This window comes from Condylostylus longicornis, unplaced genomic scaffold, assembly GCF_029603195.1.
Source record: "Condylostylus longicornis isolate FDR11 unplaced genomic scaffold, ASM2960319v2 ptg000202l, whole genome shotgun sequence".
NCBI lineage: Eukaryota > Metazoa > Arthropoda > Insecta > Diptera > Dolichopodidae > Condylostylus > Condylostylus longicornis.
This window is the reverse complement of record NW_026578170.1, coordinates 96691-168779: the sequence shown is the minus strand read 5'-3', so window position 1 is coordinate 168779 and position 72089 is coordinate 96691. Positions and strand designations below refer to the sequence as shown.

Below are 72089 nucleotides of genomic sequence, written 5' to 3'. Positions count from 1 at the left end.
CTAAGTTCTCTTCCTCTAGCTGAAGTATGCCTTGAACCTAAATCAGTGTGCTTGGCGTTAAATCACCCTCGAATATAAATCTGTCGTCTAGGTCGCCCAGAACGTTTTGAAACATTTCTGCCGTTATTTTAAATCTGGGGTGACAATATAATGCAGCAACTCTAAATTTTTGCTTAGTTGAAGTGATCTGACCGCCGCTATTGGCATTCCCTCGGCTTGCATCTGGTGCAGATCACAAAGCAATATATTTTCTTTTATTATTATCGTCGTTCCGTCCTTCGATATATTTCCATTGTGGCTAGAGTTGTAAATTCTATAACCTCGAAATTGAATCCTGCTTCTTAAAGTCATATATGTTTCAGTCACGAGGATGTCCTATTTATTTGTAATACCGTCACAATTCCATATTGCTATTTTAAAATTACCTCATGCCATCTTTTACCAAATTTTTTGGTATTCGATTTTTTCTCTCGCTCTCTAAAATGCTCAACCTCTAAGAGATTTTGTCCATCATATCTAGCATGTTTTGCATTACATTATGTTTATTATGAGAACGTTCTTGTATGTTGCATCTTTTGATACTATTCTCGAAGTGAGTTGCCTTATCTGCGGTCTTGCACATTTAACACAATTTCGTTCTCTCTGGCAAAAATGACGAGCAACAATCAATTTAAGCTTATTGTAAATTCCGAAATGGACTACAGGAATCTTACCAGGGCCATGAATGGATCTGGACTAGAATGGCATACCTATGAGAACAAGCAGGCCAGACCAATAAAAGTCATGGTAAGAAATCTTCACCCCAGTTGTAAACCGGAACACATAAAAGAAGACCTAAGCCCTAGGGGTTACAAGATCTTAGATGTAACCAATAAAATAAAAAAAATTAAAGAATATGGGAAAAACATTATGGTGCCTCTACCGCTGTTTATGTTAACATTCTCAAATGAAGAGGAGATGAAAAAATTTATGAAATCGATCACATAAACAGGATGAAAGTTAGGGTAGAGGCACTTCGAAAGGATAGGACCATTCCGCAGTGTAAAAGGTGTCAAAGGTATGGGCATACACAAAAATTTTGCCAGAGAGAACCGAATTGTGTTAAATGTGCAGGCAGGCACTTAACATCAGATTCTAGTAAGCCAAAGAGTACTGCAGCAAAGTGTTCAAATTTCTTGGAGGCCCACCCAGCAAACTATAGGGGATGCCTTGTAGCTAAGGAACTACAAAAACGTAGAAATAAGAACAACAACTTGAAGAATTCTGAACGGCCACCGAGGCAATTTGCCTCGAGAATAGTCTCAAAAGATGTAACATATCACGGGCACGGGCAATAAAACAGGGGCCAGTGACGTGAATGTTTTGTATAAAATGCAAAATATGATGCAGAACATGCTAGATATGATGGACAAAATCTCTCAGAGATTGAGCATTTTAGAGAGCGAAGGGAAAAAATCGAGTACCAAAAGGCTTGGTAAATGATGGCACGAGGTAATTTTAAAATAGCAATGTGGAATTGCAATGGCATTGCAAATAAAAGGGACATGCTTGAAGTTTTTCTTCATGCACAGAACATAGACGTGTGCCTCGTAGCTGAAACACATATGACCTCAAGAAGCAGAATTAGGTTTCCAGGTTATAGAATTTACAATTCGGACCACCCTGGAAATATAGCGAAGGGCGGAACGGCGATAATAATAAAAGAAAATGTGGTGCATTGCGATATGCACCAGATGCAAACCGAGGGAATGCAAATGACGGCGGTTCAGATCACTTCGACTAAGCAAAAATTTAGAGTGGCTGCATTGTATTGTCACCCTAGATTTAAAATTACGGCAGAAATGTTTCAAGGCGTTCTGACAGACCCAGGCGATAGGTTTATATTGGGGGGTGACATTAACGCCAAGCACACTGATTGGGGTTCAAGGCATACCTCAACTAGAGGAAGAGAAGTTAGGACAGCAATTGGCGGCACGGGGTGCCTTTTTCACTCTACTGCGAAACCAACGTATTAGGCAACCGATGTTAATAAGTGTCCAGATTTAATAGATTTCTTCATAACAAAACGGATAGCCAAAAATTTCATCGAGGTTCATGATAGCTATGATCTTGACTCCGATCATTCGGTGGTTATTCTTGAACTTAAGGAAAATATAGTCATGAAAAGAGCGAAACCTGCGCTGGCAAATAGAACTACAGATTGGTCAAGATTTCGCTTAGGGATTGAACGACAAATAGATCTAAGGAAAAGAATAAGAACGACCCAGCACATAGATGAGGAAGCCGAAAACTTTACTAAAATTATTCAAAATTCGGCTTGGAGTAGTTCCAAAATTAGTGCTATTAGAAGATTAGAAGGGGGGGGGACATTAACTATCCCCCACATATACTAGCAAAAGTAAGACGAAGCAGGCGGGCGAGAAAAGGGTGGCAGCAAATTCGTGATCCTACTGATAAAACCAGATATAATCGTGAATCGCAGCAACTAAGACGCTGTATTAGAAAACACAAAGAGGATTCGGTTGCTAATTATGTTCAAAATTTGACGGCGTGTGAGAAAACCAATTACTCACTGTGGAGCGCAACAAATAAAATGAGGCAACCTATCAAACATCTCGCTCCTATCAAAAACAAAGATGGAACGTGGGCAAAAACTGACAAGGGCAAGGCAAATGCGTTTGCGGATCATTTGGCCGATATATTCTGCCCGCATGACAGCCAGGGCGTGGATGATAATGAGGAATATACTTTTGTTGGGGATAGTGTAACTATTTCAATTGTTAAGGAAAGATAGGTTATAGAAGAAATCAGGACTCTTAAACCTAAAAAGGCCCCAGGATTTGACCTAATAACGGCCGATATTTTGAAAGAATTACCCAAAAGGGGTATAACGATGCTTACGTGCCTAATAAATGCGCGTATAAGGTTTAATTACGTGCCTGAAATTTGGAAAGTTGCAGAGATAATTATGGTGCACAAACCTGGCAAACCTATAGACCTGGCGACTTCTTATAGACAATTTCATTGTTGCCTATGATTTCAAAACTGCTAGAGAAACTTTTATTAAGAAGACTTCAGCCTATAAGTGAAAGCAAAAGGTTAATTCCGAATCATCAATTTGGTTTTCGCCGGAACCACTCAACCATGGATCAGATTCATAGAATAACTGACCTAATAGAAAATTCAGTGGAAGAAAAAACAATATGTTCTATCATATTTTTGGACGTAGCCCAGGCCTTCGATAAGGTTTGGCATTGTGGATTAATAAAAAAACTTAGGCAATTACTACCAAGGCAGTATGTTGACCTGCTCGAATCTTACCTCACTAATAGGGTATTTCGAGTTAAACGGGAAGAGGAGTACTCTTGGCTTAGGGATATTAGGTAGGGGGTACCACAGGGGAGTATATTGGGCCCGATACTATACTTGCTATACACGTGTGATATTCCTGAATCGGAAGGAGTGACAGCAGCTACATTTGCTGACGATACAGCAGTTATCGCAATAGGACGAAATGAAAATGAATCTACACAAAAATTGCAAAGGGCCAGTGATGAGATCTCAAAATGGACTAGAAAGTAGAATATAAAATTTAACGAGGTGAAACCAGTACACGTAAATTTCACTAATAGGAAAATTGACAATTCATTTTCGGTTCGAATAAATGGCGTCTTGATTCCTTCCGCGAACACAGCGAAGTATTTGGGAATGACGTTGGACGCGAAGCTCAGATGGAAGGAGCACATAAAGAAAAAGAGATCTCAACTAGAGGAGGAATACAGAAAGTTTGAATGGCTTTTGGGGAGGCATTCCAAATTGACAATATACAACATAGTTTTGATATATACTGAAATATTTAAGCCTGTCTGAGCTTACGGTATTCAGTTATGGGGCTGCGCTGCGCAGACTCATATCCAATCTATACAAAGATTTCAAAATAGAGTATTACGGGACATTGTAAACGCCCCTTGGTATGTCCGTAATGCCGATATACACAGGGATCTCACGATCCTAAGTGTCACAGACGAAATTAAAAAGCAAGCAGCCAATCATAAAATGCGTTTATCCAATCATGTCAATATCGAGGCGGCTCGATTGGTTGACAATCAAAACTTTGTTAGGAGACTTAAACGTACGAGTTTAGAGTTTTTTATCTGGAACAATGAGTACTTAGTACGCTATTGTGCCAGATCAAAAGCTTGTAAATAATCAAAAAGGTTAGAGCAAAATTAATGGTTAGTCGTTTTTGACTAGTTTTATAGTTTATTTTGAGGAGGGTGTTTTTTAGTGGATTAAGGTTCCACACTACTGCTTTTCGTCTGGCAGTATCTTTCGAGATTTTTCACTCTTCCTCTCGGTAAAGAAAAAAAAAAAAAAATTTTAACCTTATAATTGATGTCCTTATTTTTTAATGTTGACTCTATTTGATTATAGTCAACCACATTACTTATGACTACTGGAGGCGGCCTAGAGTTTTTCGTGACATCGCCTCGATTTTTAGAATCCGGAACATCCGCTTTCCCAGCGTTGAACGTCACCTGCACCACTTCCGGAGATGATTCCGCTTTTCGTTTTTTACTGGACCTCTTTTTAAGATCCAATCTGTTTCTCTGGCGAGTTCTTCCTCACCTATTGAGTAGGCTTCTAGGATTAACCTCACTTTATTTTTCTTTATGACTACTATTCTTAGACTTATTGTTTGTAATTTGCCCATGTTTTCCTTTCTTTATCTTCTCATTCTCAGTATTCAGTAGATAACCTCGTTCTGCTAATCTAGTTGGTTAATCCTTTTATGTACTCGTATGTCAGCATTCTGATCATCACTTTTTTTGGCTTGAGCTTTCAAATTCATTTCCTCATGTTCATTTCCTTCTTGGTTTGTGGAGCTTGAGTGTTCGATAGTGCACTTTTCCTAGCTTTATTGTTTTCTAAAATCCGTACATTAGATGTAGGTGGCGAACGCCGAGTTTTCATGTTACTCCTGAACGGATCAATGTTACTATAGCTATGTTACTTACCTTCTGGGAGATGAGAGACGATTTTGTTGGTAGAGCTGATGTTTTCAGAGGGCATTTCCTAGCATTTACAGCTGCACATGTTAGAAAAATGAGAAAGCGGCTTAAACCTATGCCAACCTTTGTTTCCCCATGTTACTGGACATAAAAGAATTTTGCTTAATTGATTTAAAATGTTAATAATGATTTGAAATATAATGGCTATAAACCTCATTTACGGGCTTTTAATCTGGAATCATGCCCTGCACCTTGGCAATCTGAGTTTAAAATTTGTTTTTAAAATACCTAGCTTTAATTGTTGTATACCAATTACTCGAGCCTGTCAAACAACTCTATAGAAACTGCACAGATATATCTGATCTATAATTGGGCGCACGACTGCCAAGTTTCTTGAACCTAACTTTATTATTTTCCCAAATATTTAAAATTAGCTTTTGGAGTTGTTTGGCAGCTACCCGAACCATTCCATTAACATTTTCAGAACATACGAGTATGTAGAGTGTAATTGCACACATCTTTGCGAAATTTGATACTAATATCTTTATTAGTTAATGAAATTTTAAAAAGAAAACTTATTGAGTTGTATTGCAGCTATCCGGGCCCGTCGTCCGAGTCGGTCCGTACAATAGCAGCCGTCGCTTAAACAAAAGAAGCAACCTGTGGAAGTTCGACGGACGGATATGAGTTACACCCTTAACCAACCATGAAATAAAAGAGATAATAAATATTGTTGATGCAAGTAGGTAAATAATGATAACAGACATAAAGAAACAAAGAACGACATGTTTTTACAACTATTATTAGATTCTAATTTACAAAGATATGTTTCAACAAGAAAATAATAAAATCAAAAAATAATAATATGTCTGTTAGCAAATATTAAATAGTTTAACAAAGAAATTAAACATAGATTAAGGATATTTTAGTTATAAAGAGATGTAATGCATTTTGCTACGATTGGTGAAAAATTTGCAGCTAAAATTGGAAGTAATATATACTATGAAGCATCTAGAACAAACAAACTATTTAATTTCGAAATTGTGAACGAATATGAAATAAAAACTGGAAGAATTGTGCCAGTATTTAAGACTGGTGTGAAAAGTGTTCTTGACAACTATAGACCAATATGCATTACTCCTGTGTTATCTAAAGTAATAGAGAAAATAGTGCACAACCAGTTATCAGCATACTTGGAAAAACACAACCTACTTTGTTGATTTGATTAGTAAAGTTCAAAACTTAAAAGACAATAGAAAGATAGTGTCGCTTGTGTTTATTGACCTCAGTAAGGCATTTGATATGGTAAACCATAATATATTACTAAAAAAGCTGTATGGATTTGGAGTTAAAGGGAAAGAATTCAAGTGGTTCGAGTCGTATCTAAAAAATCGTTTTCAATTCATCAAAATTGATGACCTTGAAAGCAGAAGGGTTAATATAAAAATTGGAGTACCACAAGGTAGCATCTTAGGACCACTTCTGTTTAATTTGTATATCGATAGCATACGACAGCTAGAAACTAACAACGTAGATATATATTTATACGCAGATGATATTTGTTTAGTTTTTCAAGCAGAGAATTATAATCAACTAGAAATTATAATGAATATGCAAACTAAAAAAAGATTTGAATGAAGGTCGACGCATAAACTTGTGATTAATATCAGAAAAACCAAATACATGGTTATTGGAACATTCTCTCCTAAACTAAATATCTATCTTCACAACCAAGTCCTCGAGCAAGTAACGGAGTTTAAATATTTAGGGTTGTGGATCGATCAAGAACTGAAATGGAACACGCACACAACTAAACTTAGTAATAAACTCGCTGTTGTAGCTGGAGTATTTAAAAGAATCTCATTATCAATTCCAAAAGCTGTCAAAAAATCGATTTTTTATTCTTTATTTCACAGTCACATAAGCTATGGAATTAAAATATGGGGTTCTGCTACTAAAGAAACAATTGGTATGCTCCAGACAATCCAAAATAGAGCGTTAAAGAATTTATTTAATTACCATTGGAGAGAACCAACCAAATTCATTCATCAGGCTAATGATATTCTGCTTATAGATAGATGATTTGTTCAAAATAAAATTAATACTTCATATCCATGATTTAAGGCACCTTAATATTCATTCTTCAGCCGTTTTAACAAAAAGAAGTGACGTACATTCAGTAAATACGAGATATAAAGATTTGTTACATGTAAACAAAAAAAAATACCTCGCAGTTTGGAACATCAACTTCTATGTATATTGCCATAAAACAATATAACGAGCTTAATAATTGCTTAAAACAACTCGATGCATTTAAATTAAAAAAAGAGTTAATCAACAAAACACTACAGAGTTACAGTTTGACACCATAGGAAAACATATTATTGTATTCTATTTTTCTATTTTTTGTTTTCTTAAAATTTCGTAATTCAGTTTTTTGTTTTTTTTTTTTTTTATTTTTTTGATTTTGTTTTTAATTTTATAATTTTTGATTAGTAATTCTTGTTTTATATAGCTTTCATTATAATTTCATTATAACATCAATTTTGCTTAATACTTACACACATAAATACTTGCTTATTTTTGTTATCTTTATAATCTTTAAAATCTTGTACATATTTGATTTGTATACATATGTATAATTATTTTTTTATTTTTTTTTTTCATTTTTTCTACCATCTTCATGAAATTTAGTATTAAGGAGATAGTCAATCATTTTATATTACATTGTAAATCTACAAATTTGACATTATATAGTCTAAGACTCTATATGATTAGTATATTATATTAGATCAGTATATTATATGATTCTCTTTAGACATTGAATAAATAAATAAATAAATAAAAACAAAAATGTCAGAACAATAATTTAGTCTAAGTTTGAACTGTAAAACCAGCCATAATAATAATCCGTAATCGTTCCGGCTGCTAATAAAGATGTTTGTAATAATAAATTTGTCTTTTTTTTTTAAGTTTTAATAAAATAAAGTGCATAATTCATGGCTAAATCAAAGCAGAATTTTACACTGAGCAAAAATATAAATGTGCATGACCATACTGGAGACGACTCCTTCAAGTGGTTACAAACTCCATACCAAAGTGAATATACCCTTCACGAAGGTTCAGAGTATAAAAATACAAATTCATTCTAATTATTACTTTATGAAATATGTTACCGAATACCATATTCGAACTTTAAAAATACAAAATGGCCGTTAGAATTTTGTGTTATCTAAAATCCGTTTTTTGCAAATTTTTGATATTTCTAGACCCTAAGATGTAAAAGTTTGAAATTTTAACAACATTTAAACAATAATAAATAGTTTATTTCGTTAGAAGAAAATTTTTTCCGCCTTCACTCTCTCTCAAGTTATAGCCTCTCGAAATTTGTAACATTCGAATTTTCGGCATATTATATTTCCGAAACTGGAAACTTTTCCACATTTCTTTAAAAGCAGAAAGCTAACCGTGAATTCCATGCCATTTAAAAAAGTAATAATTTTTCTCAACTCGCGCATTTAACCCGTAAATTCGAACATCATGTTAAAGTCTCTTAAATTTTTTTTTTACTTTATTTCAAAGACTGTACAAATCGTTCATCCTAAATGTATGCAATCCTTTAAATATATTTATGTGTGAAGATTGTTTTTAAAAGCAGTATTTTAACTTGTTGAAGGGAAAAGTGCTACGGTACAAACAGTTAGTTTGACCCAACGTGATTTAGATTTATTATTCTTTTTTAAAATTATGTACATACAAATTATATAATTAAAAGATTTTGAAAAATATTTAAATAATTATAAAATTATTTAAATATTTTTCAAAATCCTCAAAATATCAACATTTCAATTATCTTTTATTTTTTTCTTTAAGTTTTGTTTTTATTGTTTTTATGTTTACTTTGTGCCCAAAAGAAAAAAAAGTCCTTTTATAATTTTTAGTTAATGAAAAATCTGATTTCTGTGTACGGAGCGACCTCCCACCAGAAAATGTTTCAATCTGGCATCTTTTTCTTATTTCTGTTGTTAAAAATGTCACAGAAATTATTGAGATGATGAAAAAACGATTTTAATAAAATATGCAAAAAATATGAAATTAAATCAAACTTATGATAATAAAAATTTTATTTTATCTAAAAATGCACTTACTTATTTTAATAACTGCTCACAAAAAATATTAGACATTTTTTTTTTTCAAATTTAAAACCAAGTTCAAAAGAAAAATTTTATTATCCTTATAAGTAACAGAAATGAAAATTTTAAAACAACACATACACAGATCGCATTTGGCGAAATATCGAAAAGCGTAGAAAAATGTTCAAACGTAATACCCTTCTTTTTGAGCCAGGAGAGTATTACGCATGATATTAGCTCAAGTTATTTTCCGAAATCTTGCAAACAGAAAACATTACAAAAACAATTTTTACGTTTTATGTTTTCAGAGTATTCCAATTTGTTTTTTTTTTGTGATATTTTTGAGTATTCTTTGTGACTCTCAATTTATTTAGCATTTTAAAAGCTATCTAGATTATGATAATTATTTTTTGCTTTTTTTTTCAATTTCATTTTAAAGCCAATTTCTTATTTACAAATTTGACTCTTTAATTCGGTATCGCTCCTCTTCAACTTGGAAGACAGGAATGGTTAGCTGTGTTAAAAATCGCAATTTTTTTTAAATGCGTTTTTCAGATAGAATTTAATTTGCCAACCGATTTTTTTGAAATTCAAATTTTAAATTTAGAAAAAATATGTAGAATCAGTAAGCTAAAAATATGACACATTCCATTTTAATTCCATATAAATTTTGAATTTATTTTTGATTTGCAATCTGAGCTTGGTGACGTAATAGGTATACATTCATACAAACATATGTATATAGCATTGCGGGAATTCATTGGTTCGTTGATTTTCAGCTAAGCTATTTAAAGAAATATTTTATCTCTTGATCTCTTGGTTTTTATATCTTTATCACCATTATTCATTGGTTAGTCTGAAAAAAAAACAGAGCAATTTTTTTTATGACAGTTATTTTAACACTTTTTGGAAAACAATAGTAAGTTTTGGCAGTAGTACAGTATATGTATAAAGCGTGTAAGCTATATTATAAATTATAAAAAATAAAGTTAATTACATATAATATTTTGGAGTGCAATAAATAAGTATTTTAACAATTTAATATATAATAATTTCAAAAATAAAATGGACAAAAAACAAATGACTGGGGAATTATTAAAAATCAATCTATAATAAAGGCAAAGAGAAAGTTATGTTTGTTTTATATAAAAATACACAAAAAAGCAAATAAAACGCAAGGGATTCAGATCAATTTGAACGGAAAGATCAAGCAAAAAATTTTATAAAAATTTGGTTCAGGAGAGGAAGTTAAAAGATGAAGAAGCTTTTACAAATTTTCTTTCGGATGGATAAACAAATGTTCTTGGCGGATTGCTGAGGATTGTCACTAAAAAATATTCCAAATCGACAAAATGAAAACGATTTCGGAAAGGTTGAAAGCATAATTAAGGTAATTTAATTAATTTTAATATTAATATATTGAACTTTGCAATGTATTTACATATATATTTAGCTGATCACAGCCCATTTTATTCAGAAACTCATGTTCACACCATTTTTTTATTTTATTCCTGTCAAAAGTGGTTGACGAAAATAAAAACAAATTTCCATTTTTTCGTTGATTGATTGACTGATGATATTTTTACGGTTAATCTTCATCAGCTTCAATTACGCTTTAAAAAACCTCTGAGCTAAAGTTGAATTCGATTCAATTTTTTCTTGTTAAAATAACAAGAATGTCATTTTTATGCAAAATACATCAGCTAGTTGACTGCAAATGCGATAAACCAGGGAATCCACCTAAAAAAGAACACAACACTCAACAAGAATGTCATTTTTATGCAAAATACATCAGCTAGTTGACTGCAAATGCGATAAACCAGGGAATCCACCTTAAAAAGAACACAACACTTCCTGCTATTAAAAATATTGTGTGAAATCAAAAGTTCTCATAAATAAAAATTAATGCAAGCACAAATGTTGGGTTTTGTTGATATCACAAATTTCAGCAATAAAAATTATAAAGCTTAATATATTTTTAATTATAACTCAACCATAATTAGATAGCTAAGAAAAATGGATGATTTTTATAAAAAATATTCTTATTCTAACTTCGTATTGTCATATAATATATGCCTAATATCACATCCTTTACTAATTACAAGAATAAAGATACTGCTAATGACTTGAAAAAGTGTTATTATAAAAACATTAAGTTTCTTGGAGGAAAAAGTTTTTAAATTGGGACGGAAACTTTTTTTACTGCCTTTTTATCTATAGCTTCTTCACACTACCAATAAATGGTCTATTGTCCATTCAAATAGTATTTTAAGTAAATTGGAAAAAACTTTTTACTGCTTTTTTAAGTGTATGACTTTTTGTTTTTTGAAATTCATTTGAAGAAAATAATCCGTCAGCTAAAACATAAATTACTATTACTTCTTGCATATTAATGGTATATCTTATAAGAAGTAGTTCGACTCGTTCCATTCCTTTAGTTTTTGTTTGAATTTTACTTCCAAATTCTCAAAATATACCATTTTTATCTAGAAATAGATGGTAATACGAGTTGTGTAGGCAAGAAAAAATATTGTAATACAAACCAAATGTTTCAAAAACATCGAACTGATATAAAATTAAATTAAGTTAGGTAAAAATTTTGTTATTTTTATTTTGATAACAACAAAGTTTATTTTTCATAGCATTTTATTTTTCATTTTATAAAAGTTAACTAAAAAAATTCGAAAAATTCGAACTTAATTTAATTTTATTTCAGTTCGATGTTTTTGATACAATAAAAATAGAATATTTTGAGAATTGGGAAACGGCAAACAAACGAAAACTATTGGAGTGGAACGAATCGAACTACCTCCGTTGGGAAATTTCAAAAGGTGCAAAAACGTGCTTAATTTTACTTTTGCAATAACTTTCTGAAATTAAGCCGAGCTAAATAGAATATTAATATTTTTTATTCTTTAAAAAAAAAACTATTATTTTGAAAAAAATATTTAAAGATTTCACTTTCTGTAAGATGCGGTAGGATATTATTCAAAAAGACTTTTCTCCGAAGACTTAAAAACTTTTGAAGTATGTATATCTCGTCATACGTCTACTCGTAACAGAAAGTGGATATAAAATTATTACAATTAATTAAAAAATCATAAGTCATTGTGTTAATATATTCTTCTCAAAACTTAATTGTAAAAATTGGAAAAATCAGTTTTGTAATATTTGTTAGGTAAATGTAGTAGTATAATTTTTTTTGTAGATAAAAAAAAAGTACAAAATTTAAAAAAAAAAATTGCAAAAAAAAAAAAGATGCACAAAGGTGTCAAAATGGGTACACTAATGGATGTACATATTTTCATATGAAATATGCGTTTTAAATTTGTAAAGACAAGATAGAAATAAAAAATCCATAATACTTAAGTATATATGTATATGTATTTGTAATTGACGATATTATTAATTACAAATTAAAATTTTCATTTAATATTATTCGTCTTTTTAAAATTTATTTTTATTATTTCTTAAAATTATGTTATTTAAATTATAATCATTTTTTTTTATTTTAATAATCAAATTTTTTTTAAATCGCTTCACTTTTATAACATGGATACACAATTTTTGCCATTTGTAGTGGAATAAGTTACAGAAATGCTCTTTTACGCCTTTTGCTATATACTTTACATACGAATAGAATGCCTTTTACGCCTTTTAAAATACATTGAAAAAAAGTGGTAAACACCTATTGCGTACTCCTTCCCTCTTCCGAAAATTCTTATGTGTATAAAAATGAAAATAAGAAGGTATATAGCTTAGCTCTTTTAGCTCAGTAAATTTTTTGTAAACAAATTTTATTACAAATTGCATTAGTGTGATGTAAACGGAGCATGGAACTACTTCTTAAATATATATACTTTGGTTTTTATTACCAATTTATTGCAATTAGTTTGGATTTTTGAAGTTAATTGTTTTTGCTATCAACTATTACAATGGAAAAAGTCGCCAAATTTTTTTAATTATTTGACATTATATTTTTTTTTAATTTTGGAACGAAGAAGCAAATGAATTGTGGATTTTTGAAAAACACATGCTTTCTATGGGAATGTAGTGTTTCTGATACCGAAAGCACACTTTTTGCTACATTTTCTAAAGGGAAAAGCTCGTTTTGTTACGTGTACTATATCTAAATTAAAGCCCGTACATTCTATTTTATGCGTGCATAAATAAAATTTTTCACAAAATGGCAATGTTGGGTTTTTGAAACTGATAGACAGATATGTACATATAACGACTGTCTGGTATAAGAAAGTTTTTAAAAACTGAAGTTTTTGCATGCAAAGTTTCTGGGATAATACTTTTTGAACAAAAATTAGAGAAAACGATGAAATTCTCATTTTTCCAATGTTTAAAGTTTTTTCAAGTTTTATAAAGTAAAATTTAACAACTTTAAAATCTTACAGCTGTCAATACATATGTGGTTATGTCAGAAGGTTTTATGCCATCAACAATATGGTTATGTCATCAACAATAATACTTTTCGCCGAAGCTTTTTAATTAAAAGTTAAATAAAATAAATAAAATGGATTCAAAAATGATTTTTTCTAAGTTTCACATTTTTATAACCCAAAATTTTCGATTTTTGGTATAAACAAAAAATATTTGTTTATGTTTCATAAATACTTTGAAATTTGACGTTTATCACGTCAAGTTTTCTGTCTGGTTTATTTTTTTTTTTAAATGAGAATTTATTTCTTTTTGCGAGAAATTTCGTGATGGTTTTTCTTCTTAGAGCTTTATCCCAAACAGACCTATAATAACTGAAATATCATAATTTTGTTTTTGTTAATAAAGTGAGGTAACAAGTAGTATTTAAGGTTAATACATATTGGATAATATGTATTAGCCTTAGGTAATAAAGGAAAACTTTGATTTTTTAAAACAAAAAAAAATATACAAAATACCAACAAAAGTAGAAATTAGGATAATATATTTATTGCAATTAGTTTCAACTCAATACAATAACAACACTGATTGAAAGATTGGCAACTGTTCTGTTTTATGTAAAAGTTTAAAGAAATACGTAGTACATCAGGCTTAAAAATAAAAACTACTTTTTCGTAGGGAAAAAATTGCACTCTAAAAAATGTCATACATTTCGTTTTTACTTTATTGTGAATTCATTTTTTTTTACTCTATTGAGTGTCTTTATTGAGTCTATCAGAAATGTCAAAGACCAAAATAGAAAAGAATAAAGTATCTTTTATAACAAATTGTGGTATGTAACTTGTCAATACAAAAAATCAGTTCTGTTAGCCGTGGTATATAATTGAAATTAAGTTATGAAGCAACATCTATGTTTGACATTCCGCATCTTACTACAAGCTATAAATGATGTCATCTGCGGTGTTAACGCAAAAAATTTGGATTTCTTCTAACTATACAACTTCAATATTTCAAGTTATAGTACTCACGAGAGAATATATTTTTAATTGAATAATTTATTTGTTAAAAAAGTAACAATTACATAATGGCTAGCAGACCAAAACGTGCAAATGCTGGTAATCGAATCGCAGAATTGTTGGATGAAGAAGAAGAAGAATTTTATCGCACTTCCTATGGTGGCTTTCTTGAAAGTGCTGATGACAAAGATTATGTGTATATAAAAAATCATATACCTATTGTTAACATATTGTTGATAAAATTATTGTACATATTTATTTTAGGCAAAAGGAGGAAGAAGAAGATATCGTAGATTCAGATTTTAGTATAGATGAAAATGATGAACCCATTTCTGATAATGAAGAAGAATCAAAGGTTAGAAAGAGAAAAGGTATCTCAACTAAAGCTTATAAAGAACCTCCATCGAAAAGAAAATCAACAGCAAAAAAACGTATCTCAAAATCAGCAGGAATGAAAACCAAAAAGGCAGTTAAGCTACTTCCGAAATTTACTATACTAGATTCAGGTAGAAAGTCCATTAGAGCATCAACTGCCCTGAAATCTGAAGAGACACGACACCGCATAAGAAAACAATATGAAGCTAAAATGAAAAAAAAAAAAACAAAAATGGAAGAATATGTAATGCCCACACAGGAAGAGTTATTAGAAGAAGCTCTAATTACAGAGGAAGAAAATTTAAAATCGCTAGGTAAGTTTCAATCTATTTGATTAAGAATAACTTTGAAAAAGTATTTTACATGCAAATTTGTTATAGAGAAATTTTTAAAATTGGAATCAGAAAAAAAGAAAGTTCGCCCAACAAAGAGAATATTTTCTGGTCCTGTAATTAGATATTACTCAACAACCATGCCGGTGATTGAACAAAATGATATAAATAAATTGGCTTTAATAAAACAAGAGACAAAAATAGAGGAACAAGAAGCAATGGATATTAAAATTTCTCCATCTAACTCATCGAGTTCTTTAAATTCAGAACAAAAGTGTGAAAGAACTTTCATTACGTTTGAAAATGATATTGATGAAAAATATTTTAATTCAATATTTAAGCCGAAAGTAAAAAAAGAAAAAGGAAATTATCTTTGTGCTATTACAAAGTTAGTAAATTATATTTAGATTGACATTTAAATCTTATACATTTAATAAATGTTTATTAAATCTTAAATGCTCAGCAAAACAATTAAAATCTGAATGTGAAAACATTTTTTTTTAGATTACCTGCAAAATATTTTGATCCAGTTACGCAATTACCATATCATAGTGTTCAAGCTTTCAAGATACTGCGAGAGGCATACTATTTGAAACTGGAGGAGCATGGCAATATTGAAAATCCAGATGTTGCTAAATGGTTAGACTGGCGGAAAACTGTTAAAGAAAATCGTCTGAAATATAATAAAACGGCTAATGGAAATGAAACAACTAGTAACGCAATTACCAATCTTAGTAGCTTGTGCGCCAACATCAGCAATACAAATATCAATTATAGTAGTAACAATAATAATAATTATAATAATAGTAACAATAATAATAGTAGCTCTAATAATGATAATAACCATAATATTAATTATAATAATAATTATAATAAAAATAACTTAAATTTTAATAATAGTAATAATAATAATAGTAAAAACGAAAATGTCAACAATAATAATAATGATCATAATGGTAATAATAACAATAACTGTAACAGTAATAACAATAACTGTAATGGTAATAACAAAAATAGTGATGGTAATAATTATTATGATAATTGTAATAAAAATAACAGTAGTAATAATAATAATAGTGCTAATAATAATACCAATTTTAGAAACGATAGCACAAGCATTAATAACGACAGCAGTGATAATCAGCAGAATTATTACAATCATTATAACTACAACGATTATAGTGGTTATTATAATTCTAATATAGCAAGTAACAAGTGTCATAATATAAGAAATAAGAACATGGTCGAAAATACTACTTGTTCTAGTATCGTAAGAAACAATTCGAATAGTACCACCAATAATACTAGTTCTAGCTCTTATAATAATAGCGATAACAAAATCCATGTTAAAAGTCGTATTAATATAAGTTGTGATAAAAAAATAAACATTTTAAACAGCGATAATTGCAAAAATATCTATAATGTCAGTTATACCAATAAACATAATTCCAGTGAAATAAATGATAAAAGTAATAAAAACGTAAATGGTGAAAACAGTGGTAGCATTAAAAGTATTTATACGAATGATAATGAAAAAGATATTCACAGCGTCTCTAACAGAAAATCCATCAACAGTACAATACTCAATAAACAAGTTGCTAACAATAATTTTGACAAAAATTTAAACAATACAAATAACATAAAACGAGAGAATGAGGCTGATCGCAAAAGTACTAATAAAAACATTTCAGATAACAGTAATGATAAAAGTAATCAAAATGAAGTCTGTAAAAATAACGATAATAATTTCAATAGAAACGATAGTAATGACAACAGTAGTTTTAACAAAAGTACTAAAAGCAATGATGAGAGTAACAGTAAAAATAAAAGTAACGTGGACACGAACTTTCACAACGCCAACAACTCCAAATGCATTAATGATAATGTCAATATTAGAAGTGACCAGAACAACGACAATGGTAAAAATTTAAATTACGACAAAAATAATGTCGCAGTTGATATTAAAAAGAAGGATGCTCGCAATTATGATGCTGCTATTATCGCAAGCGATAGCAGCAGTATCAAGAATGCGAATAAAATGTCTCACTTCCCAACTTGTGTAGACCCAAATAGCAGATTTAACACAAGCAAAAGCAATAATGCTAACAATTGTAAAAATTTTAGCGGTAACGATAATAATAACAGCAGTAATGCTGAAAAAAATAATACGAATATCGGTGAAAATTTTAAGAATAATAGTAATTATTAAATTAATTTTAAGAATAATAATAAAAATAAAACATGAAATATTCAATAATAAAAAAAATACAAAACGAAAGTACCAATAATGTAGCAGCGGAACTAATTCCTAGAGTTAAAGTTAATGTTAAAGTATGTTGTCATTTTACTAATTTAGTTATGAATAATTAATAAGACTATGCTGAAAAATAAATACAATTAATATGCGACTAATTTCTAATTACAAAAAAAAACATGTGTATATAAATACACACTGCAATTGCAATTATATACATATTTGCAGTAAAAATACATTAAGGTGTATAAGTTTAATGTTTTTCCTAGAAGCTACATGAAAATGATACTTTTAATTAAATATACATACGTTTTTTAAGCTCCAAAATAATAAAGTATCCCAGTTTTGTTTTAACCATTGCATCAATTATATGGTTTTGTTAAAGGACTATGTAGATATAAGAGCCTAAATAAACTATACTAAGCAATTATTTGTCTTTTTTTTTGTTTAAAACACGTTTTAACAAAAAACAATAATACTAGTGTTCAATAATCATGTCTATGTATGTTAGTAGAAAACGTATGGGATTTCCGATAATTCAGATAATGTCTTGTTCTAGTCCAAATGCTAAGATAAACTTGAAAGCACGAGCTTATTTTATATGTTTTTTCTTAAATCGAAATGGCTATTTTTAAGAAGAAATAACAAAATAAATTTATACTTATTATAAAGCATGTGAAATTCCGAAGTTATATTTCAAATATCTATTATCTATAGTAACATTTTCATTTATCATTATTTAAAATTCTTGAAATACGTGCACAAAAAGGGAAATTCAACATTTTTGTGGTACTGCAAGCATTTCGTTACTTTTAAGTGAAGAGCTGTTCTTATTGGGTAACTTAGATCAAGATAATATGCAAGTAACTGTACACTCATCCCTCGCTTTACAGAACTAATATACTTACATTACGTTACAACCACAGTTTTTTACCTAAACTTATATAGGTACATATGTGTCTTGTTAATTTCCTAAAAATAGAGTAGGATTTTATTATTATTATTACAACATTAGGCAACAAGAATCAACAGGAAACTTTAGCTCTTGCTGTAAGAAACAATTACATATGTACATAAATTCTTTACATTATTTTGCTCTGATCTCTGTTTTGAAAAACACAAAATGTGCATCAATAAATCATACATTAATATTTGAAACCAACATATTAGAAATACTAAAGGAAGGAGTATCTCAAGACAAGAAATTAGATATACCAAAGGGAGGAGCATCTTAAGATAAGGAATTAGAAATACTAAAGGAAGGAGCATCTTTGTTTCTATCTCGCTTATTCTCCCTAAAAAAACGTATCTTCAGGTAAGTCTCTTTCTTCGCGAGCATTGTCAAACTAAAATTAACATTAAATGCTAACTGTTGTTGTTTTTTTTTCTTAGAAAATTACGCGCCGCTATATAAAATGTAAACTAAGAAGATTTTGTTATTTTATTTATAGAATTAGTGCAGTTTGTAAATAAAAAATCATAAAATATTTATTAATAAATGTTAAAAAAAGAATATTGTTTTATAAAAACTTATAAAAAATATAACAAGTGAAAAAAAAAAATATGTTGAAAAAAAAGGTGAATAGTTCTAAATTGTTATTCCCATTTGCAAAAAGAAATATTTTTTTTACACCATATACATGTGAATATTATTCATTTCAATAATTAAAAGAAATATTTATTCAATTCGTTGTCTTAAGAAAGCAATGAAGCCGATTTCTTTTCAGTTGTCTCTTTCTTTGTTTCAAGCATTGTCAAAAATTGTAGCAGGCCCATTTGTTCTTTATTATAAATATGCGCAACTTGTAAGGAGAGAAAGGTTGACATGGGCCCTAGTCGGTTTCACGTTTTTCTAACAAGTGAAGCTGTAAATGCTTTAAAGGAAATACCCTCTGAAAACATCAGTCCTGCCAACAAATCCGGCTCTCACCTCCCAGAAGGTAGGTAGCATAGTTATCTGCCGGGTGTGTCCTGAGAAACTTATTTAGTAAGGCTCACAAGAGCGGGTGAAATCGAGTACTCGGCGTTAAAACTGGGTTTCGTTAGTTAGGAAGCGCGCGGACGGTAAATCCAGAAGCGTCTGACTTAGAATAGACGGCTCTCTGGTCTGGTCTGCAGGAGGTATAAAATGCAAACATGAATCATTTGTGCAATGGAGAAAACAAAAGGATTTAATACCCCAGGTGGTAATCTAACTACGTTGGAGAATCTACCCTCTTCGGATGTCGGCTCTACGGATTCTGTGGCAAAGCAAGAAGGAAATAAACATAAGTAAAGCCCAAGCCAAAAAAAAGTGATGATCAGAATGCTGACATACATAAAAGGATTAGCCAACTAGAACAGCTCTGCGTGGCTTTGTAAAACACGGTTCTTCAACTGAGGGCTGAGAATGAGAAGCTAAAGAAAGAGAAATATGTGCAAATTACAAACGATAAGTCTATTGATAGTAGTCATAAAGAAAACGACGCTACACCACAAGCAAAGCAGATGAGGTCAATCTTAAACGCCTACTCAACAGATGAGGAAGAACTCGTCAGAGAAACAGATTGGATCCTAAATCAAAAGATGTTCAGTAAAAAAAGAAAAGCGGAATCATCTCCGGAAGTGGTTCAGGTGACGATCAACGCTGAGAAAGCTTGAGAGAAATCCTGATTCTAAAAGTCGAGGCGATATCACGAAAAACTTTAGGCCGCCTTCACTAGTCATAAGTAATGTGATTGACTATAAGCTAATTGTAAATTCCGAAATGAATTACTGGAATCTTACCAGGGCCATGAATGGATCGCCTTGTAGCTAAGGAACTTCAAAAACGTGGAAATAAAAACAGCAACAACAACTTGAAGAAGAATTCTGACTGGCCACCGAGGCAATTCACTTCAAGAATAGTCTCAAAATATGTAACATACAAGGACGTTCTCCAAACGACAACTGATGACAATGGCATGAGCAATAAAGCAAGGGCCAGTGACGTGAATGTTTTGTATAAAATGTGAAATATGATGCAAACCATGCTAAATATGATGGACAAAATTTCTCAGAGGTTGAGCACTTTAAAGAGCGAAGGGAAAAAATCCAATACCAATAGACCTGGTAAATGATGGCATGAGGTAATTTTAAAATAACAACATGGAATTGCAATGCTATTACAAATAAAAAGGACATGCTTAAAATTTTTCTACATACACAGAATATAGACGTGTGTCTCGTAACTGAAATACATATGACCTTAAGAAGCAGGATTTAGTATCCAGATTATAGAATTTACAACTGTAAGCACCTTGAAAATATAGCGAATGGTGGAACGACGATAATAATAAAAGAAAATATAGTGCATTACGATCTGCACCAGAGAATGCAAATGACGGCGGTTCAGATCACTTCGACTAAGAAAAAATTTTGAGTGGCTGCATTATATTGTCACCCCAAATTTAAAATGATGGGAGAAATGTTTCAAAACGTTCTGGCCGACCTAGGCGATGGGTTTATATTACTGGGGTGACTTTAGAGGAAAAGAACTTAGGACAGCAATTGACGCCGCGGGGTGCATTTTTCACTTTACTGCGAAGCCAACGTATTGTCTAACCGATGTTAATAAGTGTCCAGATTAAATAGATTTCTTCATAACAAAACAGATTGTGAAAAATTTCATCGAGGTACATGATAACTATAATCTTAACTCCGATCATTCAGTGGTTATACTTGAACTTAAGGAAAATATTGTAATGAAAAGGCCGAAACCTGCGCTGACAAATGGAACTGCAGATTGGTCAAGATTTCGTTTAGAGATTGAACGACAAATAGATCAAAGGAAAAGAATAAGAACGACCCAGCACATAGATGAGGAGGCCGAAAACTTTGCTAAAATTATTCAAAATGCGACTTGGAGTAGTTCAAAAATTAATGCTATTAGAAGGGGAGACATTAACTATCCCCTACATATACTGGCAAAAGTAAGACGAAGCAGGCTGGAAAGAAAGAGGTGGCAGCAAACGCATGATCCTACTGATAAAACCAAATATAATCGTGAATCGTAGCAACTAAGATGCTGTATTAGAAAATACAAAGAGGATTCGGTTGCCAATTATGTTCAAAATTTGACGGCGTGTGAGAAAACCAATTACTCACTGTGAAGGACAACAAAGAAAATGAAGCAACCTATCAAACATCTCGCTCCTATTAAAAACAAAGAAGGAACGGTGGCAAAAACTGACAAGGGCAAGGCAAATGCGTTTGCGGATCTTTTGGCTGACATATTCTGTCCGCATAACAGTCAGGGCGTGTATGAAAATGGGGAATCTGCTTTTGTTGAGGATTGCATGACTATTCCAATTGTCAAGGAAAGAGATATAGAGAAAATCAGGATTCTTAAACCTAAAAAGGCCCCGAGATTTGACCTACTAACGATGCTTACGCGCCTAATAAATGCGTGCATAAGGTTTAATTACGCGCCTGACATTTGGAAAATTGCAGAGATAATCATGCTGCACAAACATGGAAAACCTATGAACAGAACGACTTCTTATAGACCAATCTCATTGTTGCCGATGATTACAAAACTGCTGTAGAAACTTTTATTGAAAGGACTTCAGCCTATAATTGAAAGTAAAAGGTTAATCCCGAATCATCAATTTGGTTTTCGCCGGAACCACTCAACCATAGATCAAATTCATAGAATAACTACCCTAACAGAAAATTCACTGGAAGAAAAAACAATGAATGTTCTATAATATTTTTGGATTGAATGTTCTATAATAATTCTGGCCTTCGGTAAGGTTTGGCCTTGTAGATTAATAAAAAAATTTAGACAATTACTACCAAGGCCGTATGTTAACGTGTTCGAATTTTACCTGACTAACAGGATATTTCGAGTTAAACAGGAAGAGGAGTACTCTTCGCGTAGGGATATCAGATCGGGGGTATCATAAATAAGTATATTGGGCCCGATATTATACTTGTTATACACGTGTGATATTCCTAAATCGAAAGGAGTGACAACAACTATATTTGCTGATGATACAGCAGGTATCGCAATAGGACGAAATGAAAATGAATTTACACAAAAATTACAAAAGACCAGTGACGAGATTTTAAAATGGACTTTCAAGGTGAAATCAGAACACGTGAATGTCACTAATAGGAAAATTGACAATTCATTTTCGGTTCGGATAAATGGCGTCTTAATTTCGTCACGGCGAAGTATTTGGGAATAACGTTGGACGCAAAGCTCAGATGGAAGGAGAACACAAAGAAAAAGAGATCTCTACTCGATGAGTAATACAGAAAGTTTGAATGGCTTTTGGGAAGGCGTTCTAATTTGACAATATACAACAAAGTTTTGATATATAATCAAATATTTAAGCCTGTCTGGGCTTACGGTATTCAGTTTTGGGGCTGCGTTGCGCAGACTAGTTTTATAATTTATTTTGAGGAGGGTGTTTTTAGTGGATTAAAGTTACTAATTGCTTTTTGCCTAGCAGTGTCTTTTTTCACCCTTCCTCTCGGTACATAAAAAAAAACTTGTAAGTTAATAATTTTCAAAATATTTTTTCATTAGAAATATCGAAAAAAAAATCAAGTTTAAACAGAACTCATTATTTCATATATTAAAATTAAATATATGTCTATATATTTTTATATTACAATAGCTTATGGCGTTTGAAATTGAACATTTATAACCTTGGGTGTTAATTACAATGTCATTATTTGTAAATCACGTTGATGTTAGCAAAACATATTTCAATGTGAGGCATTATTAGTTTGTGTTTAATAAAATGTACCATCCGATATTTAAAATGAATTTTTTTATATAATCTACTGTTTTCCTAGATATAGTGAAAGTGGATTGCAGAATGAAAATTAAGAAAATGGACTGAAGAAGTTTTTATTTCAAATATGTATATTAACAAATCGTACTATATGTTCATAACATTTTGATTCAAAATATAAAAAGAAATTAAATGGTAAAATTTATTTCGCACCAGAAAATAATATGAAGATTTGGTGACAGAAAAATGTACGAAGACGTACCCGATGATCCAGTAAGTAAAATAAAATATTAGTGAGGGTTATATTTACAGAAGATATTGTTTTAGAATGAATAAGTTTTTTTTTTCATTAAGTTTTTTAAAAAGAGCCCAGTTATCTGCTTGCTCTTACATATTACATAATGTACTTATATGAATAACATTGACATATAATTATTTAAAATTTACAAGATAGTTCAACACGAACAAAAAAAATCTTTTTCAATTTTATAGTCGGAGACCAAACATTAACAGAACATTAGTAAAAACATTAACAGAACATTACATGTAAAAACACAAACAAAAATTATTTACTCTCTGTGACTTATGAGTACAGGAGTATAATAAATAATCTCATTCTTTTTTTTGCTGAGCTGAGCTATTTAATGTCGAACTATTTTTTCTCTTAATTGTTCATTGGTTCGTCTGAAAAAAGCTGATCGTTTTTTTTGTTATAATGTATTTATTGCTTTTTTGACAAGAATTATATGTAATTGTCATAGTTCAGTATATATAAATTTGAAATTCAAAAAAAAAACCCTCCGCACTAAAGATGAAGTTGATTCAACTTTTTGAGAGAGAGAAAAAAGCTGTACTAAAAATTAAAAGAATGTTCAAATAATGTCCTTACATCTAACAAGTCCCAATGCTCAGAGAGAAACTTGAAAGCACGACCTTATTTTATATGGGTTTTTTTAAATCGAAGTAGCTATTTTTTGAGAAGAAATATTAAAATAAATTTACACTTATCATAAAGCAGGTAAAATTTAGAAAATATACTTGGAAAAATCAAAAAAATATATTTATATTTTCATTGATAATTATTTTAAAATTTTAAAAAAAGCGGAAAAACAACAAGCACAACCTTCACCTTCAACGTTTTATATGTTACTGAAAGCATTTCATTATTTTTAAGTGAACAGCTTTTTTTTCTCATAGGGTAAGTTAACTCATGATATGGGGAGTAACCGTGGTGTCAAGTTGAAAATATAATTAATCAAAGATAATTCTTAAATATTGATATAAATACATAGTAAAGAAAAAATTTGAAGAGGGAATTAGAAAATAATATCTAAAATACAATCAAATATTATTTGTTAAATACAAATTTTATATAAACTTCAAAATTTTACCTCTATTTTTATTTGAAAAAATATTAAAAACTTACTATCATTTATATCAATTACCTAAGAAAAAAAAATATTTAAAATGTTTGGAAATAACAATCATATATTTTTATGACCGGATTTGAATATTTTTTTTATTTTTGAAATAAATGGTATTTTACCAAATGACTCAAAAATTCCGACTGTAAAATTACAGGTATTTTAAAATTTATTAAATTTTATATTTCTTAAAGTAATATTCTTTCCGTTTAGAATTAAGATAGGTCATACATACACATGCAGGGATATTTTATAAATAGATTGCTCTTGTTTACCTGCTAATAAAATATGCAAAATTTTTGAAGCACTCAATATAACATGTTTGAAATAGTTTTAAAATAATTATTTAGAAAAAAATTTATGTGAAGTAGGTACATACATATTTATTTTTAATAACTTAAAAACTAACTGAAATTATTTGAAACAATTTTATAAGTAACGTATAAATACCGAAATGAGATAATTCAAATTATTGAAATATGTCAACCTATATTGCTTTTATTAACATTTTTGTTAGCCGACACTACTCAACTTACCTTATTGGGAAATACAAAATGTGCATAAAAAATTATACATCCTTCCTCATTAACATTTGAAACCATACTGAAATATGAATTTGAAATTTTTTTTCATTTTTTCTTTCCTCCTACCTTTCTTTCTTTTTCGTGCAATAGAATTTAAATGGGAAGCTTTTTAAAAAATGTGTTTAATATCCTGAGATTTTTTAAAATATTAAAAAAAATTATAAAAAATATGACACGATCAGTGGCATTTAAAGAAAAAACCAGCAACGAAGCCAAAAATTCGTAATATTTCGTAAAAAAAATTGAGTATTGGGACTTGTTAGATATAAAGACATTATTAGAGCAGAAAAAGTATATACTTATTTGAATAAGATGAGGTAAGGTATTAATTATGCGATACGTAGTTTGGATCGCTATCTTCGAAACCTTTTTAAAATACCTGCTACATCTAAAAAAAAAGTAAAAAAAGTGTTACATTATGATAAACTGGAATCAAAGATGTTCTAAAATAAATATTAATAATTAGTTCACTCACTTTTATATACTTGCAATTTTAGTTTCTTTAGCTCTTCCTTACATGAACTAAAATATTTCCAACTCACACATAAAGGGAAAATAAGATAATATTAATGTTTGTTTGTTTATGTAATTAATTTTGTGTAATTAAATATGAAATGTCCAATTATATTAATGTACATACAATTATATAAAATATGGAATATATTATTATCACTCATTTCATTATGAAAGAGAAAAAAATGTATACATATCTCTATGAATTATGATCTCACGAATCACGATATCACATTTTTGAGTTTTTTATTTGCAATTTTTTTCTTTATCTCTGTTTTATTCAAATGGTATGTTTTTCAGAGTCAGCTCCGCTTATAAATAATAAATTAGAACCAATTGCAACAACAATTCCGTTTTCTAATTTTAATGAGAAGAAAGAACAAAAGATGAGAGAATGGGAAAGTGATCAAGGCAAAACAACTTTTGATAATTTTTTTGTATGAAAATGGCTTCATGTTAGAAAAAGGTCGTGAGCTTTGGAATGTTGAATGTTATATCAAAGTATATCTACTATTAAGTAGTTCGACTCTCCGCTTACATCACACTAATGCAATCACTCACCAATATTTGTATACAAAAAATTCCCTTAGTTAAAAGAGTTAAGCAGTATACCTTCTTATTTTCATTTTTATACATATAAGAATTTTTGGGAGAGGGAAAGAGTACGCAATAGATGTCAACTTATTTTTTTATAATGTAATTTTGAAAGGCGACACTTTATTATTTTTTCCTATATAAAGTATAGGGAAAAATATTAATAATTTTAAAAGCGACACGATAATTTCTGTAATTCATTCCAGTACAAGGTGGCAAAAAGGTGTATTCATATTATAAAAGCGAAGCGGAAAAAAAGTGTTTAAAAAAAATTATTATAATTTATATGAAAAATAATAAAAATAAATTTGAAAAGACGTATAATATTAAAAAAAATTTTAAGTAGTTGCGAAAAAAAAAATTTTTTTTTATAATAATGGGTAAACATTATTTGAAGTGTTTGGGATGTAATATTGTGTGTGAGGCAAAAAAGCCGACACGAAAATTTCATTTGCTGTCATGAGATGTGGGGAAGTAAATATGTACTTTTGAAAATATTTTAAATTTTTAGTGTTACGCATTTGTAATTAATAATTTTTATTAATAAATAAAATAAATAAATTATTTTTAAATTTTTTATTTTCATTTCAATCTTAATAAATTTAAAACATATTTCCCATTAATCGGTAATAATTATATTTCTTAAAGTAATCAGTATGCAAACACCTTTTTTTCTTTATAAATTACTTTATTTCTATGTCACTACCTGATACTGTGTATCTACTGTACCAGGTACATGCATGTGTACATTCATACATGAAATTTCAAACTCTTTTGCTTTCATACATTCGAATTTTTTACCTAAATTTTATAAAATGAAAAATAAATTTTGTTATTATCAAAATAAAAATAACAAAATTTTTACCTAACTTAATTTAATTTTATTTTAGTTTAATGTTTTTGATACACTCGTTTGTTTACAATATTTTGTTTCTTTCTTGCCTACACAACTCTTATTACCATCTATTTCTAAAAAAAAATGGAATATTTTAAGAATTTGGAAGCAAGATGCAAACGAAAACTATTATTATATTTCAGAAAGATTATATTTCTAAATGAAATGAGTACTCAATGAATGTACTCTGTTACTGTTATTTTATTACTTCTGTAAGAAAAAATTGGACCTAAGTGTAGTATAATCGTATAATCGTTTTAGTTTATCTTTATCCACCAGCGTCGCTTTTCCAAAAAAAAAATAAATAAACTTTAGCATTTAATATCAACTTGCATTTGACAATACCTGGAACAAAGAAAGAGACTTACTCGAAGTTTTTGGATTTATTGTGTTTTTTTTAGACACGATTTTTTAGGGAGTCCAAAGCAAATAGAAACGTTTAGTATATCTAATTCGTTGGATATTTCAATAATGTGAATAAAATATGTAGTTAATGTAAGTGCAGTCACACTTAATGTTCAGCCATCTCAAAAAAAAGGATAGATAAATTTGTTGCATTTTTAGAACATAAGTATAATTTTTATTAAGGCGTAAAAAATTTAAAGAGTTCTCAAGGTTCTTAGTGCAATTTTTTGGCAGCAGTTGTTGCATATTCTTAAAAAAAAACTGATAATTTAGTATTGATTTCACATTTTATTACTAACGATAAGTGAATATATAGCTTAATTAAATATTTCTGTTACAGCTAAACAAAAAAAGTAATTTTATGAAAAATTTGGGGTTGGACATAAGTTACACTAAAACTGCATAGTTTACTTTGTTCAGCCTTTAAAGGCCAATTGTAGGAATCTTAGAAAAATTTGAATTTCCATTTTGGGTATAAACATTTTTCAGTCAATTAAATTTGTATATTTAATATACTTAGAAAAAAATGTTTTAAAGAACATTTAAAATATTTTTAGTCACAATTAGAGGAATTTATTAAAATATAGTAATAAAGATCTTAATAATGCTTTGAAAAAAAATGAAATAAATACTGTAATTTTATAATTTTCACAATTACACGAATCACAAACTAAAAACTACACTAATATTAAAACATTTCTTACCAGGAATACGCTAATATTCATGTTATTTATTTCTTACCCTTATTACGATCGGCGAAGCAAATAAAATTTTTAGCTAATATGAATTTTCGGTATTACTTATGTACCCTTAGCGAATCCGCCAAAATTTTGGCGAATGAGCTGTCAAATTTGTCGAATGAAAATTCTTTTTGGATGAAACCAAAAATCAAATTAGTACTTAAAGTGTTTTTTTTAGTGGCATACTAAAGTGCAATATCAAATGGAAAAATCTAAACTATCTATAAAGTAAGTTCATAATTCAATTCTACAATAACTTGTATTGATTAATATTAATAATTTAAAATCTTTTTTGGAGGAAATTTTTCATTACTTTTTGTGAAAACGCCCAGACAGCAGCTCACAGTTTTTCATCGTAGCAACGCTCTGTTGTACGTTTATGAAGGAAAAAAATAATTCGGAGAACTAGTTAGGAACAAGTTTTATGCTCATTCATTTTCTTATAGCAAGTTGTAAAAAACAAAACAACGAAAATTTTCTTAAATTTCCTTATTATTTCTTATGATATTTTAACCCTTATCTAATGTAATAACTTAAAGTGTTATCTTTTTTATTTTTAATTTGAATTTGAAGAATTATAATTTGGTGTTATTTGAAACAGGTTCTTTGAGTGTTTGCATTTAACTAAATTAAAAAATTGAAAACGATAGCACAAATTGTAATTTTTCTTGACTATTAGTATTAAATGATTTTTTAACATAAATTTTTTTATTCAATTATAAAATACACTAAAAACCTTTGCAAAAAAAATATTTAATAATTAAATTAATAAGATTCACTTTATTAGTATGAACTGAAAGCAAAAAATTTAATAAAATATGAATAAATTTAGCGCAAAGGGGAATCATATATGATACTATTCCGTATTACACAATTTATATGCCAAAGTCGTATGAAAGGTGCTTTTTAAATTTTGGAAAGGTACTAGGGGTATATTTATTAAATTTGAATTTATTAATCTGCGTTACGAATTTTTTGCAATACTGCTTCTTTAAATTTTGAATACTCGTCACTACACTCTATTCGGTTTCGGCATTTGCCTTGTATACGTCGAAGACACATCTCAATTTTATATAAATCGCCAGTCCTAACTTCTTTTGACAAATCTTTTTCATGACTGTATTCCAATCCTAAAAATTTACAATTTAGTGCTGAGCTGGCAAATTTTAGCTTGATTTACCTAAAGCAGATAATTCCTCAACTTCATCACTAGTAAAAATTCGTTCGTGTATGTTAATTATATACTCGTCACACTTCTTATATATTTCAAGCAATTGCTTTGCTTCCGAAGAATCTCCTGTTTGTTCTTTTTCCAAAAATTTATGAAAGAGTAAACAAGCTTCACCTATAAAGTTAAAAAAATTTAACTGAATAATTTTTTTAAAAAATATCAAAATTACGATTTATTAACGTTTCTTGTGCGCTTAATCTATATATTCTTTTGACTTCTTCTATTGTCAACTCTGAACAATTGCAAAAACACTTTAATAGCTTTCTTGTTCCGCTCTAAAAGAAAATTTGAAATATGTACTAATCTTACTGTAAAAATTAATTTTTGTAATAAAACTAAAATACATATATGTGTAATATGTTCTTGTATTGTCTTATATTTATGTAATTATTAAGATTTTGATAAAAGTGGAAAAAGATGTACATACTCAATGTATAGCTTACCGAAACTCCTGCCATTAGTTTATTTTAAATACGTATGTACATGTAATGTAACTAATTAAATGAATTCATAATATACACAATAGACAAAAATGAAGTATGAAGTTTATACCATATTACTCAAACCAAATTTTGAAGTACTACATAAACTCGTTGATGTTTTGCTCATTTGACGAATACTTCATTCATTATTTAATATTACTTAAATATTAATATATTTTTATGGTCCTAAATTAATATGAAATATGAAATAAACAAATATATACCACCCGTTGGTTGTCAACGTCAACGAAAATGTTTTTTTGAATTAATTATTTGACATCTGAACTTACGTAGGGTTTTCACAGTTCTTTTTTGTTGAATTAATTTCTTGATATCTAAACTTACGGAGTGCTTTCATAAGCAAAATTCGCATGTTTACCATATGACTTCCAAGTTTTGCAACCTTCATCTTAAATATGAAAATACAAATAAGCCAACTTTTATTTTTTAAAAGTTTTAATAGAACTTTTTAAAGCGTTGTAGTTTAAAACTCCTCTTTAGTATAAGCATTGTAGTCTGTGAATACAGAATTCTTTTCTGGAGTAAAATGGAAATTTTTTGTGTAAAAATTTTTTAGCCATCATTTAAATTTTGAATAAGGAAAAATTGTTCTAGTCTTCATAATAAGTTTTATGCTGGAAGTTTCAAATGCTGTAAAAGAGCTTTTTAATTCAAGAAAATTTATTTGTATGCTCTATAAAATTTGTAGTGATCTTATGTTCATGAACAAAAGGAAATAATTTTTTCTTCATAAAAAAATAATGCAACCAAAACAATGATAAATTATCATACGTATTTTAATAGAAAGTTTTTAAAATCTAAACTCTTAAATCTAAACTTTGGTCTAATTTATTTTTGTAGTATTTTTTTCGTCTCTTCTTGTTCTTGTCTGTTTCTCTCGTCTTTATTTGTCTATATTATCTATTTACTGCCTGGTTAATGTCTTTATATCTAACAAGTCCCAATACTAAGAGAGAAACTTGAAAGCACGATCTTATTTTATATGGTTTTTTTTTAAATCGAAGTTTTTTTTTTTTGAGAAGAAATATTAAAATAAATTCATACTTATTATAAAGCAGGTAAAATTTCGAAAATATATTTAAAAAATCAATTAAATATATTAATATTTTCATTCATAATTATTTTAAAATTCTTGAAATACATACAAAAAAGCGGAAAAACAAGAAGCACAACCTTCGCCTTCAACATTATATATGTTACTGAAAGCATTTCATTATTTTTCTGTTATTTCATTATTAATCTGAATGTGTTTGAAATGAATATAAATTAATATGAAAAGAAAAACGGAGTACGTATCTGTATATTTTAGGAACAGATGTATATAATTTTGTTCAAAAAGAAAAAAAAACCTAATTTTTATTCAATAATTTTTTTTTAATTTTCGTTTAAATATTTTATTTTAAAGTGTATTCTACTTTTAAAATATTTTTTTTTACATTCATATCTAGGGAAATGTCTTTTGAATTTTGTATTAAAGTTTTTAAAATTCCCTGATTTAAACATATGTATGTCGTTACCATTTAACTTTATTAAAATATTTTCAAGATTTCTTATCTTTTGATTAAAATCATTTCCAGGTTTCACTAAACCGCCTTCTGAAACTTCATCTACCCAAGTAAAGCCAGTTGAATTATTTTCTGATTCTTGAACTAAGAGAATAAATTTTTTTAATTAAATAACCAGACAAAAACTCTACTGCATCCTCTTCAATTTCATTTAATAAAGTAAATTCTTCAGAAACGATTTCTTCATGAAATACATCAGATTTCTCAGGTGCTCTAACAAGCTTTGAGAAAACTGTTGGTCTTCGGAAATATTATCTTCGGTTTCTTCCGCATTTCCATGTGGAACAACTCGTTGTAAATTATCCCTTCTCCCTAGATAAAATTAACAAAATGAAAATGATCAAATTGAAATTGATTTGAATTTTTATTTTTTTTGTACATTTTTTTTAAACCATTTTACCTTTCAAAAACTGTTTATAAAAATCAAAATTAGTTTGAAAAATTAATATAAAATTAGTAGTATTGTATTTTTTTTCTGTTAGTAGTTATTTTATGAATAATATGCATTAATATTTTTAAAGCGACTGACATAACAAACATTTACGTAATCGATATTGGAATTCTATGGGAGTTGAATGATCATGAAGACCACCTTTGCTACGAATTATACCAAAAAAATCTTCTAGTGCATCTTGATTTAACTTATTTGTTAATATGTACTTCATATCATATTTATTTTTTAGATAGTCAAGCAACTGATTCAAAGAGCAATTATTCAAAATAATACCTTTTTGAAACGGCAACAACAATTTATGATTTGAAATTTTTATTGTTTTCATTGTTTTGGTCATTTCACATAATATTATATTTTGTTCGGTTTGTGCCAAACCAAAAACATTTTTCCGATTCATGAAATTCAAGACCGAAAATTAGTTAATGATTGGTTTGTTGAAAACATCAAACCAATCATTAACTAATTTAATAAATTTACATGTTTCAAGGCTATTTTCTGGAGAAGTTTTTGTTATTAATCCTAATGATATGCATCTTCTTATGGCAGAAGATACTGAATTTGAAAACAGTTGAGTTGCCAATTTAACTTTTTGTCGTAAAGCTCCTTTGCATTCGATGTGAAGATCCGTCAGTTTATGTGCAAGTTTTAATTCAGTATTTTGTAGTAACAAAATTTCTTTTGTAGGTTGACAGTTTATTTCAGCGTTGTCTAATACAAATCCTGTATCCAAGAAATGATTGCGCACAAGCTTGATTAGATGGGGTACGTCAGCAAAAACAAATATTGGCTCTTGGTTGGCTGTGAAAAATGGTTGTGCTTCATTAATCTTCAGTTCTTTTAGCAAACGATAGTTTGTTGAACCCATATCACAAACTGTAGCAACAACTTTAAAATTAATATCATATAATCGTTCAATGATATTTGAACGATTATATGATATTAATTTAATGATTCAATTGTTTTCGTCATTGGAGTGTCAAAGTTGTAAAAAATAATTTGCTTCCAATTCTTAATTAATCCTTTGATCATAACAACTTGTGCATATCTACTCGGTTTCAACACTTTGTCGTTAGTGCTATCATACTCAAAGCAAGATTTTTTACAAATTTCATCAAACATTAAAATGCACAAACGTTCGAGTTCATTATACGTCGCATTTTGCAACAATTTGAAAACAAGACTCAATATACCTGGATTTAATTTAAGTTTTTGAGCCCACTTTTTTAAAGTTGATACAGAAGGTAGTGGGTAACTCCGTTGCAATAAAACCCGGTAAGCTCTAGGTCCTGCCGCATATAAAGATATAGCAGATGATATATCTTCCACCGACCTTTAGCTGCCCTGGAGCAAATATCACTTTTATTTTATCATAATTATGTTGTAGTGAATGTAGTAAATTCTGTATTTTTTTCCTCAAATCAAAGTTTTGTTTTTGTAAATAGTTTTCCAAATTTATTCTAAAACATAAGAAAATAGCTTATGAATATTTTACCAACTTGAACTACTTATTAACTTACTCGGTTTGAACTCCAATTTCCCCTGTTCTTAAAACAACTGAATCATCGTTTTCTTTGAGAATTTGCCTGCAATAAATTATACATAAAATTGTTCGAATTAGTATACCTACCTAGTAAGATAAATTTTTTCTTTTTTTACTAATGCTAGAAACTAAATAGGGTGGTTTAGTGTACCTAACACAGTTCTTTTTTTAAATAAAAACAACATTTTTAGCACTTACTAAACATTGTCAATTGAATCAGAGGTAAATTCTGCTATAGCTTCCTGCACGAGTTTCTTGCGATCTCTTTTGTTTTTTCTTTTCTCTTTTTTCGCCTTTTTCTAGTACGTCCGGAAGATATAAAGTTGGTTCAGCAGATTCCTTTAAATGGCTTTTCCCTTCTGGGACATTTAGTAAGATATCCTGAAGTTTGTAGCTGTCAACCGCAAAGTGATTTGAACAAATTCGGGCAGTTCCTACACTAAATTTGGTTTTTCTCCCGCAAGCTCTTACCCATTTAGATCGAAGGACAGGATCTTTAGGGAAAGTGAAAAACCGAATCGATTGTTTTTTCCTATGATAACTTGTACACCCACCAACTATACACTTCACCATAATTTTTTTTTTTACTTTTATTAACAAACAATTAACAATAACAGTTTTTTTTATTTAAAAAATAAAATCAACAAAAGATTATGCACAAATGAATATCACTAAGTTTTTAATAATTAATTTTTTATCCAGTTATTTTTAAATATTTTGAAGTACGTCACACAAAAATTTATTTTCCTCTCTCGCAAAATTGTACGTTAAAATAATATGTCAAACAGTTCAAACAGTAAATGCACTGAGTGACGTTTTCCATAAAAGCTTTCTAAAATCAGCTGATGGGAATATCCTTATTATTCTTTTATACCATGATAATATCCTGAGATTTTTTAAAATATTAAACTCTTTTTTACGTAAGCAAAAAGAAAAAAATAATAAGAAATATGACACGATCAGTAGGAATCAAAGAAAAAAACAGGAACGAAGCCAAAAATTCTTAATATTTCGTAAAAAAAATTGAGTATTGGGACTTGTTAGATGTAAAGACATTAAACAAGCATACATATTCATCAGATATTCAATCTAGCGTGAAAACTTTCGCCAGAAAAGAAAAAGTATAAAACCCATTTCTTTAGCGACATCTACTAGCTTATCTTAAACAAAAGTATATCTACTAATAAGTAATTCGACTCTCCGTTTACATCACACTAATGCATTCACTCACTAATATTTGTATACAAAAAATTCCTTTAGTTAAAAGAGTTAAGCAGTATACCTTCTTATTTTCATTTTTATACACATAAGAATTTTTGGGAGAGGGAAAGAGTACGCAATAGATATCAACCTGTTTTTTTAAAATGTACTTTGAAAGGCAACACTTTATTATTTGCTCGTATATAAAGTATAGGGAAAAATATTAAGAATTTTAAAAGCGAATAAAAGTGTTTCCTAAATTCTTTAAATTATCCATGAAATTCTTGGATGGTTTATAAAAAACTGAAAAATATTTTTTTTCACAAGTATTTAAAATTTTTTTTAATATTATACGTCTTTTTAAAATTTATTTTTATTATATTTCAAAAGTATATTATATAAATTATAATAATTTTTTTTAAACACTTTTTTTCCGCTTCGCTTGTATAATATGAATACACCTTTTTTGCCACCTTATACTGGAGTAAGTTACAAAAATAAAACTCCCGCCTTTAAAATTCTTGAATATTTCTTCCTATACTTTGTATAGTGAAAAATAAATAACTCCCGCTTTTAAAAATACATTATAAAAAACAGGTATACATCTATTGCGTACTCTTTCCTTTTCTCAAAAATTGTTATGTGTATGAAAATGAAAATAAGGAGGTATACTGCTTAACTCTTTCAACAAAGGGAATTTTTTCTAAACAAATATTGGTGAGTGATTGCTTTAGTGTGATGTAAACGGAGAGTTGAACTACTTATTAGTAGATATACTTTGGTTGTAATTATTATACTTAAAAAATTTCTTTCGGCGGGAAAGTGCTCTAGAACAACATAAAAATGAGAACTCAGCTGTTTTTGCTCAATTTTGGGGAAAAAAAACATTCTTTGTAACACCAATCTACTTAACTAGTAGGTCTATTATGTAAACCGTATTTATTCTATGCTGGCTTCAAAATTTTCTGCTACTATCTGACCATTAAAATATTTTTCATATTTCATAATTTCCATATTATGACATTTATAAATTTAATGTCTTTTATAGTGCCCTTATATTTAACATTCTTAAATTTGTTTTACGAAGTATTCGGATTTGTTGCCTTCTTTTCTGTTCTTTTTTTAATTCCATATATCGTTTATTATTTTAATTTTTATCCGTGTTTAAGTAAAAAAAGAGTTTAATATTTTAAAAAATCTTACATTTTTTAGAAAGTTTCCCACTTAAATTTGGTTGAACAAAAAAAAAAGAAAAATAGAGAGAAAGAAAAATGTAAAAATCGTTCATATTTATATTTATGAGAATGATTTATTAAAAATTATGAATTTTTATGAATTTATCAAAAAAATACATTTTTCAATAAGGTAAGTGTTGGCTAACAAGAATGGCAATGAGAATAACAGACATAATGTTCAATAATTTAGTTATTGGTCCTTATTATGAAAAAAATATTTTGTACGACACACGACATTTCTGATGGTTATTGTAGTGTTAGTGTTATAAAATTTATTTATGGGCATTGTATCATACGATTTATCGTATTTCAAAAGAGCTTTTTTTTGTTATACATTTTTTTGTTATACATTTGCATTAGCGTTAATCGTATTATGAAAAATTTATTTTTGGGATTTTCAGATAGATTTTATTGTTTAATTTTTAGTATATGATAGCACACGATAACGATTTTACAAGTAGTTTTTCAGTTAATAAAATTTAAAAAATGTAAATATTTGACTATTATTAACATAATTGAGAATTATAAGTTAAGATAAATTTGATTTTGTATTTTTAGGAACAGAATTGTCAGTAATAAATCTCAACTAAATAGGATTGGATGAAACAATGGAGGAGAATTTAAGTGTTGCAAGAAATGTTTTTTCAAAAGCTTATGCTAATAAATTTTGAATCAAAATTTCCAATGAATTAAATAGTCTAAGACCTTCTTCGTGTGATCCTTACATCTAGATGTAGTTCTTCTTCTTCGTCTTCAAAACAAAAATTCAGTTCATAACATTGTATTATTATTATGAAAAAATCCGATATGCGATAACAATACCGTATCGTTATTGTTTTATCGTACTATTATGAACTGGTAACCGATTAATGAAAGCAAAACAATAAAATAAAATAAGCTTTATTGATGTGTATACTACTTTGTTTGACATATTTAAAGATTTTAAATTCATATGAACTCATATAGTCATATGAAAAATTTAAAAATAAAAAAGTTTGCCACAGGCAAACATTGTTTCAAATAATTTCAATTAGTTTTGAATTTATTACGAAAATATATGCAAGTAAATGTTAATTCCTCAATTCGAAAAGCCGTGGAACAACTCCTCAGCCTCCATAATGTAGCATATTTGTAGACACAAGTCTCAAAAATTTTTTCTGAAATTTGAAGTATGTAGCTTGAATTGATTCAAATATATTGGCTTTCACTAAGAAGAAATTGTATGGAATCCCATTTAATCAAGCCACCTGCAAACAAGAAAACAATATTGTATTGTCATAAAACTTAGAACTCCAAGCAAAATTTGAAACCAATCGGATTTATAGATATAGCTTAAAAATTGGTTAGAAAATCCAAACGCCCAGTGTTATAATACAAGAATTGAAAAAAAAAACAGTCACTCCATTATCAAATGACAAATCGCAACAAAAAATAATTTAAAAACTTATGCTTATGCCATTTTTTGTTTTATTTCTGTCAAACCAATTCTATTTTTTCAATCAAAAATGGGCGATAATATTTGATTAACGATGTTTGCATATTCAATTTTCTTGAATCTCAATCATTCTTGCAAATCTTTGATTGATATGTAAACGCTGACTGTAATTCATATACATATTTCATAAAAAAACAATTTCGTATGAATACAAAAAAAAATCAGAAAAAAAAGACTTTGAATAAGAATTATAGACAAACTAGTAAATAAATTCGAATTAAAAAATATCACAATAAAAACTTAAGCTTAATATAATATTTTTTACGTGAAACTTCATATAGGTTTATATAGCTATGACGATCAGAAAATACCATAAAATAGTACAAAAAACTCAAAACATGTTTATGACGTTTTTTTTCTGATCATATGTTTAGTACCTTATTCATTTCTTTAAAAATTTTTTATTCATTATGTAGATTAAAATGGTGTTGACAAAACGTACTTTAAATAAAAAAAATGTGTACTTCAAATTTTCTTACTGCAAGTAAATAACATCACAACTTGGTTCCTAGCTTTCCGCATCAATATTTTTAAATAACTCTTGAATTTAAAATGTTGCTTACCATTTCAATATAAGAGTTTCTCTATTTAGTTTTAATCAAATTAACGAAGAAAATACCCTTTCAGCTACCACACTACAATGCGCTAAACTGAGAGAGCTTTGAATACATTTTTCAAGTTTTAAAAAATATAAGCGATCGACTTCAATTAAAATGTCAAAATTGCAATATTATCTTCTATTGAAAAAATTTGTACAAACATACGTATATTTCATCTGCTGATGTCGACGAAGTTTATTTTAACTGACTAATTGATTAACTTAGCTACAAAAAGATAGGTGACGGCTTTTTAATTAACAGAAAAGGGTATACGTACATAATTTCGTTAGCCAAGGTTTTATCAACAAACTCTTAAATCGGGATATAAATTTCAAATCGGAGCCAAACGACATCCCTGCTTACGATTTTAATTTGAAATTTAATCTCGCTTGATGTTTTGTGTTTTGACATATTGTTAATTGATACCAGCGTTCCCACTTGGATACAATTGTATCCATTTGGATACATTTTTGCTTTAAAATTAAGCTTGGATACAAAGATACTCAAATCTGCTAAAATGTCGAAATTGGCTACATTTTAAAATTTTGCTGAAATATGGATACATTTCTTTCTCGAACACTAAATAAATGTTAGAAAACTTTTAAAGTGCTGTAACTTTTAAGTGCATTATCTTCCAAAAAATGTTATTTGCTGACTAAATAAAATTTGCCCGTTTTCGTGCTGAATAGTTTTTACCGCATAGTTCAACAGCTAAAGAACATATATTTTCTGACCTTAAATTTTAAAATGTAATAGAAATTGTGTGTGATTTCTAAAAGAATTTACTATAAATAACGAAACTTACATTGTTGAATAAAGCAAATTAATATTATTTAAGAGTTTATTGGTATAAAATAAGGCGATTTAGTATAATAATTCTACTTTAGGAGGCTGGATACATTTTGGATACATTTTGTTCTTGAAATTGGATACATTTTGTTTTTATTGAGTGGGAACACTGATTGATACACAAAATGTATAAAAGAAAAAATTCGAAAAAAAGCCTTTGAGTTAAGTTATTTATATATAACCGGACAATTAAATAAAAAACTGGTGTTCGAGTTGTTAAAATATGAATTGAAATATATGTATATAACACACTTTAAATTGTAATAAAAAAAGTATACTTTACTGTGAGTATGAGAAATATAAATAATAAATATTTAAGTAGGTACATATGTATATATTTTTTATTTTCAGTTTTACTTTCATTTCTCCATTTTTTTTGCAATTTGTTTTTCTTTAAAATACATCATTTAGTTTTATTGAACAAACAATAAATTTTTTATAATTTTAATAGGAAATATAGTAGTTCTTGAGTACAATTTTGTATACATTAAAAAATTGAAAAATTTTTTTCTCAATTTGGCAAGAAAATGACGTCGCTTGATACTCAACAAAATAAAACTTGGGAGCTGTCACTTTATGAAATTCAAAGGAAGCCACAGGAGGTGATAACGGATAATACAGAAATAGCGGTATCTCCTCGCAGTCTTCATAGTGAGCTAATGTGTCCGATTTGTCTGGATATGCTGAAGAAAACAATGACAACCAAAGAATGTTTGCATAGATTTTGTTCAGATTGTATAATTACTGCACTCAGGTCTGGCAACAAAGAATGTCCAACTTGTAGAAAAAAACTAGTTTCCAAACGCTCCTTAAGGCCAGATCCTAATTTTGATCTTCTCATTTCTAAAATATATCCAAGTCGAGAAGAATATGAAGCAATTCAGGTATAAAAAAATTCAACATGTGTATTCTCATACAAAATTTAATATAAATGTAATATGTGAATATTCATTTAGGAGAGAGTGTTGGCGAAATTCAACCAAACGCAATCGCAACAAGCACTTGTACATTCAATAAACGAAGGAATAAAATTACAATCACAAAATCGCCCTCAAAGGTATAATCGAAAAGGTGGTGGGGGTGGGGGTGGAAACGACACTGATAGCCATAACTCACATCATAGTAATGCTAGTTCCACTTCTGCTCAAAATAATGGTGATGGAGGAGCTTCTGATTGCCGACATCCTTCCAATCCACCATCTGTAAGAAGTACTCCATCGCCTGTGCCTTCGAATAGTAGTAGTAGTAAACCAAAGCGTGGTATGTCAGTCTTTACATCTGAAAGATCTGAAGAATCCGAAAGCGATAGTCAAATGGATTGCAGTCGTACCGAAGGAGATTCCATGGATACGGAAAACGAAGCAAATTCCGAATTGGGAATAAATGACGATATTGAAATGGTATTTAAGCCCCATCCAACCGAAATGGCAAGCGAAAATCAACTAATGGAAGCTCTTAAAGAGAATTCTGTTCGATATATTAAAACAACAGCAAATGCAACAGGTAAGGGGGACTTAAAATTTTATTCCTAAAAACAAGCTTTTTGAAAGCAGTTAATATTATATAATTCTTTTGTCTTCGCTAAATAGTGGATCATTTAAGCAAATATTTGGCCATGAGATTATCGTTGGATTTAGATAGTGAACTTCCAGAAGCTTATAGACTTCTTAATTTTTGCATATATGTTGCACCTCAACCAAATCAATTGGTTATTTTAAGTGGAAATCAAACACTGCAGCAAGTGAATGAAAAATTTTGGAAGGTTTGATTATAACGATATTTTTTCACAGTTTTTTTGCTAATGTAAACATAATTTCAACTTTAAGGTAAACAAGCCAATGGAAATGTATTATTCTTGGAAAAAATCCTAGGGAAAATTTGGTCACACTCACTAAATTCAGAGTGTGCGGAAATTGAATATTTTTTCATCGAAAAGCTGTATTAATTTTGAAATGAAGTTATAGTACATGCTTACTTCAACATACCATTTTAATAAATAACGTGCTTAATTAATACTGTATTCTTTCCACACATTTCTATATCAAAATTGAAAATTCGGTTTTGTTGGTATCAACCAAAATTGACATAAATTATTTGATAAACTAGTTTAAGCTAGGCTTTAAGTATCTCATCTAAATTAAACTGGAAAATATTAGAAAATATTGTTTTTTTTATTTAAGGTATTTTTACAAAGTATATTCAAGGCGTAACTATTGAATAATATGTAATAGTATATTGGTCAAAAGATGCTGATACTGCATCGGTTTTCTTCATGCTAATATGTATACCTCACTTGCTTGAATCTTTTCCAAAATTAATTTATATGTCTTTATTTTTCATAAAATAGCAGTTTTAGAAAAAAAAGGAAATGGCTTCTGATATTATACAGCTTGTGGTTTTAGAAGATTATAAATTTGGGAAAAAACATTACATAATTTAATGTTGCGAATAAAATATACACATAATTATACTTTTACTTTATGCAACATAAATTTTCTGATGCTATGCGGATGTGATACGTTTACTTTGTTGATGCAAAATTATTTTGACATTTTTAGACACTTTCAAAATCATCAATATTTTAGCGTTTATTCTGAAAAGGCTTTGTGTAAAAGTATTTAAATTAACAACTGAAGATCTATTTATAAAAACTTTAACTTCAATTAAGTTTGAAAGATTTTAATACAATGGAACATTTAAAAGTATTAATATCGCGCATAAAAAAATAATTAACTTTATTAGTTATTGAGCTAAAATAATAAATTTGCTTCTCAGCTTCCATTTACAAAACTTTGCATCAATACAAAATCACAAAAAAATTGATGCCCAGCTTCCTTAATATGATGCGCATCATATTTTGAATATTTAGCCCTATTGTGCCATTTTTAGCCAATTTTTAAACTTTCAGCACTTTGACAACATTTTTGGCCCTTTTATTTAAAAACTTGAAATGTCAAATTAAGCTGAACAACTGTACCATCAAAATTATGCTACGAAAAACTGTAATAGGAACTGTAATAATCACTTATACTGTATCAAAATTATAACAACAATACTTTTTTCTATTGTGAATTTAAATTGTTTACCTTTTGTGAATTTGAGTTAATTCAGTAGCGATGTCTAGTAAAGTGTCAAATTGCCAATGCAGCAAACATTATTTTGGTTAAGCACGCAAACATATTTGATCTCATTAAGATCTAATTATTTACTAAGAACTTTCCTCACAAATTTTACCAAAGCTGAAGTAAGAAAAAATGTACATTCTGTTTTAAATATTGGTCTAAACCAAACATCAAACTTTCGTCCTCTAAAAGAAATTTATTGCGGAACAAAAGTGGAACAACATTTATATCAATATAAAAATTTAGACACTACAAATTTTTTTTAATAGCATCTTAAAGTTTTATATTACATTTTGCAATAGTATCGTTAAAAAAATAAACATAAAATGAACTTCTACAATGTATGTCTTACTTAAAACCAGGAAAAGCTCTTTCTGGTAATTATCTATCTATATTTCCATTTTTAACAGTTTTTTATGCCCATTTTGGCGAGATTGAGGCTCTAAATTGCGAATGGCAGTCTCTACTTAGATTGCATGAGTTTATGTAACATCAAAAATTTTCTTTCCAGGAATTTTGGCAAAAGATCATTGAGTGCAAAAACGGGTTAAATGATGTAATGTGCTCGAACTTAGATAAAATAACTAGCGGTTTGTTAGTGTTGCCACATTCTACAGCCACAGTTGAAAGAATATTTTCACGTAATCTTATAAAAAGTAAACTTAGAAATCGTTTATTGGTGTCAACGTGTTCCGCTTTGTTAAGCGTAAAAGATTTTTTGAAAGGCGAAGGATGTTCGTGATCTCCCAACAAAGAAATTATGGCTATTAATTTTAAAAGCGACTTTATGAAGTCGGACTAGAATTTAATGGACTAGTCTTAAAATTTCTATTGTTTTATATATTAAACGGTTTTTATTTTATTATTATTGAATTCATGTGATATACATTTATGTTAGGTAAAAAAAACATTGTTAATGTCACTGTTATTAAAAATAAAAAAATTTTACTTTTTTTATTAATAAAATTTCAGTGAGTTTTTTTTTTTTTTGAAAACCGTCTTTTTCAAGAAAAATTTCATTTACCAGCTATGAATATAGTAAATGAAACTTTATTTTCTGACTAAAACTAATTGTTCAGTTAAAAATGTACTAAAAAATTTTTTTGACTTTTTGGCCCGTTTTCGGTTGAAATTAGGCACTTTTTTCTTTATTTTGCTGATTACATGTGTGCACATACAATGCCAAACTTTAAAGTGTTACGGTTTCGAGGCATTTTCGTATTTACATAATTTTTAAATGATTACGCATCGATGCTGCATCGATTATGTAAGATTGAGTTTCAGTTTTAAACTTTTTTAAAAAAGGGATGACAAAAATAACATCACTTTTTTTTATTTTGTTCTTGTTTTTGCCACTTTTAGAGGATCAAGTAGTATGTTTTTAGAAGTAAAGCAGTAGTAGACGTGGTTGCCGAGATATCAGAACGTCTTTAATAAAAGCAAGTACATTTAGTACACATTCGTATAGGTTTCTAGTGTATGTACTTACGTACAACAAAATATATTTATTGTATTTAGCATTTTAAATAAATGTGCTTATATATAAAGAGTCTCGTACATTTAGTCCGTTCTTGGTCGATAATTTGACTGGAAAAGTCACCAAAAGTATTACTCGAAAACTAATAACTTCGTAGAAATAGATGATTCATTCAAGCAAGAAATGTTGAGAAATATTATTTCTTTCAACATTCCATATAAGCATACAAAAAAATAAAGCCATTTTCATACAAAAAAATCATCAAAATTTGTTTTGCCTTAAACACTTTTCCATTCTCTCATTTTTTGCCTTTCTTATTAAAATTAGGAAACGGAATTGTTGTTGCAATTTGTTCTAATGTATGTATGTGGAGATCATTAACATTGGCAGAACATAAACATGTGAAAACACTAATAAAAATAATTTACTTTCTGTGAGTTATGAGAACAGGCATAGACTCCTATAATGTACAACAAAGTATATCTATTAATAAGTAATTCGACTCTCCGTTTACATCACACTAATGCAATCACTCACGAATATTTGTATACTCGTACAAAAAATTCCCCTAGCTAAAAGGAGGATTTAATTCCCCTAGAAAAGGGAAAAAGTACGCAATAGATGTCTACCTGTTATTTTATAATGTATTTTTAATACCGGGAGTTATTTATTTTTAATATTTATACTTTTATATAAAGTATACTTTTATATCCAGTACAAGGTGGTAAAAAATGTGTATTATAAAAGCGAAGCGGAAAAAAAGTGTTTAAAAAAAATTATTATAGCTTATATGTATATAATTTTGAAAAATAATTAAAATAAATTTTGAAAAGACGTATAATATTAAAAAAAATTTAAATAGTTGTGAAAAAAATATTTTTTTTTTTATAAAAATGGGTAAACATTATTTGAAGTGTTTGGGATGAAAAAGAGCCGGCACGAAATATCATTTGTTCCCAAAAGATGTGGAGAGGTAAATATGTATATTGCTTAACAAAAAGTATGATGACCAACTTTAAATACACCGTATGTATGCATTAGTAAATTTTGCATTAGGGAGTCCTGATAATAAAGATGGCTGTGTTACAGGAGTATAATAAAATATCATAGACTGGGACAATATTTTCACACTGTTCATCAAAAACTGAATTATTATTAATTTACCATATTTTTTGTATATATGGTTATTTGAAATAAAATTTTGAAGATATACAAAATATGTAAAAAAAATATATAAAATAAGAGCGGATAATTTAAAGAGTAGGCGAAAATACTCATTGTTTTTTTTATATACAAAAAAACAATAAGTATTTCTTTCATCACTGGCCTGGTAAATATAAGACCACCGCGTAGAGAGAGCCGATTTCATTTTCCTTTTTTAGTTTTTAAAAAAATGTGCAGATATCCCTTGCTTAACTACGTTTTTGGGACTGAAAATTTACGACGTAAATCGAAATGACGTTATTCGAGGTACATACAAAAAAATTTATATTGAACACGTACTTACACATTCCTTTTTATCTATGAAATAATAAACAACAATTACATATGTATGTCCTATAAGCTAAAAAATTTATTTCATTTTTTTGTCGCATGAAATAATAAACAATAATTATGCACGTATATCGTATAAGCTAAAAAAATTATTTCATTTTTTTGTCGCATATTAGGCAAAGTGACAAATACATAGGTACATAAGAAAATCGATGGGATTGAAAAAATTGATTTTCAGGGTCAGACAAAAAATTTAATTGTGAAAATGAAAAAAAAATTTTTTGGTAGAAATTTACTTCGGAAAAAAAAAGTTTAAAACGAGGGAAGTGACTTATGTAAATTAGTGGTATTCAAAATTAAAAGAGCGTAAATCGAAATATCGTGTATCGAGGGACGTAAATCAGGGGATACCTAAATAGAGTTTGTATAAAGAAAAAAAATTATAAGAGGCCTTGTATGTTTTAAGCCATTTATATCTGAAAATACCTAAAAATATTTTTATATAAATAAATTTTGGAGTTTTATTTTGCTATTTACAAAAAAACATTACCAAAAGAAGTAAGTTTTTTATTTAAAATAAATTTTATTTTCCTTCTAGATATAGACCTTTATTAGTAAAAGGTTAAATTATTATGAAAAAAAATTATTATTAGAGTGAAATTATGAAAAAAAAATAAAAATAAATTTATTTAAATTGAAAAATTTTCATAGGGTAAATTTTCCAAACTTTAAGCATGTTTTCTTTACCTTCATTAGAAATCTTTACTGAAAACATCTTTATATTGAAGAAAATATTGTGTATTTTAAATAATCAGCGCTAACTTAGAATTAATACAAAATATCTTCAAAAAATTAACTGTGAAATCTGCAAAAAAATTGTTTAATAAAAAATGTACTTTCGAAAATCGTAGCATGGCTATAGTTCCAAAGTATTGTAAAAATTTTGTTTATAAGCTATAAAATTATTTCAAGTTTGAAAAAAAACAGCATAGAAATAATGAGTTGTTTTCATTCGTTACATTTATGTATATATAGAGATATAACTAATATAATTTAACCAATAAATGTGCAAAAGTAAAATTTTTAATTATTAAAGATCCATAATTATTTAACAAAATATTTTTAAGAAGTTTTAAGTTAACCTAAAAGGGAGCAATTAAATGCCTTTAATTGTTTATTTGTCTTATAATTTACAAAAATAAAAATCAAAAAACAAACAAACGAAAAAGCCCTTCTTCAACAGTTTTTTTCAAACTAAAGAGAAATCTCAATGGAAAATAAATAAATTAAGGAAAAACCTACGAATTATATCCAGGGCTGTCGTTTGACTTCGATTTGAAAATTTGTGTCCCCGGCTCCTCCTTTTACATTTTGGCTTCGATTTTCTTTTTTCCTCAGTCCGACCCAAAAACAATATTGATAATTATTCTTGAAAAAATTTTTCAGTTGAAAAATATTATTTTTAAATAAAAAAAAACTTTTAAACTTTTAAACTTTTTTGCAATATTCAACAATTCGTTGAGAATACCTTGACTAACGAAATTATGTGTATATACTTTTTTCTGCTAATTCAAAAGCTGCCACACATCTTTTTGTAGTCAAGCTAATCAATTAGTCAGTGAAAGTGTCAAATAACTTTCTCAATAAACGATAATATTGATATTTTGACATTTCAATTGAATTCGATCGAGTATGGTGTTGAAAACTTCAAAAATGTATTCAAAACTATTTTCTTCTGTTAATTTCATTAAAAATAAATTGAGAAATTCCTTTTATGTTGAAATTGTAAGCAACATTTTAAATTCAAAAGAATTATTTAAAAATATTGAACTGTTACGAACCAAGTTGTGATTTTATTTAAACCTTTACTTGTAGTACATATTTTTATTTAAATCACATTTTTTGTCAACACCATTAAGGAAAGGAATAAGACAGTAAACATTTATGATCAAAAAAAAACTTTACAATCATTTTTATGAGTTTTTTTTAAATATTTTAAAGTATTTTTGATCATATTAATTAGAGCCCAAAATTTAAAAAAAATTATAAGCGTATATGAGTTTCATGTAAAAAATATAATTTTAGGTTTAAGTTTTTACTGTGGTATTTTTTAATTCGAATTTGTTTATAATTTTCAAAAAAAGTTTTTGTTTTGAAATATAGGAATTGGCCCCACTTTTTCGAAAATGGCTCCCTTTTTTGAATATTTCTGCTCCTTGTTCAAAAAATCTAACGACAGTCCTGATTACATCGAAGTCTGCCCGATTGCAGCAATCCCGAAAATTTTTTAATGTGGTGGACTTATACTTACTTACTAGGGCAGTTTTTCTTGCCAAAGTATATCTATATAAGAAGTAGTTCGACCTGTTCCATTCCGTTAGTTTTCATTTGCTGCTCACTTCCATGCTCTTAAAAAATTCAATTTTTATTTAGAAATATGTAGATGGCAATAAGAGTTGTGTAGGCAAGAAATAAACAAAATATTGAAAACGAACGAACATCGAAGTATCAAAAACATCGAACTGAAATAAAATTAAATTAAGTTACGTAAAAATTTTGTTATTTTTATTTTGATAACAGCAAAATTTAATTTTTCATTTCAAATAAGTTAGGTAAAAGAATTTGAATATATGAAAGTAGTAGATATGAGTTTAAAATTTCATGCATTGTTGTATTGTACTCATAAATTCCTATAATGTACTGCACATGTTAGTGATTTTAATCCGTAATGGGTTAGAATGTTAACTTTTAATGATTTTTTTTTAGTTTTTTCTTTTATTTAAAATATTTATGTAAAAAAGCGATCACAATTATTATCCTTTTTTAAATATTTTATGCATAAATATAAGACATATGATACCCCAGTTCAATGCTTTCTTTCTTTTATTCTATACAAGATATGTTTCAATTTGAATCAACTAATCCAATCTTTCAATTTTCTTATTTAGGTAGATTTTTAATTTGGTCACTTATTTGTATTGCATTTATATTAGGCAATAGGTAAGTGTGACGTGTATCGGTCAATTTTATTTGTTTTGGTATTGCACAGAATAATAATGAAAGGTTGACAGAAATACAGGCCTGGCCAGTTAGAGAGTTAGATAGTTAAGAGAGAGTTACCGTTCGCAGCTGACGATTTTACACGTATTCTTATGGGATCTATAGAGGGCCCTTTTTACATCTATACTACAAGAAAAAAGTAATGCTAAATTACAAGAACAAAAAAAAATTAGTACAATTCTTTTTTTTCGAAGTATTTAGTTGATTTTGGTGTATTTTTTTAAATTTGAGAAAATGTGCATTTGATATTAATGAGTCCGCTAATTTTGTATTTTCTCCCAAAATACATACATCTGATATAATCACTTATATGTACATATATCAATATATTTTCATGTGTTTTCTATATCAGCTAAATTTATATTCTTCATAACTCATAAAAATTATTGTATTTGTGAATTCCGTTTTTATTAAAAGTTCATATAATTCTTTATGTGATTTTAGTTTTTTTAGGAAATATTTTCACTAATTTACTAATTTACCTAAGCTAACTTTAAAACTTATACAAATTTCTTTATAATATCTTTACTATGTTTGTTTTTATATAGGGGACAACTTGAAAAGACGTATTTTTTAAGCCGGATTCATTTAATTGGTTCGTCAGCTGATATATTTCACATGAAAATTTGAATATTTGACATTCCCTTCATTTTTAGTACAACTTTTTTCTCTCTCTCAAAAAGTTGAATGCACTTCAACTCTAGTGCAGAGGTTTTTTTAACACGTCAAATTTATATATACTACACTATTAAAATTACATATAATTCTGGTCAAAAAAGTAACAAATGCATAACAACAAAAAAACGATGAGATTTTTTCAGACGAACCAATGAATAATTTAGAGAAAAAATAGTTCGACTTTAAATAGCTCAGCTCAAAAACGACGAACCAATGAATCCAGCTTTATTCTCAATTCTCACAGGTATGTTGCCTAAAATCTTGAAAATATATTTAATCAAAATTATAGTTAAATTAAAATTTTTGAAATGTTTTTTCTTGCTTGTTTTTTTACCGAGAGGAAGGGTGAAAAATCTCGAAAGACACTGCCAGACGAAAAGAAGTAGTGTGGAACTTTAATCCACTAAAAAACACCCTCTTCAAAATAAATTATAAAACTAGTCGGAAACGACTAACCATTAATTTTGCTCTAACCTTTTTGATTATTTACGAGCTTTTGATCTGGTACAATAACGTACTAAGTACTCATTGTTCCAGATAACAAACATTAAACTAACTCGAGAGGTCTCATACGTTTAAGTCTCCTAACAGAGTTTTGATTGTCGACCAATCGAGTCGCCTCGATGTTGACATGATTGGATAAACGCATTTTATGATTGGCTGCTTGCTTTTTAAATTTTTCAATTTCGTCTGTGACACTTAGGATCGTGATATCCCTGTGTATATCGGCATTACGGACATACCAAAGGGCGTTTACAATGTCCCGTAATACCCCATATTGAAATCTTTTAATAGATTGGATATGAGTCTGCGCACTGCAGCTTCATAACTGAATACCGTAAGTCCAGATAGGCTTAAATATTTGATTATATATCAAAACTTTTTTGTATATTGTCAAATTAGAACGCCTTCCCAAAGGCCATTCAAACTTTCTGTATTCCTCCTCGAGTTGAGATCTCTTTTTCTTTATGTGCTCCTTCCATCTGAGCTTTGCGTCTAACGTCGTTCCCAAATACTTCGCCGCGTTTGCGGACGGAATCAAGACGCCATTTATCCGAACCGAAAATGAATCGTCAATTTTCCTATTAGTGAAATTTACGTGTACTGGTTTCACCTCGTTAAATTTTATATTCTACTTTCTAGTCCATTTTGAGATCTCGTCACTGGCCTCTTGTAATTTTTGTGTAGATTCATTTTCATTTCGTCCTATTGCGATAATTGCTATAACATCAGCAAATGTAGCTGTTCTCACTCCTTCCGATTCAGGAATATCACACGTGTATAGCAAGTACGAGTATAATATCGGGCCCAATATACTCCCTTGTGGTACCCCCGACCTGATATCCTTAAGCAAAAAGTACTCCTCTTCCTGTTTAGCTCGAAATACCTTATTAGTCAGGTAAGATTCGACCAGGTCAACATACTGCCTTGGTAGTAATCGTGTAAGTTTTTTTATTAATCTACATGCCAATGCCAAACCTTATAGAAGGCCTGGGCTCCTTCCAGTGAATTTTCTATTAGGGGTCAGTTATTCTATGAATCTGATCAATGGTTGAGTGGTTCCGGCGAAAACCAAATTGATCATTCGGGATTAACCTTTTACTTTCAATTTTAGGCTGAAGTCTTTTCAATAAAAGTTTCTCTAGCAGTTTTGAAATCATCGGCAACAATGAGATTGGTCTATAACAAATCGCCCTGTCTATAGGTTTGATAGCTTTGTGCAGCATGATTATCTCTGCAACTTTAAAAATTTCAGGCACGTAATTAAACCTTATACACGCATTTATTAGGCGCGTAAGCATAGTTATACCCCTTTTGGGTAATTTTTTCACAATATCGGCCGTTATTAGATCAAATCCCGGGGCCTTCTTAGGTTTAAGAGTCCTGATTTCCTCCACAACATCTCTTTCCCTGACAATTGGAATAGTCAGGCTATCCCCAACAAAAGCAGATTCCTCATTTTCATACGCGCCCTGACTATCATGCGGACAGAATATATCGGCCAAATGATCCGCAAACGCATTTGCCTTGTCCTTGTCAGTTTTTGCCCACGTTCCATCTTTGTTTTTAATAGGAGCGAGATGTTTGATATGTTGCTTCATTTTCTTTGTTGCCCTTCACAGTGAGTAATTGGTTTTCTGACATGCTTACAAATTTTGAACATAATTGGCAACCGAATCTTCCTTGTATTTGCTAATACAGTGTCTTAGCTGCTGCGATTCACGATTATATCTGGTTTTATCAGTAGGATCATGCAGATCGCAATGCACTATATTTTCTTTTATTATTATCGCCGTTCCGCCTTTCGCTATATTTCCAGGGTGGTTCGAGTTGTACATTCTATAATCTGGAAACCGAATACTGCTGCTTAAGGTCATATGTGTTTCAGTTACTAGGCACACGTCTATATTCTGTGTATGTAGAAAAACAGCGGTAGAGGCACCATAATGTTTTTCCCATTTTCTTTTATTCTTTTAATTTTATTGGTTTTATCTAAGATCTTGTAACCCCTAGAGCTTAAGTCTTCTTTTATATCTTCCGGTTTACAACTGGTGAAGATTTCTTACTATGACTTTTCTTGGTCTGGCCTGCTTTTCATAGGTATGCCATTCTAGTCCAGATCTATTCATGTCCTTGGCAAGATTCCTGCAATCCATTTCGGAACTTACAATAAGCTTAAATTGATTGTTATTCATCATTTTAACCTTATAATTGATGTCCTTATTTTTTAATGTTGACGCTATTTTATTATAGCCAACCACATTGCTTATGACTACTTTAGGCAGCCTAGAACTTCGTGACATCGACTTTTATAATCAGGAACATCTGCTCTCTCAGCGTTGATCGTCACCTAGACCACTTCCGGAGATAATTCCGCTTTTCTTTTTTTACTGGACCTCTTTTGCTTTAGGATCCAATCTGTTTCTCTGGCGAGTTCTTCCTCATCTGTTGAGTAGGCGTCCAAGATTGAGTTCACCTGCTTTGCTTTTGGTGCAGCGTTTTTTTTTATGACTACTATCATTAGACTTATTGTTTGTAATTTCCACATGTTTCTCTTTCTTTAGCTTCTCGTTTTCAGCCCTCAGTTGAAGAACCTCGTTTTTCAAAGCCACACAGAGCTGTTCTAGTTGGCTAATGCTTTTATGTATGTCAGCATTCTGATCATCACTTTTTTTGGCTTGAGCTTTACTCATGTTTACTTTTCTAAAATCCGCACATCAGATGTAGGTGGTGAACGCCGGGTTTTCGCGTTCCTCCTGAACGGGTCAATCAAATGCAATAAATGGCTCTCCCCAGAATCCGCAGAGTCGACCTCCGAAGAAGGTGGATTCTTCAACGTAGTTGGATTACAACCTGGGGTATCAAACCCTTTTGTTTTCTGCATTGCAATGATTAATGTTTGCATTTTATACCTCCTGCCAGGTTTCAAAAACTGTCGTCCCTCAGGAATCAAACGCAGACCAGGGAACCGTCTATTCTAGGTCAGACGCTTCTGGATTTACTGCCCGCGCGCTTCCTAAGTACGAGTACTCGCTTTCACCCGCTCTCGTCAGCCATACTAAGTAAGTTGCCCAGCAGACACCCGGTGAATAACTGAATTACCTGCCTTCTGGGAGGTGAGAGTCGGATTTGTTAGCAGAGCTGATGTTTTCAGAGGGCATTTCCTAGCATTTTCAGCTTCACATGTTGAAAAAGGAGAAACCGACTAGGACACATGCCAACCTTTGTTTGTTTTGAGATGTTGTGTAGAAAACTCCAAATTTCATTTTAATATAAAAATTTTTAGGTTTTAGTCAACTTTTCGTATAGAAAACTCGAAATGAAAATCAGCATTCGTCCAAAAAAAAGATTCTTGAGAAATTTCAGCCCGCCAAAAATACATAGGCAATTTTACATATTGATTCACAAAAAAGCAGGATCAAGGCCTTGATAAAAACAAATAGTTTTATTACAACATATACATGTTAATATTATACATTTCAATAATTAAAAGAAATATTTATTAAACAGTGCTTTGAAGAAAACATGTGTTTTTGTTTGTTTTAAATTAAAATTTCTTCGACAGACATAATTTTACCAGACCGCATACATACAATATTTTAATTTAGTCTTTTTTTTTTTTTTGGGGGGGAACGGGGTAGTAATGCGTAATATAGCTGTTGGGTTTCCTGCTACATCAGCCTAGCATAAACTACTCAACGCCACATCTCACCTACAAGTGGTCCCTCCTGTTACACTGAGCAACCCCAACGAAAGATCTGGTTCCAACCCAGGTGGTGTAGTTGGGGTCAGTCAGCAAACGAGATTGGCGGTTAAGCGGATATTGTATTGAAGCTTAATCTAGGAGCGTCTGTTCCAACAATTGGCGGCTCCGGGCGGGCGTCTGTCTTGCAGCAAGCGGCTCGCCTTATAAACGTGCATCCATAATCGACTATTTCAAGAAATATGCAATGTCTAAAACAAAAGGTAATATTACCCCAGGTGGCAGACCAGTAGAACTGGAAAATCCACTCTCTTCGGAGACCGGCCCCACGGATTTAGGGGGGGGCCAACCATTGCTTTCTTTTAATTTTACAAGTAGGAGTAAACTAACACCACGTACTCCGCCTAAGGTATCACAGGGTGATACACCGTCAACAAGCTACAAGAGTGTAGGACTAGCCGCTAACAACCCTAGTAATGGATGAAATTAGATCCGAAAATGAGGCACTAAGGCTGCAAAATAGAGAAGAAAAGGGCGGGAAACCTTCGACTGGCCTAAGATTAGTAGCGGACTCCAGTGATAGTTCAGACCTCACGGGATATGACACTGGAATGGAACCTGTCGCTGCTCCCAAAGAAAAAAGGCCATGTAGAAAGAGGAAGAAAAAGTCGTCTCCCGAGATTCCTCAAAAAACAACTCAGCCGGCAGCTAAAAACGTCATGCAGGCTGCACCTCGCCTGGCAGATAACATTGCGAACGAGAACAACAATAATAACCAAGTCAGTATTGAATGAACGCTACATTAGTTCGGACACATACTTTCTTAACAATCGTATAAATTTCTTACTGTAATAAATAAAATTTTTTATTGTTTTTCTTATTGTTTTTAAATTAACATTAAATATCAAAATAAGTCGAAAGAGGACATCTTCAATTCCAAATGTCGCTGAAGCAGCGATCAATGAATTCGAAATGGCCAAACCCAATAAAAAAATTAAATCTATGGAAAAAGATTCATCACTAAATAATAATTATTACTCCATTCTACAAACACGTTTTAATGACAATGTAGATGATAATAAAACGCACATGGAATGTGACGTCACTAAAAATTCTAATACAAGTAATAATGCAGATGCAAATAATATTGACAAAAATAATAATAATGTAATTGTGGGTGAAATAAAAAAAAAACCAAAAATTCCACCTATTACTTTATTGAAATCAGCAAACAAAATTACATATTAAGACTGATTTTGTGCATAATTTAATGAAAGAAATCTCTATAAAAGATTATTTTATAAAAACAATTTCAATAGGCATAAAAATTTTTTGCAAGTCATCTGAATCGTACGATGTGGTAAATAAAGCATTAAAAGAAAACAAGTGTGAATTTTTTTCATATGAATTTAAAGAAAAAAAGCCATTTAAAGTTATATTATCTGGTCTAGATGGTATCGGAGAAGATAGATTAAAAGAAATATTAAACAGTGAATTGAAATTAAATTGTTTGAAAGTTAAAAAAATCAGATCCTTTACTAAATTTAATACTGAAATTCCACTTTATCTTGTATTTTTCGAAAAAAAATTCAATAAAAATGTCAGAGCTAAAACAAAATTTCAGTGTTATTAACTACACCAAGGTACGATGGGAGTTTAAAGTAAATAATTCAAAAAGAGTTACACAGTGTACAAATTGTCAAATGTATGGGCATGGCTCTGATTATTGTAACGTACAAACATATTGCTCCGTCTGTGCTGGCAATCATAAAACTCTAGACTGTAAAAATGAAAATTCTAAAAAATGTATAAATTGTAAAGGAGACCATAAATCTAGTGATCCAATATGTCCATTTCGCGAGGCATATAGTAAAATTGTAAATAAAAATAAAAACTCAGTCGTTGGCAAAGCTAAAAAGCAGCAATTTTCGCTAGATGCGAATTATGATATGAATTTTCCAAAAATACAAAATAAGAATTCAAAAGCTCAAGCTCATTCTAGTATTAATATTCCTTCTAGTTCCTGTAATTCTAGTTGGCACAATCTTTCAACACACCATTTAAATAATTCGAATTATTTACAAACCCAAAAAAATTCAAACTTATTTACTCTAGATGAAATAAATAGTTTAACAGATGAATTACTTGCAAAGCTAAGTAAATGTAAAAGTAAACAAGAACAATTTAAAGTAATCACTGAATTATCGATAAAATATTTATATAGTCATGTGTGGTATTACTAATAATATAAAATTAATTACCTGGAATGCTCGTTCAGTCCATGGTAAACAAAAAGAACTATTTGAATCCTTGATAAGAGAAAATATTCAAGTTTGTCTTGTTAGTGAAACTTGGCTCAAATCAAAAAATAATATATATCATCCCAACTATTATGTCTATAGAAATGATAGAACAGATCATAGAGGAGGTGGAGTAGCTGTAATAATTTTAAAAACTTTAAAACATGAATTATTGCCTATAGTTGAAACAAAATTAATTGAAAATATTGGAGTTAAATTATTTCTTAATAAAAATGAAAGTATAAATATATATTCGATGTATTTTTCAGGTAAACTGACAAACAAAAATATTATTGCTAAATCTAAACATAATGAGAAAAATGCAACCCGTTTATTATTTAAAAATGACCTATTAAAAATCTCAAGAATAACTGGTACTTTTATAGCTGGTGGAGATTTTAACTGCAGAAACCGCGCATGGAATTGTAGCAGGGCAAATTGCTGGGGAAATTTATTAAATGAACTTATTTCAACAAGCAAATTTGCATTATTATACCCACCAGATCCAACATATATACCCTTTAACGACAAAACAAGCCCATCAACATTAGATATGTATTTGACGAATAAACCATCAATTTTAAGTGAACCTACTGTACTCAATGAGCTTTCGTCAGATCACGTACCAGTTCTAACAACAATAAATGCAAGTGAAACTAGACGTGAACCCACTTTCTATGATTATAATAATACTAATTGGGACTTGTATAAAAAGCAACTGAGTGATTCTTTAAAATATGAGTCCGATTATCAACTAAATAATACTACACAAATTGACAATTTTATATCTTTTTTCAATGATAGCATACACAATGCCATAAAAGCAAGTGTACCCTGTAAAAAGATAAAAGTATATAATGAAAAATTACCACAACACATTTTAAATTTAATAAGCCTAAGAAATAATGCAAGAAGAAAATATACTAATACTCACCAACATATTTATAAAGTACAGCTGAAACACTTCAATTCACAAATTAAATATCATATTAACAGCTTGAGAAATTTAAAATGGAATGATACACTGAGCAAACTTAAAAAAGGAGAAAAAAAATTTTGGAATGTTTCAAAAATAATCAAAAATAAAAACAGATCTCCTAATGTTCTTAAAGATAATAATAAAAAATATATCACCAACAAAGAAAAATCTGAATTGCTGGCTAAAACATTTGCAAAGAAATATGAAATCTCCCATTTGGAAACAGACGAGAATATTGAACAAATTGTAGAAAATTCTAATCACACTATAAATAATTATGAAATAGAAATTAATGATTCTAACATGATTAATCGGGCTGATGTTGTAGATATTATTAAAAAGCTGAAACCCAAAAAAGCACCAGGTATGGATAAAATTTCAAATAATTTTATCAAAAAGTTACCAAATATTGCTATAAATTATTTAGTTAAACTATATAATGCGTGTCTCAAATTCAGCTACTTTCCTACATCTTGGAAAGAAGCTGTAATTATAGCCATAGCTAAACCTAGCAAATCAGCTGATGATCCACAAAACTACCGATCGATTAGTCTACTAAATGGATTATCAAAAATTCTAGAAAAGTTAATTAAAATGCGATTAGTTATAAATATGGATACAAACAATACTCTGCCCAATGAACAATTTGGATTCAGAAATGAGCATAATACAACTCAAGCTACAATGAGAATCAAAAATTTTGTTAAAAATAATTTTGAAAGTGGAAATTCTACTGGTATGGTAGTTTTAGACATAAATTCCGCGTTTGACAAAGTTTGGCATGATGCACTTCTGCATAAAATGAAAATAGCTGAGATAGATATGTATATAATAAAAATCATTAAAAGTTTTCTTTCTGATAGGAAATTTCGTGTAGTATGTGGCAACCTGACATCTGATTTATACAGAATAGATGCAGGAGTTCCACAAGGATCAGTACTTGGTCCTATTTTGTATAATTTATACACGGCAGACATTCCACAATTAGAAGATGTAAATCTTTCAATTTTTGCGGACGATACTAGTATATATGCAACTGGCATTTACAGTAATGATGTACTATTAAGGTTACAAAATGCCTTATATGTATTAAGTAATTATTATAAAAAATGGAAAATTACAATAAATACAGAAAAAACAAAAGCAATTTACTATTCAAGAAGACGAAAAAATATCTATTTGCCCTCGACAAAATTAAATCTAAATTCGCAAGAAATTGAGTGGTGCGATTCTGTCAAATACCTTGGAATCGTATTTGATAAAAAATTAAGTTTCAAGTTACACATATCAAATACAATAGACAAAATAAATAAATTAATTCGCATTTTATATCCATTTATAAACAGAAACTCAAAATTATCTAAAGAAAATAAATTAATTATGTATAAAGTAATATTTCAATCAATTATATTATATGCTTCGTCAGTATGGTCAGACTGTGCTAAATATTTATTAAAAAATCTTCAAGTCACTCAAAATAAAGTATTAAAAATGATGCTAAACTTACCATTTTACTATTCAACACGTAAACTACACGAAAATTATGGAATTGTACTGATTGCAGATAAATTAGAAATAGCCGAAATTAAATTTAAAGAAAAATGCGAATTATCTGATAATTTTTTAATAAGAAATTTAACTTAATAAAATTTTTCTAGTTTTTTTTTAATTATTTTAAATTTAGAATAGGTTTTATTAAAATTAAATAAAAATGTCTTTAAAAGTGGTTTTTGCTGCTCCAACTTCCACAAGAAATTTGAAATAAACTTATACAAAAGTGTTTTATAAAATTAAAATCATAATTATTCACTTGAAAAAATCCTAAGAGATTTCAGCAATGTAAAAATAAAAATTTAAATTTACTTTTGTTTATAAGAAAACCAAAAATATGGAGTTAATAAATAAATAAATAAATAATAACCAAGCCGCGGGTGAGGGGATCACCCATAGACCACCACCCATCAATATAGTTGGTATAGAGGATTACCCCAACTTGTGCAAACTGCTTAATGGTGTCATCAAAAACTATAAAATAGCTACGCTGGGCAACAATGTCTTCAAGGTTAACACCGAGAGCCCTTCCAGTTACAGAACTTTGGTCAAGAGGCTGGAGGAAGATAAGATCCAATGGTTCTCCTATGAAGATAAGAATGAGAGACCAATTAAAGTTATGGCCAGAGGGTTGCATTGGTCATGCGAGAGAAGCGACATACTTAATGATCTGTCGAATCAAGGCTTCGAAATCAAGGATGCCACAAACATCATAAGGAAAGAAAGAACAGAAAGTGAAAAAGGAGAAACTATAGTCCACAACAAAAAGTTATCTTTGTTTATGTTAACTTTTGACAAAAATCAAAGCATAGAAAAAATATACAACATCAAATCTATCTTTGGATTGAAAGTAAAAATTGAACCAATTAGAAAAAAGGGTAAAATTATACCACAATGTACTAGGTGTCAGGAGTACAACCACACAAAATCGTACTGCAAAAAAGAACCTAAATGCGTCAGATGTGGTGATAACCATTTAACTGCTAACTGCAATAAAAGTCGAAACTCACCACCAAAATGTGCGAACTGCGGCGGTCCTCATCCTGCTAACTATAGGGGATGTGAAGTTGCCAGAGAACTCCAGCGCAAAAGAAACCTTGCCCTGACCTCACGACAAAAAACTGTAGGTGCTCCAAAAGATATACGAAGAGACCAAGTACAACAGAAAGATGCAAAGTCGCCTCTGCCACCGGCAGGTAAACAGACAGAGTGGAAAACTGTTGGCAAAACGAATTCCAGAAAAACATATGCTCAGGTTGCAGCCAAAACTCCAACAGATAAAATCCTGGAACTCATCTTAAAAAGGCTCGACGAGCAGAAAATGGCTGAAAAACAACTTAATGACAGGTTAGACCGTTTAGAAAATAAATTAAACTCACGACTTGGTAAAAGATGATGCAAACCTTGAGAATTATGACGTGGAATGCTGATGGTCTCCCACAACATATCCAAGAGCTTGAACTATTTCTAAAACGCGAAAGAATTGACGCTTGCCTGGTTACAGAAACCCATTACACAAAAGAAACGAAACTAGAAATTAGTGGATATAAATGTTATAACGCTGTCCATCCTGATAATAAAGCCAGGGGTGGTTTTTCAATTTTTGTGAGAAGCAACATTAGTCATCATGAATGCCAGCATGTAGAAAAGCAGACAATGCAAATCGCTTCAATCAAAATGAAAGTGAAAAACAAAAATCTGATGATCTCTTCCATCTACTGCCCTCCAAGGTTCAATCTAAGAGCGGATGACTACAAAATGGTCCTCGACTACTTGGGTGATAACTTTATCATTGGTGGTGACTTCAATGCCAAAAACACCTTCTGCGGATCCAGACTCACCACTCCAAAGGTAGGGCGCTGTATGAAGTAGCAGCAAAAAACAACTGAAGTTTCCACTCAACGGGAAAACCGACATATTGGCCAACCGATAGAAATAGGATCCCAGACCTCCTGGATTTCTTTATTAGCAGAGGAGTCTCTGATAACTATACCCACGTAGATGAGGGCTACGATTTGAGCTCCGACCACTCTCCTGTTATCCTGACAGTATCCGAAACGGTTATTCTTAAAAATGATATTCCCAGATTAACCAACAGAACCACTAAGTGGAATGTCTTCAGAAATATACTTGAGAATAACACGGCGTTGAACGTATCTCTTCAAAACAAATACCAACTTGAGGAAGAGCTGGACGTTTTCATTTCAAGTATTCAGGAAGCTGCTTGGAATAGCTCCTCTGAAATCAAAATCGCAGAAAGAAACTTCATCTATCCTCTGGAAGTAAGGGAACTAGTTTCAGAAAAGAGAAGGGCTCGTAAAGTATGGCAAGCTACTCGTTTCCCGCAGGATAAAACCCGACTAAACCAACTGAGCAACAAATTAAAAAAATTACTCACTGAAATCAAGAATAAATCTATGTCTGATCTCTTAAGTCAATTATCAGCTGGTAAGGAACACGATTATTCTTTGTGGAAAGCAGTTAAAAATATAAAACGACCAAAATATCAAGTGCCCCCTATTAGAAGGAACGAGAATGAACCTTGGATCATTAGCGACGCAGATAAAGCTGGTGCTTTCGCAGACTACTTAGAGGAAACATTTGTCCCCCTATCCAGACAGACTGCTGAAGAGAATACATCAATGGCGAACATCAGCATCGACGCTGTTAGAACTGAAAAAATAAAACTTACGGAGTTAAGAACAGAAATCAGAAACCTAGAGAACAAGAAGGCCCCTGGATATGATTTAATAACTGCTCAAATAGTGAAGGAATTGCCGCAAATAGCGATGAAAAAACTACTTCTATTGTTCAATGCCTCGTTAAGGCTAACTCATGTACCCGCCCAATGGAAAGTAGCAGAAATCATCATGATCCTCAAACCTGGAAAACCGGCCAACGAAATGAAATCCTACAGGCCAATTTCATTGCTACCAGTGTTGTCTAAGCTGTTTGAAAAACTTCTCCTCAATCGCCTAAAACCAATTATTGAGGATCGAAATATTATCCCTAGTCACCAGTTCGGGTTTAGGGCTAAGCACTCCACCATCGACCAGGTACATAGGCTAACAAACGTTATTGAAGACACACTTGAAAACAAGCAGTTCTGTTCCGCTGCCTTCCTGGACGTGGCGCAGGCGTTTGACAGAGTCTGGCATAGGGGACTTGTATTCAAGATAAAGTGCAACTTACCTGAGCCGTATCCCACAATCTTGGAATCATACCTACAAGACAGACTATTCAGAGTCAAGTTTGGAGACGAATACTCGTTCCTGAAAAGTGTGAGGGCTGGTGTCCCCCAAGGAAGTGTCCTTGGTCCTCTCCTCTACCTACTATACACAAGCGATATCCCACAAAGCGGCCAGACGTTTCTTGCTACGTTTCCAGACGACACGGCTATATTGGCAACTGGTACAACTGTCGAACAGGCTTCAAGTAAACTCCAGAAATCTTTAGATGAGGTGTACCTCATCTAAAGATTTGGACAAAAAAATGGAGGTCACCTGGACAAAAAAATGGAGGTTTAAACTTAACGAATCCAAATCCGTTCACGTTAACTTTACCAACCGAAGAGCAGATCCAGTCAGGATTCTACTCAATGGCGCAGAGGTTCCATTTGCTAACGAGGCCAAGTACCTTGGCATGACTCTAGATGCTAAACTTAAATGGAAGGAGCACGTAAAGAAAAAGAAGATTGAGTTGAACCTAAAATTGAGAAAAATGTATTGGCTGCTGGGAAGGTTTTCTGAGCTCAGTCTACACAACAAAATTCTGCTGTATAACCAGGTTCTTAAACCTGTTTGGACTTATGGTATACAATTATGGGGGTGTACCAAAGATACCAATATTAAAATAATTCAGACTTTTCAAAACAAAGTCCTTCGAATAATGGTTAATGCACCATGGTACGTAAGCAACGATACCTTGCACCGTGATCTCAACATACGCACTGTCAAAGAAGAGATAAAAAAATCTGCAACCAGTCACCAGTCAAGACTGCTACAGCACGACAATCCAGAGATGCTGCAACTGACAGATGGTAACCAAGTGGAGAGACGATTAAGAAGGGTCAGGCCACTTGAGCTTGCATCAGTGAGATAAAATGTACTATTATCTGGGGACTCATCAGTGGATGACGACCCCACAACCGCCAACACACGATAGAAAGAATTGCTGGATGTGAATTATGTTCTCAGTTGCAATAATAAAGCTTATAAATAAAAAAAAAAAAAAAAAAAGTCTTTTTTATTTTCTATTTATTTAGTCTTTTTTTTTTTAAATTTTCCTAGAAGTATTGAAATGAAGAGGTTTTTTTACAGATATTTAAAATGAAGAAATATTTTAAAATATTTTTTTAGTTTTTACTTTAAAAAAAATTTAACGTATCCTTCTTGCAAGTTACACATATTTTATATTAAAGACCAAATAGAAGTATAAAAGAAATACGCTCCTGCTATGACTTTGACAATGCTCGAAGCAAAGAAAGAGACAACTAAAAAATATTAGGCTTCATTGTTTTTTCAAGATGCTTCTTCCTTTAGTATTTATAATTTGTTCGCTCTATTTTTAGTCTTTCCCAAAATTTCCTATGTGCATAAAAATGAAAATAAGAAGCTATACTGCTTAACTCTTTTAGTTAAGGGAATTTTTTGCATACAATTATTAGTGAGTGATGGCGGTAGTGTGATTTAAACGCAGAGTCGAACTACTTCTTGAGTAAATATCTTGACGTTACAAAAAATATCTGTTAGCTGTGGTAGATATACTTTAGTTTCTTTCTTGAATGAATGTGAATAACCTATTCCTATGAAATTAATGAAATATTTGGAAATATTTATGAAAAAATTGTAATATTTTTGGTAAATTTTCGTATCAAGTTATCGACCAAGAACGGACTAAGTTTATGCGATTCCTTTATAATAAGTATGAATTTATTTTGTTACTTCTAAAAAAAAAGCCATTTCGATTTAAAAAAATCCACATAAAATATTTAAAGTTAAATGTTTGAACAAAATGTGGAAAAATCGACGAAATTAGTACTTTTAAAAACTGTTTAATTAATTTTATGCTAAAAATTTTATATTGATAATTGAGGTTTTTGTACTTTACAGAACAAAAAGGATAACAAATTTGAGCAATTTAAACTTCTAATGAAATGAATTCCAAGTTTTTCAAGTAAAACTTTAAAATTCTTTTTTGAAATTCAAAAGTATTTTAGAAATTTAAAAAAATTTATGTTTTTCAATGTTTAAATACAAAATTTCTTTTAAATGCGGTGGAAAGTTGCGAGTGATTCAAAAAATCACTATTTATTGCTCTAAAACTTTATTTGCTTTTCTTTATATTCCCGTAGCCGAAATATTTTTCAGGTCGTTCTATTTTTTTGTGACAACGTTAACTATTACAGCCCCAAAACCGTTTTTTTTTTCCCTCTATATTTGTCATTTTTGGCACAAAATCCTTTTTTTCCCTCTACAATTTTCTAAAGATATTTTGTACCCTTATCATGATCGACAAAGCAAATGGTTAGGCGAGCCGAATAGACCAGACGAATCGAATGACATTTTGACATCATGTCCCAGTTTCATTGCGACATAGAGTTTTAACTAGGTAGGTGACTAGCCTGCCGTAGTTTTTTTTCATTATATTAAATATTTAAACTTATTGATATTTATTGTTTATTTTTCCTGTTTTTTTTTTAATATCGAATTAATTATGAATACATATATGAAAATTACTTATATACTTAATTTGTTATTTCAAAGTATTGTATATTAAAGCTATAATATTGAATATAATTTTTACAGTGATCTGACCATCAACCCGAAACCTTTCGGTTAAAGAACCGGTGCCATAGCCACTGCACTGATGGTCAATTCTAAATTAATATTAAATGGTCAATTTTTTGTACAATAATTTGTAGAATTTTATGAACTTATTTTACAGATAGTTTAGATTTTTCCATTATTTCACTATAAATGCTATAATATCAAATAAAAAAAACACTTACATATGAATTATTCTGATTTTTGGCTTTATTCCCCAAGCTTGTCTAAAATTTAGGCGAATTCGCTAATCATTCATAATACCAAAAATTAATTTCCTTTGCGGATCATAGTAAGGGCCCTGATGTGACTGGTAGCTTTCTTTTATAGCACAAATAACTAACAGAATATGGGTTCTTACTGCTTAACCATGTTAGAATTTGTACCTAACCACTACCTACATTGGAATCAGTTTATAATTATTATCTAACGAATAATGAAGAGATTTTATCTACAAAAAATAATATTGAGCTTTAATGTAAAAAATGTATAAATATAACAAAGGAATGAAATTTTATGAATGAAATTCTATTAAATATGCTTTAGAAACATTTTCTGTGAACTATTGAAGGTCCGGATTCGTCATATTCTTGCTTTGAAATCCACATTTGCTGGAATGTCGATAATGAAGCTAAAATTGAACCACCAATCCAAACAGAGTATTTGCGCTCTGGCGGAGCTATAATTTTAATTTTCATAGTTGAAGGTGCTAAAGCTGTAATTTCTTTTTGCATTCTATCTGCAATTCCAGGATACATTGTTGTACCACCTGATAAAACTGTATTGGCATACAAATCTTTTCGAATATCCACATCGCATTTCATAATTGAGTTATAGGTTGTTTCGTGAATTCCACAGGCTTCCATACCTAAGAATGAAGGTTGGAATAGGGCCTCTGGGCAACGGAATCTTTCATTGCCTATTGTGATAACCTGGCCATCAGGTAGTTCATAACTTTTTTCTAAAGAACTGGAAGAAGCTGCAGTAGCCATTTCTTGTTCGAAATCGAGTGCAACATAGCATAACTTTTCTTTAATATCCCTTACTATTTCTCTTTCTGCGGTAGTTGTAAAAGAATAACCACGCTCGGTTAATATTTTCATTAAATAATCTGTAAGGTCACGACCGGCTAAATCAAGACGAAGAATAGCATGTGGCAAAGCGTATCCTTCATAGATAGGAACTGTATGGGAGACGCCATCACCAGAATCCAGCACAATTCCAGTTGTACGACCGGATGCATATAATGACAGTACAGCCTGAATTGCAACATACATTGCCGGAGTGTTGAATGTTTCAAACATTATTTGTGTCATTTTTTCTCTGTTAGCTTTTGGATTTAAAGGAGCTTCTGTAAGCAAAACAGGGTGTTCTTCAGGTGCAACACGTAATTCATTGTAAAATGTATGATGCCAAATCTTTTCCATGTCATCCCAATTAGTTACAATACCATGCTCAATTGGGTACTTCAACGTAAGAATGCCTAAAATAATAATTTTTTATTATACCATGCTTTTTAAAAAAAATAAACACAAATTCAATTGTAGAAAAGCACAATTTAATATTTATTATTGTCGATTTTTCTTCTTAATTTAACTTGTCGTACAAATCCTTACATATGCATATCTACATATGTACATATGTATATGTAAGTAAAATATCAGTATGTATACGTACATTGACATTACGAAAAATTATATTTCCGCCAGCGGTGATATGTACATGTATGTATGTATACTATAACGCGACAAGTCCTCGAGATACATTTCTGGTTCCAGAAATTTATGCCGTAACTCCAATTGTCGTTTGAGGGAAAAAATATATGGAAACAAAATTGAATTAGACAAACAATATTTTATTGTAACTATTGTGTTTTTTTTTTTTCAAAATAATAAAAGCATAAAAAAAAACGAAAAAGCAAAAAAATTGCAAAAACAAAATATCTAATTTTTAAACAAAATCTTATCTATGTATATCACTGCGATTTCTATTTTCAACTAAGAATTTATTATTGAAATATGTGTTGCCGTTTAACTAAATTCGGTATACATAGATTTTATTCAAAAATCAGAAAAATCTGCCGAAAAAAATATTAAAAATTTTTAATGTCATATAAGGAATAATGTCGCAAGTTAAATAAAAAAGATCCAAATTCATAACGGGTAGTAAATGGAAATGTCGTATCTCGAGGATATAGTGCAATGCTTACTACAATATCTTAACAACCTATAAATTTTATGGTGAAAATATACATATTTATATACATATGTAAGTGATTAATAGCAAAAAAAAAAGAATTACCTCTTTTACTTTGAGCCTCATCACCCACATATGAATCTTTTTGGCCCATACCAACCATCACGCCTTGATGTCTTGGTCTACCTACTATTGAAGGAAACACTGCACGAGGAGCATCATCTCCAGCAAAGCCAGCTTTGCACATTCCAGAGCCGTTGTCAACAACCAGAGCAGCAACTTCTTCGTCACACATGTTTCCTTCTAAAATTGAAATGAAATAAAAAAAAAATAAAAATCCATTTTCAAAACTTACAATAAGTTTTTATAATTATAGTATACTAAGAACCAAACGCGCTCAACAAAAGTTAAACTTAAACTACGAAATATATTATGTTGTGTAAAGTGCAAAGTATTGGTAAACTGGATTCTGAAAATTGGAGTGTGTTTCTAAATTACTCATTACTCAAATTGGGTATATGTATGTACATATCTGCGCATGATGTAGCTAAGAAACTGAAAAATTATTAAAACGTTGACCATATATGGTAAAGTTGTTTTAAATAATTTTGTTATATACATACTTGATAAATTGATAAACTAGTTTTTTACAAATACACTTACATTTTAACACAATAATTTTTTAGCATCATAGCATTTTTCGTGTAACGAATAAACCATGACATTACAAAAGGTAAGACCTGGGCATTGTTGTTTATTATTTACTTTTCACGATATTTTGTTGCTTTCGCCTGCTTGCTTTTTTTTGAAAACCGGAAAAATATTTTTTCAAAAACCTATTCTTTATTTTATATTTCAATTGTTTTAAAGAATAAGTTGTTTGCGTATCTAGACTTATTTTTTTTTTTTTTCTACTAGGTGAAAAAAATCTCGAAAGACGAAGAAGGACGGCTCTATCTGCCTTTTTCCTCCGACAGTGGGGGAGCGTGACTCCTACCCTAAAAAATCACCTAAATTCTGAACGGATAAAACTGGTCCTACAGACCAACTATTACCTCCGCGCTAACTTGGTTTTTCCGTGCAGGAATTAAATACCTTTCATAAGGAAATTGGTATTTCGTGTTAAATCGAATGGTCTAGTTCGTTTAAGTCGTTCGAGCTGCTTCCATATTTACATGCTGTTCTAGACGAGCCCTATGCTTTGTAGCACAACTCCTAATTTCATCCACAATCAAAGGAATTCCTAAGTCCCTGTGGATATCACTGTTACGTGTATACCATGGCGCGTTTACCATGCCCCGTAGAACCTTATTCTGGAAGGTTTTAATTTTGTTAATGTGAGTCTTCTTGGAACAACCCCACAGCTGAATGCCATATCGCCATATTGGTTTAATGATTTGGTTATAAATTAATATCTTATTATCAATTGCCAAATTGGACTTACGACCTAGGAGCCAATAATTTTCTCTATATTTATTTTCTAATTCTATGTGTTTCTTCTTTATATGCTCTTTCCACCTTAGCTTGACATCTAAAGTCATTCCTAGGTATTGTGCCGAGTTATGGATTGCTACATTCGTTTCATTTACGTTAATTTGTGGTGGATTCACTATTTTCCGATTGGTGAAATTTATGTGAACCGATTTTGCTTCATTCAACTTCACCCTCCAATCTCTAGTCCACTGGCTTATTTTGTTAATTGCCTCCTGTAATTTTTTTGTCGAATTGTCAATGTTCGCTCCTACTGCCAATATTGCAGTATCGTCAGCAAAAGTGGCTATCGTAACATTTTCTATTTGTGGCAAATGACTCGTGTAAAGCAGCTACAACGTTGGGTCCAATATACTGCCTTGAGGCACACCTGCCTTTATTTCTTTTAGCGTGGAGTATTCAGCATCTTGTTTAATTCTAAATAATCTATCAGCTAAGTAAGATTCCAAAATTTTCACAAATGACGATGGTAACATTTGCCCTAACTTAAGTATTAGGCCCCTATGCCACACCTTGTCGAATGCCTGTTCTACGTCTAGAAACATAGAAGAGCAGATTTCCTTATTTTCCAAGCTTTTTTCTATAATATTAATTATTCTATTAACCTGGTCTATTGTAGAATGGTTTCTTCTAAAACCAAATTGATGGTTCGGTATGAGGCCCCTATTTTCTATTAGTGGCTTCAATCTCCTTAATAGCAGTTTTGCAAAAAGCTTAGACATCATTGGTAACAGTGAGATGGGTCTGTAAGACTTTCTTTCCCAAAAGGATTTCCCGGGTCTCAGCACCATAATTACCTCCGCGACTTTCCAAGCGCAAGGAACATACCCAAAATCCATAGCTGCATTCATGATTTTCGTTAGATGTTCCAATGCTTCGTCTGGTAGCTCTCTCAGTACTTCCGCAGTAATAAGATCAAAACCTGTCGATTTTTTCGACTTCAGGGATCTTACCTCTTCCACAATTTCTAATTGAGTAAGTGGAGCTATGCTGTCTGCTTCATTTGCGATAGATTCTACCAAACCCACATCTGAGGTTATTCCGTTTGGCGTGAATATGTTTTCCAAGTGATCAGCAAACAATTCGGCCTTCTCTATATTGCTCCTCGTCTAACTGTCATTTGCTCTCATCAGTGGCGGAGCGTGCCTAATCGGTCTCTTTTTGCTCCTTGCCGCCTTCCATAAGGAATAATTCGTTTCCCTCGTAGCTGACAAGTTCTTTATATAATTTTCGTATGTTGCCGATTTAAATTCTTGGATTTTTCTTTTAAGCACCTGGGAAAGTCTGTTTAAAACAGTTTTATCATCAGGGTGACGCGAACGTAGCCATCTACGTCTGGCCCTTCTCTTTTCACCTACTAAATCAGTTATTTCTCGAGGATAACTATTTGCTGTCGGTTTGTACTTTGACATTTTTGTATTGTTCCATGCAGGTCTTTATATGATTTTAATAAAACCTTCTAACTCAACATCTAATTGCTCTCTTGATTGTATTTTAATATTTACGTCAATATTGTTTATTATTTCGTAACTAAAGCTCACCCAATCTGTAGTGCTATTTGTTAAACTGAGCCTAAATAATGTTTTAGTTATTTTTTCACTTAGTTTTAATATGACATCAGAGTGATCCGAATTAAAATTATAGTTATGTTCAAGGCTTAGAAAGTTTTCTAATATCTTTTTGGTTATAAAAAAGTCAATAACATCAGGAATCTTGTTAGTGTCAGTAGGAGTGCCAGTATGAGTGATAGCAACCACCTAACTCTTTAATAGCTTTTCTTAGCTCTCTTCCTCTAGTTGAGGTGATTCTAGAACCCCAATCTGTATGCTTGGCATTATAGTCACCTCCTATTAGATATCTGTGTCCATGCTTGTACAGGAGATCTTTAAAAGTATTTTTCTTAATGCTGCAATTTGGTGGACAGTATACAGCACCAACACTAAAGTCCTGTTTAGTCTATTCAATTTTTATCGAAATAAGCTGAATTTCAGCCGTTTCTATCTTGAATTCTTCATTATGTTCTATACTTTATTAGTATTGCACTACCTCCTCTTGGCTGATTGCTGGGATGTACCGCTTTATAGCAATCATAGCCCTTTATTTTAAGGCTCGTATAATATGTCAGATGAGCCTCCGACAGCAAACAAATATGTATATTTCTCTAAATATGTATACAAATATGTTATGGATTTTGAGAAAGACCTCCAATTCTTGTTTTTTATTAAGAACACTATTAGCATTCCAAGTTACTATATGTACCTCATTTACATACATCTTTTCTTAACTTCCTTGGTGTCCCCGTATACATCTCAGTGTATGCATTTTCTATTTTTAATAATCTTTTAGAGATCTCGTCAATTCTAATCAACATACTATGCATCATTTGCATAATGTCTGCGTCAGTTCTTTTTATTTGTGGGGTTTTGTTCTCAGGTTCCTTCATTTTCTTTTTTGCAGGGTTTTGCTTTGAAGCGGTTGTGAATAAGATACTCCCTTTAACACCTTACTAGGTGCCGTCATTCTGTCTATTTTTGGAGTTCTTTGTTCATTAAATTTAACTTGGTTTTGTTTGGTCTTATTCTTTTTCAATCTTCTTTTTTGCAATTCTTTTGCAACCAAACAGCCTCGATAGCTAGCACGGTGTGCCTCATTGCAGTTCGCACAATTGGGCTGAAAATTATCTTCTTGTTGCACTCCTCTGTCATATGATTACCAGCACATTTGACACATCTAGTCTCTCTTTAGCAAAACTTTTGTGTGTGTCTAAATCTCTGGCATCTCTTGCATTGAGGAATGGATTTGCTGCTTCTAAGAGCTTCAATTTTTACTCTCATGTGCTGTAAGCATTCTATTTTATAGATCTTGGTTATCTCTTCCGAATGGTCAAAAGATAACATAAAGAGCGGAAGTTTTACTGAAATATATTTTCCATTTTCCTTCTTCCTTTTAATTTTATTTACAACATCTAGACATTTAAAGCCTTTGTTAATAAGCTCTTTTTTTATATCCTCTGGCTCACACGATGGATGGAGATTTCTGGTCATAACTTTAACTGGCCTTGTTAGTTTATTCTCATACGTGTGCCACTCCAGTCTAGCCTTATTTATAGCTTTTGTTAGTAATCTGTATTAATTTTCATTTTCCATATTTATTTTTAATTGGTCATTATTCATCATATTGACCCTAACGTTTATTCTTTCTTCTTTTAATATCTTAACTATGTGGGAGTAGTTCTTAATGTTTCTCAATATAACCGGAGGAGGCTTGTGCTAGACTTAAAGCTCTTTACTATTTACTTATGTATATAAGAGATAGTTGCCGAACTTATTAAATCTATTGAAATATTTATGAAATTTGCTTATTACCCATAATAATGCCATAAATGTCTATTAGGCCACCAAGATAAACTTTTTTTCTGAAATTTTGCAATCGGAAATCAAAAGTTACAAAACAATTTTTTTTTTAATGTTTTATATTTTCGAAGAATTGAAATTTTTTTTTTATTTGCTTTGTGTGGGAGGAATGGGGGTAGTATTGCGGCAAGACAGACGCACATTTATAAGCAAGCTTTATCAATGTGCATTCAAATTCATTTATATATTTAAAACATGCAATGTCGAAAACAAAGGGATTTATTAGCCCAGGTGGCAGACCAGTTGATCTGGAAAATCCACTGTCTTCGGAGATCGGTCCCATGGATTCTGAGGGGGAATTTCATTTTCAAACATTGCTTTCCCGTAGGATTACATTAACACCGAGAACTTCACCTAAAATATTATCGAACGACACACCTACCGCAGGTTATAAACGTTTGTTCGAGTCAGCTAGAAACACCACACACAAGGCTGAAAAGAGGATTAATGCAACTAATTTTTCAATACCCAACTTGGATCCTGGACATTCAGAGCTTTAGACGAGGAAAATGAAAAACTTCGACAAAAGATAATGTGAATGAAAAAAATACTTGCTACCATGAGGAAAGATATCAACGAAATGAAGGCTGAAAATGCAGCCCTCAAATCCCAATTCAAAGAAGCGACAAACAAGCAACCTGTCGTTCCGTCAAGCGTAGTGAGCTCAAGTGAGAAACCCGATCTTACGGGGTATAACTCAGAGATGGAACCGATTACTACACGTATAGAGAAGAGACCCTGTAAGAAGACAGCGGTAAATAATCAGCCAGTCATGCCCAAATCGAAAATGACATCCAATATAATGAAAAAAGAAAGGACAGAAAATGATAGAGGAGACATCGTCGTCCACAACAAAAACTTATCCTTGTTTATGTTAACGTTTGATAAGAATGAAAGTACTGAAAAAATACTTTGAACATGGCAATAACTGCACGGCACAAAACTACAGCTCTTTCAAGAGTTCCATTGGTGACTTATGTTCAAGAAAGGGGTGTCGGGGCGCCCTTGACACCTAAAATAAATGAGAGAAAGGCAGTTCCAATGGCAAAATCAAAGGAAAAGACTTACGATCAAGTTGCTGCAAAACCTACAACAGACAAAGTTCTAGAGCTTATACTAAAAAAACTTGACGATCAAAAAAATATTTCAAATCCTGCAACAAATGCAGGAACTTGAAATCTTTCTCAACAGAGAAAA

General features: G+C 30.3%; 4 protein-coding genes and 1 long non-coding RNA gene across 11 annotated transcripts in view; 2 read left to right on the top strand and 3 right to left on the bottom strand.

The window, feature by feature from the left end:
- The first annotated feature begins 14391 nt into the window (after positions 1-14391).
- Positions 14392-18914, top strand: LOC129616423 (probable serine/threonine-protein kinase clkA). The gene is made up of 4 exons (XM_055532044.1): positions 14392-14746; positions 14815-15239; positions 15306-15645; positions 15762-18914. The coding sequence occupies exons 1-4, from the start codon at positions 14619-14621 to the stop codon at positions 17464-17466; spliced, it is 2598 nt and encodes an 865-aa protein (XP_055388019.1). The 5' UTR covers positions 14392-14618; the 3' UTR covers positions 17467-18914.
- Positions 18915-29183: 10269 nt separating this feature from the next.
- Positions 29184-30362, bottom strand: LOC129616424 (uncharacterized). Of its 2 annotated transcripts, none has more exons than XM_055532045.1 (4): positions 30215-30362; positions 29832-29937; positions 29612-29776; positions 29184-29561 (listed from the first exon to the last, which is right to left on the bottom strand). In XM_055532045.1, exons 1-4 carry the CDS (start codon positions 30269-30271, stop codon positions 29386-29388), a joined length of 504 nt encoding a protein of 167 aa, XP_055388020.1. In that variant the 5' UTR covers positions 30272-30362; the 3' UTR covers positions 29184-29385. The 2 variants fall into 2 exon arrangements, with proteins under 2 accessions (XP_055388020.1, XP_055388021.1); XM_055532046.1 differs by having other exon boundaries at positions 30106-30356.
- Positions 30363-33064: 2702 nt separating this feature from the next.
- Positions 33065-34582, bottom strand: LOC129616426 (uncharacterized). Its single transcript, XR_008697542.1, has 3 exons — positions 33923-34582; positions 33702-33767; positions 33065-33641 (listed from the first exon to the last, which is right to left on the bottom strand). It is a non-coding gene; the product is annotated as an uncharacterized LOC129616426 (long non-coding RNA).
- A 4638-nt stretch (positions 34583-39220) lies between these two features.
- LOC129616425 (E3 ubiquitin-protein ligase RING1) lies at positions 39221-41247 on the top strand. Of its 3 annotated transcripts, none has more exons than XM_055532047.1 (5): positions 39221-39386; positions 39627-39986; positions 40059-40605; positions 40692-40864; positions 40929-41247. In XM_055532047.1, the coding sequence occupies exons 2-5, from the start codon at positions 39630-39632 to the stop codon at positions 40971-40973; spliced, it is 1122 nt and encodes a 373-aa protein (XP_055388022.1). In that variant the 5' UTR covers positions 39221-39386; positions 39627-39629; the 3' UTR covers positions 40974-41247. The 3 variants fall into 3 exon arrangements, with proteins under 3 accessions (XP_055388022.1, XP_055388023.1, XP_055388024.1); XM_055532048.1 differs by having other exon boundaries at positions 39554-39986; XM_055532049.1 differs by having other exon boundaries at positions 39454-39986.
- A 22733-nt stretch (positions 41248-63980) lies between these two features.
- LOC129616427 (actin-5C) overlaps positions 63981-72089 on the bottom strand; it is a 14611-nt gene continuing 6502 nt past the window's right edge. For 3 of the 4 annotated variants that reach the window (XM_055532051.1, XM_055532053.1, XM_055532052.1), the window contains exons 2-3: positions 66094-66291; positions 63981-65275 (exon numbers count right to left, since the gene is read on the bottom strand). In XM_055532051.1, coding sequence (XP_055388026.1) covers positions 64335-65275; positions 66094-66283 — 1131 coding nt within the window. In that variant the 5' untranslated portion in view covers positions 66284-66291 and the 3' untranslated portion in view covers positions 63981-64334. Of the gene's footprint in view, positions 65276-66093; positions 66292-66343; positions 66483-72089 lie in introns of those variants that run through there. The other variant, XM_055532050.1, reaches the window with a different exon arrangement.

Bases quoted from the DNA above. Each gene is read 5' to 3' on its own strand.
- LOC129616423 (XM_055532044.1), top strand. From the start codon at position 14,619: ATGGCTAGCAGACCAAAACGTGCAAATGCTGGTAATCGAATCGCAGAA. The intron at 15,240-15,305 runs GTAAGTTTCAAT...AATTTGTTATAG, and splicing joins AGAAAATTTAAAATCGCTAG to AGAAATTTTTAAAATTGGAA. The intron at 15,646-15,761 runs GTTAGTAAATTA...ATTTTTTTTTAG, and splicing joins TATCTTTGTGCTATTACAAA to ATTACCTGCAAAATATTTTG.
- LOC129616424 (XM_055532045.1), bottom strand. From the start codon at position 30,271: ATGAGCAAAACATCAACGAGTTTATGTAGTACTTCAAAATTTGGTTTG. The intron at 29,938-30,214 runs GTATAAACTTCA...ATTTTCTTTTAG, and splicing joins AATTTGGTTTGAGTAATATG to AGCGGAACAAGAAAGCTATT. The intron at 29,777-29,831 runs GTAATTTTGATA...TTAACTTTATAG, and splicing joins ACAAGAAACGTTAATAAATC to GTGAAGCTTGTTTACTCTTT.
- LOC129616425 (XM_055532047.1), top strand. From the start codon at position 39,630: ATGACGTCGCTTGATACTCAACAAAATAAAACTTGGGAGCTGTCACTT. The intron at 40,606-40,691 runs GTAAGGGGGACT...TTCGCTAAATAG, and splicing joins AACAACAGCAAATGCAACAG to TGGATCATTTAAGCAAATAT. The intron at 40,865-40,928 runs GTTTGATTATAA...TTCAACTTTAAG, and splicing joins TGAATGAAAAATTTTGGAAG to GTAAACAAGCCAATGGAAAT.